Source organism: Oncorhynchus mykiss, chromosome 16 (genome assembly GCF_057628025.1).
Source record: "Oncorhynchus mykiss isolate SJ-2025 chromosome 16, ASM5762802v1, whole genome shotgun sequence".
Taxonomy (NCBI): domain Eukaryota; kingdom Metazoa; phylum Chordata; class Actinopteri; order Salmoniformes; family Salmonidae; genus Oncorhynchus; species Oncorhynchus mykiss.
In genome coordinates this window covers 35,309,664-35,370,198 of record NC_143037.1, presented here as the reverse complement: position 1 = coordinate 35,370,198, position 60,535 = coordinate 35,309,664, and the positions used below count along the sequence as shown (strand labels likewise).

At 44.1% G+C, this 60,535-nt stretch overlaps 1 protein-coding gene across 3 annotated transcripts; it reads right to left on the bottom strand.

The window, feature by feature from the left end:
* Positions 1 to 5,054: 5,054 nt before the first annotated feature.
* Positions 5,055 to 35,313, bottom strand: LOC110491842 (methylenetetrahydrofolate reductase (NADPH)). 3 transcript variants are annotated; one of them, XM_090202580.1, is made up of 13 exons: positions 34,904 to 35,272; positions 25,399 to 25,653; positions 24,035 to 24,273; positions 20,559 to 22,165; positions 20,010 to 20,120; positions 19,565 to 19,758; positions 18,660 to 18,910; positions 11,099 to 11,233; positions 10,667 to 10,847; positions 10,324 to 10,506; positions 9,761 to 9,862; positions 9,544 to 9,663; positions 5,055 to 9,117 (listed from the first exon to the last, which is right to left on the bottom strand). In XM_090202580.1, exons 7-13 carry the CDS (start codon positions 18,848 to 18,850, stop codon positions 8,854 to 8,856), a joined length of 1,176 nt encoding a protein of 391 aa, XP_090058706.1. In that variant the 5' UTR covers positions 18,851 to 18,910; positions 19,565 to 19,758; positions 20,010 to 20,120; positions 20,559 to 22,165; positions 24,035 to 24,273; positions 25,399 to 25,653; positions 34,904 to 35,272; the 3' UTR covers positions 5,055 to 8,853. The 3 variants fall into 3 exon arrangements, with proteins under 3 accessions (XP_090058706.1, XP_021421311.3, XP_021421312.3); XM_021565636.3 differs by lacking the exon at positions 20,559 to 22,165 and having other exon boundaries at positions 34,904 to 35,313; XM_021565637.3 differs by lacking the exon at positions 20,559 to 22,165 and having other exon boundaries at positions 25,399 to 25,650; positions 34,904 to 35,313.
* Between the last annotated feature and the right edge of the window lie 25,222 nt (positions 35,314 to 60,535).

The window sequence follows — 60,535 nt, the reverse complement described above, 5'->3', positions numbered from 1 at the left end:
GAAAATTACTCTCTCCAGAAATAAGTCTCTCACTGTTGCCGCCTGCTACCGACCCCCCTCAGCTCCCAGCTGTGCCCTGGACACCATTTGTGAATTGATCGCCCCCCATCTAGCTTCAGAGTTTGTTCTGTTAGGTGACCTAAACTGGGATATGCTTAACACCCTGGCAGTCCTACAATCTAAGCTAGATGCCCTCAATCTCACTCAAATCATCAAGGAACCCACCAGGTACAACCCTAACTCTGTAAACAAGGGCACCCTCATTGACGTCATCCTGACCAACTGGCCCTCCAAATACACCTCCGCTGTCTTCAACCAGGATCTCAGCGATCACTGCCTCATTGCCTGTATCCGCTATGGAGCCGCAGTCAAACGACCACCCCTCATCACTGTCAAACGCTCCCTAAAACACTTCTGTGAGCAGGCCTTTCTAATCGACCTGGCCCGGGTATCCTGGAAGGACATTGACCTCATCCCGTCAGTTGAGGATGCCTGGTCTTTCTTTAAAAGTAACTTCCTCACCATTTTAGATAAGCATGCTCCGTTCAAAAAATGCAGAACTAAGAACAGATATAGCCCCTGGTTCACTCCAGACCTGACTGCCCTCGACCAGCACAAAAACATCCTGTGGCGGACTGCACTAACATCGAACAGTCCCCGCGATATGCAACTGTTCAGGGAAGTCAGGAACCAATACACACAGTCAGTCAGGAAAGCTAAAGCCAACTTTTTCAGGCAGAAGTTTGCATCCTGTAGCTCCAACTCCAAAAAGTTCTGGGACACTGTGAAGTCCATGGAGAACAAGAGCACCTCCTCCCAGCTGCCCACTGCACTGAGGCTAGGTAACACGGTCACCACCGATAAATCCATGATTATCGAAAACTTCAACAAGCATTTCTCAACGGCTGGCCATGCCTTCCGCCTGGCTACTCCAACCTCGTCCAACAGCTCTCCCCCCCCCCCCGCAGCTACTCGCCCAAGCCTCTCCAGGTTCTCCTTTACCCAAATCCAGATAGCAGATGTTCTGAAAGAGCTGCAAAACCTGGACCCGTACAAATCAGCTGGGCTTGACAATCTGGACCCTCTATTCCTGAAACTATCCGCCGCCATTGTCGCAACCCCTATTACCAGCCTGTTCAACCTCTCTTTCATATCGTCTGAGATCCCCAAGGATTGGAAAGCTGCCGCAGTCATCCCCCTCTTCAAAGGGGGCGACACCCTGGACCCAAACTGTTACAGACCAATATCCATCCTGCCCTGCCTATCTAAGGTCTTCGAAAGCCAAGTCAACAAACAGATCACTGACCATCTTGAATCCCACCGTACCTTCTCCGCTGTGCAATCTGGTTTCCGAGCCGGTCACGGGTGTACCTCAGCCACGCTCAAGGTACTAAACGATATCATAACCGCCATCGATAAAAGACAGTACTGTGCAGCCGTCTTCATAGACCTTGCCAAGGCTTTCGACTCTGTCAATCACCGTATTCTTATCGGCAGACTCAGTAGCCTCGGTTTTTCGGATGACTGCCTTGCCTGGTTCACCAATTACTTTGCAGACAGAGTTCAGTGTGTCAAATCGGAGGGCATGCTGTCCGGTCCTCTGGCAGTCTCTATGGGGGTGCCACAGGGTTCAATTCTCGGGCCGACTCTTTTCTCTGTATATATCAATGATGTTTCTCATGCTGCGGGCGATTCCCTGATCCACCTCTACGCAGACGACACCATTCTATATACTTCCGGCCCGTCCTTGGACACTGTGCTATCTAACCTCCAAACGAGCTTCAATGCCATACAGCACTCCTTCCGTGGCCTCCAACTGCTCTTAAACGCTAGTAAAACCAAATGCATGCTTTTCAACCGTTCGCTGCCTGCACCCGCACGCCTGACCAGCATCACCACCCTGGATGGTTCCGACCTTGAATATGTGGACATCTATAAGTACCTAGGTGTCTGGCTAGACTCTAAACTCTCCTTCCAGACCCATATCAAACATCTCCAATCGAAAATCAAATCAAGAGTCGGCTTTCTATTCCGCAACAAAGCCTCCTTCACTCACGCCGCCAAACTTACCCTAGTAAAACTGACTATCCTACCGATCCTCGACTTCGGCGATGTCATCTACAAAATTGCTTCCAACACTCTACTCAGCAAACTGGATGCAGTTTATCACAGTGCCATCCGTTTTGTCACTAAAGCACCTTATACCACCCACCACTGCGACTTGTATGCTCTAGTCGGCTGGCCCTCGCTACATATTCGTCGCCAGACCCACTGGCTCCAGGTCATCTACAAGTCCATGCTAGGTAAAGCTCCGCCTTATCTCAGTTCACTGGTTACGATGGCAACACCCATCCGTAGCACGCGCTCCAGCAGGTGTATCTCACTGATCATCCCTAAAGCCAACACCTCATTTGGCCGCCTTTCGTTCCAGTTCTCTGCTGCCTGTGATTGGAACGAATTGCAAAAATCGCTGAAGTTGGAGACTTTTATCTGCCTCACCAACTTCAAACATCTGCTATCTGAGCAGCTAACCGATCGCTGCAGCTGTACATAGTCTATTGGTAAATAGCCCACCCATTTTCACCTACCTCATCCCCATACTGTTTTTATTTATTTATTTTTCTGCTCTTTTGCACACCAATATCTCTATCTCTACCTTTACATAACCATCTGATCATTTATCACTCCAGTGTTAATCTGCATAATTGTAATTATTTGCCTACCTTCTCATGCCTTTTGCACACAATGTATATATAGACTCCCCTTTTTTCTACTGTGTTATTGACTTGTTAATTGTTTACTCCATGTGTAACTCTGTGTTGTCTGTTCACACTGCTATGCCTTATCTTGGCCAGGTCGCAGTTGCAAATGAGAACTTGTTCTCAACTAGCCTACCTGGTTAAATAAAGGTGAAATAAAAAAAAATAAAAAAATAAAAAAAACAACTGAGACAATAGAACCCACAGGGCTGAGCTTGCTTTATGCATGTTTGCATCGTTCAGGCCTATGCAGCTGTAGGCCCTACAAAACATTTACTCACATCCGTCATCACTATTATGTTGATTCATTAATTCCAGTTAATCATTATGGATTGAAAACGTATAGGCAGCCTAGCCAGCACAATTTTGAATATAAACTAAATTTGATCTCATTCATATTTTCTCCTGACACACAAATGGACTATAAATACATAATGTTACCAATTAGTTTATCCTGACCAGATGGACATGGCGCATAGGCTGTATGCAGCTGCTCATATGATCAGACGGGAAAATGTCCTCGTTTTCTTCCCATACAGCATGTCAGATCTCTAATGTTTAGGTGTAGACTAGGCTGCAGCAATATTTATATCATGAGTTTTTGTTTGTGTCTGTCCGGAGTGATTATGTGTTATTAATCTTCGCTAAATAAATACCGGAGGAAAGTGTAAGGCTTACTTGAGCGCACGCGAAAATGAAGGCGCCGCGTCAAACTCTCATCTTTTAATGGACGATGATAGTGAAAGGGGTTCTTCAACAACAAACAAAAAACATTTTCAGCAGCATTGGTCAGACTACCATTGTCACGTTCTGACCATAGTTCTGTTGTGTTTTCCTTGTTTTAGTGTTGGTCAGGACGTGAGCTGGGTGGGCATTCTATGTTGTGTGTCTAGTTTGTCCGTTTCTATGTATGGCCTGATATGGTTCTCAATCAGAGGCAGGTGTTAGTCATTGTCTCTGATTGGGAACCATATTTAGGTAGCTTGTTTTGTGTTGGGGTTTGTGGGTGGTGGTCTTCTGTCTGTGTCATTGCACCAGCTAGGACTGTTTCGGTTTTCACATTTATTGTTTTGTATTTTGTAGTGTTCTCGTTGATCATCTATTTTAAATATGTTTTGAACACTAACCACACTGCATTTTGGTCCTCCTCTCCTTCAACGGAAGAAAACCGTTACAACCATTCTGGCGCAGAAAACTGCACACTGAAGTACATTGCACTAACTGGACACAAAAATAAAGTTAGAAAACCAAGAAAAGTATTTCTAATATACTTCCACAGTCTCCTATAATTTGAACAAATACATGTTTTATTAGTTCAAAACAAACTGTCTATGGAAGGGAGTGAGGCCTAAGAGCCTCCTAGGTTTTGTATTGAAGTCAATGTAACCAGAGGATGGAAGCAAGCCGTTGAAGTTACTGTAGACCTTCATTGCAAAACAGTTATTTAATCATTTATTTGGTGACATTAATATATTTAATATTGTTTTATCTAAAAAGGATAACTTTAATGTTTCACTATTTTTATGGAATTTCACTGAGGATGGTCGAGTTATGTAGGTAGAGTTATGAAAGTGACTGCATAGATAACAGAGTAGCAGCAGCATAAAATAGGGGGGGCAATGCAAATAGTCTGGGTTTGCCATTTGATGGGACGTGGCTCAGGTTTCAAGCATGTGGCCCTGCATGAAGGCATCGTCGATTAGATTGACTGATGAAATTCAAAGCAACTCTTAGGAGATCACTGGCTTGTTCTTTCTCAAACCCCCCAGAACAGTTGGTCATGTCAGTCTCTTTATAGAAGAGTTCTGCCAAGTAGGCTTCAATGCTGTTATTTTTAGTTTGTGGACTCTGGTGATGACTCATGTTGGCAGGAGAGGGTCAAGGTGACCACAGTGGGCAATATTTTGAACCCGTACCACCATGACAAACAGGGTTTTGTTGGCATCTACCAATGGCAGCGCTACAGTAGGTTAACTTCATATAGGTACATGTTTGAACATGAGGTTATGTTTGGACTGCAGCCAAGTGCGCTGGGTTTTATGTAGGCTATAGGTCAGCAGCTGTGAAAGATAAGAAAACATTCCAGCTTGGTAGTGGGATATCATCTGACTTCGCACTGGCCACAGGGGAAATTAATGATACTTCACCCAATTTCTGACAAATCACAAATCATATGTTCTGAGGGGAAATCCCAAATATGTGACAGCGGGTGACGAGGTCTCATAGCCTTTGTACTGACTGTCATCATGCAAATGGTATCGCCATGTAGACAACCATGTACACATCAGGCCACAGTTCACCGTTGCAACATGTTTTTTTTATTTATCTTAATAAATCACGTTGCACAACATAAATAAATATGAACAAAGAAAAGCAGAAAAATAAAGCAGTGAGATCACTGCTTAATTCTTGTTAGTTAAGGCCTCGCGTGAAATTTCCAAAACAGTCAGTAGCAGCTCAGTACTGTTACAATTGTAATCACAAGTCCGTCATTGCTCATGTGTTCCGGTAACCCTGAAGCTTCAGGAGAAAGTCCCTGTATTGCTCAATTTAAACTTTGGTTATGCAATTCTATAGTCTACACATCTCCTCTCTCATTGCTACTGTCAAAGTTGTGAACAGAGTGCCCCATGGTAGCAATGGGGTTATGGTATGGGCAGGTATAAGCTATGGACAACGAATACAAATGCATTTTATCGATGGCAATTTGAATGCACGAAAATACCATGAGGAGATCCTGAGGCCCATTTTTTTTTAAAGGCATCTGTGACCAACAGATGAATATCTGTATTCCCAGTCATGTGAAATCCATATATTATAATTTTTTATTAGGGCCTAATTCATTTATTTCAATTGGGGCGGCAGGTAACGTGGTGGTTAGAGCATTGGACTAGTAACCGAAAGGTTGCTAGATCGAATCCCCAAGGTAAAAATCTCTCGTTCTGCCACTGAACAAGGCACTGTTCCTAGGCAGTCATTGAAAATAAGAATTTGTTGTTAACTGACTTGCCGAGTTAAATAAAAATAAAATAATAATTTAGCAATGTAAACAGCTTCCTATACTGTACCACTGTTTTCACCCTTAAGTACATACATGTTTATATGAATACACCAAACACAGAATTAAAAGGTTTATAAAGTCCAACATGTTTCCCTGTGTCATTAATCATAATATTCATTCAGTGAAGTGCCTCTCGATCAAGATTGATCATCCAGATCGCAGCTCAGTTTGCTACAGTCATATTGTATATTACACAAGATAAACATCTGGTGTTGGACTAATTTAGTTCCTTTCATGGCACATTTTCCTCGCCATTTATCGCTCAAATGAAATCCATATTCTTAAAATGGTTTTAAAACGAATTTTGAAGTACACTGAACAAAAATAAACGCAACATGTAAAGTGTTAGTCCCATGTTTCATGAGCTGAAATAAAAGTTCCATATGCACAGAGCTTATTTCTCTCAAATGTTTGGCACAAATCTGTTTACATTCCCGTTAGTGAGCATTTCTCCTTTGCCAAGAGAATACATTCACCTGACAGATGTGGCATATCAAGAAGCTGATGAAATAGCATGATCATTACACAGGTGCACCTACGTACTGGGGACAATAAAAGGCCACTCTAGAATGTGCAGTTTTGTCATACAATATAATGCCACAGATGTCTCATGTTTTGAGAGACATGCAGTTGGCATGCTGACTGCAGGAATCTCCACCAGAGCCGTTGCCAGATAATGGAATGTTTATTGATGGCAATTTGAATGCACTAAAATACCACAAGGAGATCCTGGGGCCCATTTTTCTTAAAAGGTATCTGTGACCAACAGATGAATATCTGTATTCCCAGTCATGTGAAATCCATATATTATAATTTTTTATTAGGGCCTAATTAATTTATTTAAATTGACGGATTTCCTGGGTTGGCGCCCCCAGTATGCTCTCTCTAATTCTCTTTCTTTCTCTCTCTCTCGGAGGACCTGAGCCCTTGGACCATGCCTCAAGACTACCTGGCATGATGACTCCTTGCTGTCTCCAGTCCACCTGGCCGTGCTCCTGCTCCAGTTTCAACTGTTCTGCCTGCGGCTAAGGAATCCTGACCTGTTCACCGGACGTGCTACCTGTCCCAGACCTATTATTTGACCATGCTGGTCATTTATGAACATTTGAACATCTTGGCAATGTTCTGTTATAATCTCCACCCGGCACAGCCAGAAGAGGACGGGCCACCCAACGTGCTTCAATACATGCATTGCTTGTTGTTTGGGGTTTTAGCCTGGGTTTCTGTACAGCACTTTGAGATATCAGCTGATGTACGAAGGGCTATATAAATACATTTGATTTTGATTTGATTTCCTCATGAACTGTAACAGTAAAATCAATTAAATTGTGGCATGTAGCATTTATATATACACTGCTCAAAAAAATAAAGGGAACACTAAAATAACATCCTAGATCTGAATGAATGAAATATTCTTATTAAATACTTTTTTCTTTACATAGTTGAATGTGCTGACAACAAAATCACACATAAATTATCAATGGAAATCAAATTTATCAACCCATGGAGGTCTGGATTTGGAGTCACACTCAAAATTAAAGTGGAAAACCACACTACAGGCTGATCCAACTTTGATGTAATGTCCTTAAAACAAGTCAAAATGAGGCTCAGTAGTGTGTATTGCCTCCACGTGCCTGTATGACCTCCCTACAACGCCTGGGCATTCTCCTGATGAGGTGGCGAATGGACTAAAGCATCCGCCAACTCCTGGACAGCCTGTGGTGCAAAGTTGGTGGATGGAGCGAGACATGATGTCCCAGATGTGCTCAATTGGATTCAGGTCTGGGGAACGGGCGGGCCAGTCCATAGCATCAATGCCTTCCTCTTGCAGGAACTGCTGACACACTCCAGCCACATGAGGTCTAGCATTGTCTTGCATTAGGAGGAACCCAGGGCCAACCGCACCAGCATATGGTCTCACAAGGGGTCTGAGGATCTCATCTCGGTACCTAATGGCAGTGCTCTACCTCTGGCTTGCATATGGAGGGCTGTGCGCCCCCCCCAAAGAAATGCCACCCCACACCATGACTGACCCACCGCCAAACCGGTCATGCTGGAGGATGTTGCAGGCAGCAGAACGTTCTCCACAGCGTCTCCAGACTCTGTCATGTCTGTCACATGTGCTCAGTGTGAACCTGCTTTCATCTGTGAAGAGCTCAGGGCGCCAGTGGCGAATTTGCCAATCTTGGTGTTCTCTGGCAAATGCCAAACGTCCTGCACCGTGTTGGGCTGTAAGCACAACCACCACCTGTGGACGTCGGGCCCTCATACCACCCTCATGGAGTCTATTTCTGACCGTTTGAGCAGACACATGCACATTTGTGGCCTGCTGGAGGTCATTTTGCAGGGCTCTGGCAGTGCTCCTCCTGCTCCTCCTTGCACAAAGGCGGAGGTAGCGGTCCTGCTACTGGGTTGAGGCCCTCCTACAGCCTCCTCCACGTCTCCTGATGTACTGGCCTGTCTCCTGGTAGCGCCTCCATGCTCTGGACACTACGCTGACAGACACAGCAAACCTTCTTGCCACAGCTCGCATTGATGTGCCATCCTGGATGAGCTGCACTACCTGAGCCACTTGTGTGGGTTGTAGACTCCGTCTCATGCTATACCACTAGCGTGAAAGCACCGCCAGCATTCAAAAGTGACCAAAAAATCTGTCAGGAAGCATAGGAACTGAGAATTGGTCTGTGGTCACCACCTGCAGAACCACTCCTTTATTGGGGGTGTCTTGCTAATTGCCTATAATTTCTACCTGTTGTCTATTCCATTTGCACAACAGCTTGTGAAATTTATTGTCAATCAGTGTTGCTTCCTAAGTGGACAGTTTGATTTCACAGAAATGTGGTTGACTTGGAGTTACATTGTGTTGTTTAAGTGTTCCCTTTATTTTTTTGAGCAGTGTATATTCAGTATATATACTGTGTATAGTTTAATACTCCAGTTAAGTACTTTGTGGTGTTAGTTTTTAGTGAAAAGTTCTCGATCGCAGCACCGGGGAGAAAAAGTAAAAAAGTCAGTCAGTGGCTGTCGCCACAGTTACTTTGGGGATTGATCTTCCACGGGTGACTCCTCGGCAGGCTGTTCTACAGGTTGCTCCGTGGGTTGCTCCTCCGGGGGGTTGTCAAGCAGCTCAAACATGTCGTCGATGACCTGCCACAGGCAGTTGTCCAATGGGAAGTCGTTGTCCACCAGGTTGACTAGGAAGTAGTTGTCGTGGATGTACTTGATGATCATGCGTGATGGCGACTCGTCCTCATACAGCTTGGCCCACTGCTCAATCCACAGGGCAAAGGCCTCGTCCTATTAAAAGAAGGTGAAAACAATTAACTCTACGCATTTCTGAAAGGTGGGAATTTCAAGTGTTTCGACATTGATTTAGCTTTTACAGCTCTGATAAAACTTTCAGGAAGCTTTATAAATTCCACACAAAATAATGACTTTGAAAACGATTACTTTAAAAGGCCTCACGCTCCAGCTCAGAGAGACGATGTAGAGGTTTAAAAATTCCATACTCAACTAAAATCTCTGAAAATTTTCATAGAGAACCAATGACAAGCATTTCACAAACTCATCCGAGTCAAGGGAACGTTCCAGAACCAGAAACAACCCCTAGCACACTCTGTCATTACTTCTGAGAGATGGTTTCACCTCATTGCTTACAAGTGCATAGGGGGTAATGTTCCTGGAAGGGGCCAGTAGGTTAATGAGATGACCTTTGACCTTTACCTTCCAGTACATGAAGCTGACTGGATCCACCACCGTGGGCTGGACAATCTCCCTGCCGGGGAAGATGCCCCACGTCACAGCATTGGGTTGCATGTCATGGGCGTTCGTCGTATTCTGACCCTGTAAATGGAAACAATTGACCAGTAGATCAATCCAACGATCCATTCAATTCACAAAACAGGTGTAAATGTAGGCTAATATATATAGATGAACTTACATGAACATTGACAATGTGGTAGTTGACGCGAGGTTCGTACTTCTTCAGCACTTTGAGGAGAACGGTGACGTTTTCACTCGAGGTGAAAAATTCCAGATAGGCCTGTTGAATTTGCAAACGTCGCACAGCATTAGGTTAATGTCATTACATGATTAGTATGCGTGTAATACAATAACTAAGTTTGAGAAACCTTTAATTTATTCACTCTTCCTCATTTCTAGGAAAGATTGTGAATCACCCAACTCTCAACATCGTGACAAGAAAGAAAAGGGGACAGCCTTCATTTTCCTAAACAGTTATTTTACCTTATTTTAATACTTGATAATTTGAATGACTTTATGGATGTTTAAATTGTGTTATAAATTCAAATGTTTAAATCTCCCCTCCCTTTGGTAGGCCTACCTTCTTTCTACAATTATTTTGGTAAAACTTTACTTTAGGCCTGCAGGTACAGTATGATGATTTATAACTTGTTATAAAGTATGTATGTATGAGCCTTTATCATGTTATATAATCTTATAATTGGTAATCCCCAAAACCAAACCACGGAGGCCTAACTTCACCTTCTGGAAGACGTAGCCCCCCGGTGGGCCCCAGCCCACGATGGGGTCGTCGGAGGGCTTGCCATTGATGGTGGGCTGGGAGTTGATGGTGAGGACCCCCCGGCGGTTCACCTTGTCGAGCTCGTCCATCATTAAGTTGGTCTCCGGAGCCAGCGGCTCGTCGTTCCATGGCAGACACATCACCTAGGAGATAACAGCCGATCATTGATGTCAGTTGAGCAAAGCGGAAATTACGGGTTTAGGTGGTAGTCATAATGGCCACGTGGGTCGAATTCATGAAGCTCCAAGCGAAAGAAAGCTGACTGAAATATTTCAGTCTGAAGTGTCCAGGGCCAGGCGTCACCTTGTGTCCGGCGCAGTTGGGCTGGGCCTTGATGTAGCTGGTGAAAACCTCGTAGACACTCTGCTCACTGGTCAGCTCCTCGCCCCACATCTTCAGCAGGGCGTCCTTGGACGACTTACTCTTCAGGTAGAACAGGTAGTAATCGTTGAGTTCGCCAAAGGCTGGAGATGACGAGTTGCCCCTGAAATAACACAGAGCCAAGCTGATAAGTCCTGGGAACATTGTCTTTTCACTGATTATACAGTACTTATTCACATGGAAAAGTCACAGAATAGGTTGAGATAACAAACGTACTGTATATCATGCATTCCCTTCACTATTAGACCAATGACAGCTACAAAAACATTGGAAATGTAACCATGTCTAACCACAAACTAGCCAAGGTGCAAGGTGATTTCTCTAAAGCTTTTGTCCAGTGTATGGCTTGCTCACCATCGTCCGTTGGGGAAGTCGTCCCAGTCCTGTGTTCTGTATATGTAGCTCTTGGGTCTGGAGGCCCAGAAGATGGGCCGCACGTCCTCCACTTTGCGTTTGGGGTGAGCACTCACCGCCCAGGGGAGTGGACGCCTGGCAACCCAGGAAGACAACCAGAAGGCATCAGTACTAGTAGAAAAGGGTGTGACAGCAGTTATTCCATTCTAATACATAGGCAGTTCAATTTCATGTGAAGTGGTTTGTTTGATTTTATTAAGCTTTCCAGGACAGAGTGTGCATGTACCAATCAAATTGAATCTGATTATTGTGCAATAGACAATTACATTTGGTTCTCTTTCAAATACTTGTTTTGATGTATCACATATAATATCAAAAGTATCTGTTGGAGACAGACCGGTATAGTGATGAATGAGGTGAAAAAGAGCCACTCTGCCCTCTGGTTATTCTCGCTTCTCTGCCTCACGAAGAGCAATAGTACTGTAGCTTTCCTCATATCGACTGGATACCCGTTTTCCTGCTTAACTGCTCACAAGTGAACCATGAAGGATATTGCTGCCGTGCGAAAGGTCTTCAGACCGTCGAGAGGTTGAGTACTAAGGTTTTATTTTTGTATCGAAATTCCTTATCTACTTCTCAGTCTCTGTTGCTTCACGGCTAGCTTGAGACTCGGTTAGGCTAACATGGCTAGCTCACTGAGAGGCAAGCTATCCGCACTAGCATACCCTACCTGCAACGTGGTAGCATTGTCATCTCACTTCTCTCGTGTAGTATAACCTACGTTCACCCGTTCTGTTAACTACACCGACCAGCTCAGCCTCATGGCGCCCTTGTTTACGGGAGCACTCTATCTGAAAGTGAACTCTGCCACCATGTGGTTTCCTTCAGTCAGCACTGAGCTAGCCATGGCGTACCATGAGGTAGCTGCTAGCTAGCTAACGTCCCACCCCTTCACCACGGGATAGCTGCTAGCTAGCTAACGCCCAACTAGCCTCACGGCTATAGGGTTCTACGAAGCTCATTATTGCTAGCTGTTAGTCGCAAGGCTTCTAACTAGCTAGCTTCGTACGCAGTTTACACTTTGCTCCTATAACAGATGCTGCTCGGTCCCCCTAGCAAGCCTCATTCCTCACAATGTCCACTGCTACCCCGTCCAGGGACGAGCCTAGCACTCGAACCCCCACATTCATGTGCCTGTAGGTCCATGATTGCAGGGAAAGATTCCCACCCTCTATGCATCAATTGCTTGGGTAAGGGACATCCCCAAGAGGCGCTCGAGGACCCGGAGTTCTGCAAGCACTGCAGATGAGGGCTGGTCTGAAGAAGAGGCTTAAACATACTTCGATCTTGATAGCCCCTCTTGCCTCCAAGCAAACAGCGACACCTGAGGGTAGGCTCTCTGCAACCTCTCCCAGTTAGGGAGAGGTCACGGATAGCCTTGACTCCCTCCTGTCACTGTCTGATGATGTAGCAAGTCAGGGGACAACAAGGAAGAGGAGGAGAATAATCTCACGGATATCCACGAGATTGCTCAGGAGGTGCGGACTGACAACCCCATTCTCCCCCTTCTCAAGTCTGCAGGCCTCACGGCCACGAGAGCAGTGGAGCTGCCTCTCTAGTGGAGTTTGGGATCCTTCATGTCTGCAAGCGGGCTGCGGCCAGACTCTGCATCGAGTGGCCGTCTCCTACAGGGGCTCAGGGCGAGTCAAGGGACCTATACAATGGGAAGAGACTCCTGTCCCAAAGATTCTTGCCAGGTGTACCCCTAGCCTGGATATGCACAATATGGAGGAATTACAGACCTGAACCTCTGTGCCTCCCAAGGCTGTGAGCGTACCATCAGCCTAGCGGTTGTGGGAGGAATGGCGCTTTGGCTGAGCTTATAATGCATCTTGGAAGCCCCAGTGTCACCCAAGGAGTTGTTTGGGCCCACTGTCGCCGCCATGCAGCAGAAGTGTGACATGCACAAGAAATAAGGCAAAGCCTTTAACTTTTGCTTGCCCTGCAGACCAGGGCCCCGTGGACAGCCGCTGGTTCCTGCATCTCGTCCCTGCATCACAGCTGGTAGGGGGCAACAAGCTGGCCTTGGGGGACTGAGGTCCCCAGTGACGCAGCAGCCTGCCAAGACTCAAAACTGTCCCAGTTCTTCTATGGCCTACATACTCAGACATGTCACCCATTGAGCATGTTTGGGATGCTCTGGATTGACGTGTACGACAGATTTTGTTAGCAACAAATGCGGCAAAAGGTACAGTAAATGTAAAATACAGATAAACAGTGTAATGTTTAGATTCAGTCGTGTCAGGTGAATCAAATGTATTTATAAAGCCCTTTTTATATCAGAAAGATGTCAAAGAGCTATACAGAAACCTAGCCAATAACCCCAAACAGCAAGTAATGCAGATGAAGAACTGTTGTGTCCTCATCTTTTGTCTAATAATTTCCCATAATCTCCAAACATTTCCCTTGTAATTGCTACCATGGTCATGCATTCCATATCTCTATAAGAAACATTTCAATTTAGCTCTATCCATATAGGCCAATGATCTTTATTTTATTTATTTAACCAGGTAGGCTAGTTGAGAAAAAGTTCTCATTTACAACTGCGACCTGGCCAAGATAAAGCAAAGCAGTTCGACACATACAACAGAGTTACACATGGAATAAACAAAGTCAATAATACAGTAGAAAAAGTCTATACACAGTGTGTGCAAATGAGGTAGGGTAAGGGAGGCAAGGCAATAAATAGGACATGGGGGAAAAGTAAATACAATATAAAAATTAAACACTAGATGGTAGATGTGCAAGTAGAGATACTGGGGTGCAAAGGAGCAATAAATAAATACATACAGTATGGGGATGAGGGAGTTGGATGGGCTATTTACAGATGGGCAGAGGTGCAGAGGTGCAGAGATCTGTGAGCTGCTCTGACAGCTGGTGCTTAAAGCTAGTGAGGGAGATATGAGTCTCCAGCTTCAGTGATTTTTGCAGTTCGTTCCAGTCATTGGCAGCAGAGGAATGGAAGGAAAGGCGGCCAAAGGAGGAATAGGCTTTGGGGGTGACCAGTGAAATATAGTGCTGCTATGGTGACCAGCGAGCTGAGATAAGGTGGGGCTTTACCTAGCAGAGACTTGTAGATGACCTGGAGTCAGTGGGTTTGGCGACGAGTATGAAGCGAGGGCCAGCCAACGAGAGTGTACAGGTCGCAGTGGTGGGTAGTATATGGGGCTTTGGTGACAAAACGGATGGCACTGTGATAGACTGCATCCAATTTGTTGAGTAGTGTTGGAGGCTATTTTGTAAATGACATCGCCGAAGTCGAGGATCGGTAGGATGGTCAGGTCAACTTTTTGATTTTGGCCGATTAAGCCTGGCTCACAGTCGTCATCCCAATTCATCCCAAAGATGTTCGATAGAGTTGAGGTCAGGGCTATGTGCAGGCCAGTCAAGTTCTTCCACACCTATCTCGACAAACCATTTCTGTACGGACCTCACTTCGTGCCCAGGGTCATTGTCATGCTGAAACAAGTCTAGATTAGTCTAGATTGTCATTGTATTCTGTAGCGTTAAGATTTCCCTTCACTGGAACTAAGGGGCCTAGCCCAAACCATGAAAAACAGCCCTAGACCATTGTTCCTCCTCCACCAAACTATACAGCTGGCACTATGCATTCGAGCAGGTAGCGTTCTACTGGCATCCGCCAAACCCAGATTCTTCCGTCGGACTACCAGATGGCGCAGTGTGATTCATCACTCCAGAGAACAGTTTCCACTGTTCCAGAGAACAATGTCGGCAAGCTTTACACAACTCCAGCCGACGCTTGGCATTGAGCATGGTGATCTTAGGCTTGTGTGCGTCTGCTCGGCAATGGGAACACATTTCATGAAACTCCCGATGAACAGTTCTTGTGCTGATGTTGCTTCCAGAGGCAGTTTGGAACTCGGTAGTGAATGTTGCACTTTTTACCCGCTACGTGCTTCAGCACTTGGCGGTCCCGTTCTGTGAGCTTGTGTTAGCTACCACTTCACGGCTGAGCTGTTGTTGCTCCTTGACGTTTCCACTTCACAATAACAGCACTTACAGTTGACCGGGGCAGCTCTAGCAGGGCAGAAATGTTATCAACTTACTTGTTGGCAAGGTGGCATCCTATGACAGTGCTATGTTGAAAATCCCTGAGCTCTTCAGTAAGGCCATTCTACTGCCAATGTTTTGATTTGATACACCTGTCAGCAACGGGTGTGGCTAAAATAGCCAAATCCTTTTAATCATACTTTTACATATATAGTGTATTTCATTGAACTGAGATTTTAAAAGCCACATATTGGGCTTCACCTCTATTTGTTATGAGGTTCTTCCCAATGGGTTGTTTCTGCACATTCTCGGTGTGTACTCTCAGTAACGGGACCTCTGAGGGTTGGTGATGTTGGGCCTACCCTGGCTTCGGACAGCATGTTTTTTGCGATATGGGAGTTGGCCATATCCCCATATGTGATACAACGAAATTAGTACTTGAAAGAGAACTTAAGGTTACTTGCGTAACCTTGTCCTCTGATAATATGACTAAGACGTATCACTGCCTTACCCTGCTCGCAAGGGCGTGAGGAAGAGAAGCACGCTTGAGAATAAGCAGAGGGCGGGAGTGGCTCCTTTTAAAGAGCAACTGCCCCTAAAAAAACTACTTCACATTTAGAAAACAACTTATGGTCACGTCAGTGAGTCAGAAACATTTGATTATACTGTCAAAATTGACTAGTGCAAATAGGATAATTCTTGTCATAAAGTCGGTCTCGTCAAAAACAAGAGTTTTATGACTGCATCACAAAGTTAATGAAGGTTGGGTTTGTTTCAATCCTGTCCATATGCCCACAGCTGGCAGTACAGGTGCACGTGACCCAAACGCAATGTCAGTGGTAAATTTGGGTCGACTTTGGAATTCCTATGGGGCTAGTTAGGGACCATCGGTAAATTCCACAATGTACATGGGACAATATATAAAAATTCCTCCAAATTGACTTAAAAACATCAAATCAATTACATATTGTAGAATTTCATATACAAATATTCAAAGCATTTAATGACAAAATGAATGAAGCAAATTTTTTAAACGAGGCCAAATCAGGAAGTGCAGTCGTCCTTTAAGAAAAGGTTAGGGTCTCGCCTCATTCTTCCTGCAACACTAACTCAAAAAAGTTCTGGGACACTGTAAAGTCCATGGAGAATAAGAACACCTCCTCCCAGCTGCCCACTGCACTGAAGATAGGAAACACTGTCACCACTGATAAATCCACCATAATTGAGAATTTCAATAAGCATTTTTCTACGCTTTTCTATGCTTTCCACCTGGCTACTCCTACCCCGGTCAACAGCACTGCACCCCCCACAACAACTCGCCCAAGCCTTCCCCATTTCTCCTTCTCCCAAATCTGCTCAGCTGATGTTCTGAATGAGCTGCAAAATCTGGACCCCTACAAATCAGCCGGGCTAGACAATCTGGACCCTTTCTTTCTAAAATTATCTGCCAAAATTGTTCCCACCCCTATTACTAGCCTGTTCAACCTCTCTTTCGTGTCGTCTGAGATTCCCAAAGATTGGAAAGCAGCTGCGGTCATCCCCCTCTTCAAAGGGGGGGACACTCTTGACCCAAACTGCTACAGACCTATATCTATCCTACCATGCCTTTCTAAGGTCTTCGAAAGCCAAGTCAACAAACAGACTACCGACCATTTCGAATCTCACCATACCTTCTCTGCTATGCAATCTGGTTTCAGAGCTGGTCATGGGTGCACCTCAGCCACGCTCAAGGTCCTAAATGATATCTTAACCGCCATCGATAAGAAACATTACTGTGCAGCCGTATTCATTGATCTGGCCAAGGCTTTCGACTTTGTCAATCACCACATCCTCAACGGCAGACTCGACAGCCTTGGTTTCTCAAATGATTGCCTCGCCTGGTTCACCAACTACTTCTCTGATAGAGTTCAGTGTGTCAAATCGGAGGGTCTGCTGTCCGGACCTCTGGCAGTCTCTATGGGGTGCCACAGGGTTCAATTATTGGACCGACTCTCTTCTCTGTATACATCAATGAGGTCGCTCTTGCTGCTGGTGAGTCTCTGATCCACCTCTACGCAGACGACACCATTCTGTATACTTCTGGCCCTTCTTTGGACACTGTGTTAACAACCCTCCAGGCAAGCTTCAATGCCATACAACTCTCCTTCCGTGGCCTCCAATTGCTCTTAAATACAAGTAAAACTAAATGCATGCTCTTCAACCGATCGCTACCTGTACCTACCCGCCTGTCCAACATTACTACTCTGGACGGCTCTGACTTAGAATACGTGGACAACTACAAATACTTAGGTGTCTGGTTAGACTGTAAACTCTCCTTCCAGACCCATATCAAACATCTCCAATCCAAAGTTAAATCTAGAATTGGCTTCCTATTTCGCAACAAAGCATCCTTCACTCATGCTGCCAAACATACCCTTGTAAAACTGACCATCCTACCAATCCTCGACTTTGGCGATGTCATTTACAAAATAGCCTCCAATACCCTACTCAACAAATTGGATGCAGTCTATCACAGTGCAATCCGTTTTGTCACCAAAGCCCCATATACTACCCACCATTGCGACCTGTACGCTCTCGTTGGCTGGCCCTCGCTTCATACTCGTCGCCAAACCCACTGGCTCCATGTCATCTACAAGACCCTGCTAGGTAAAGTCCCCCCTTATCTCAGCTCGCTGGTCACCATTGCATCTCCCACCTGCAGCACACGCTCCAGCAGGTATATCTCTCCAGTCACCCCCAAAACCAATTCTTTCTTTGGCCGCCTCTCCTTCCAGTTCTCTGCTACCAATGACTGGAACGAACTACAAAAATCTCTGAAACTGGAAACACTTATCTCCCTCACTAGCTTTAAGCACCAACTGTCAGTGCAGCTCACAGATTACTGCACCTGTACATAGTCCACCTATAATTTAGCCCAAACAACTACCTCATTCCCTACTGTATTTAATTAATTTATTTATTTTGCTCCTTTGCACCCCATTATTTTTATTTCTACTTTGCACATTCTCCCATTGCAAATCTACCATTCCACTGTTTTACTTGCTATATTGTATTTACTTTGCCACCATGGCCTTTTTGCCTTCGTATATCGTATATAGACTTGTTTATACTGTATTATTGACTGTATGTTTGTTTTACTCCATGTGTAACTCTGTGTCGTTGTATGTGTCGAACTGCTTTGCTTTATCTTGGCCAGGTCGCAATTGTAAATGAGAACTTGTTCTCAACTTGCCTACCTGGTTAAATAAAGGTGAAATAAAAAAATAAATAAAAAAATTCAAGTAGGCGATCCTAAACAAATTCCCATATGTGATACATCTCACTCATATTGTCAGAGAACCGGGATTACGGTAGTAGCTTTACATTTCATTATTCTTCAAATACTGTGTCAGCTAAATCAAGCAAGCAATCTGAAGTGTTTGAAAGAAAAAAACAATCCTATTTGGACCCAGGTATGGTGTGGTGGGTGGTCCGGGCTTAGACAACCAACCTGGGGTCCTCGATCCAGAGGCCCAGCTGCCGCAGAACCTCCATGGTGGCCACCTCGCGGTTCAGTGTGTAGAAGTGGAGGCCCGGCACATTGCCACTCTCCAGGAGCACGCGGCACATGCCCACGGTCTGCTCAATGCCGTAGTTGCGGATGGCTGCGTCGTTGTCCTTAATGGGCTCGATGACCCGCATGATCTCCTCAGGCACTTCCAGCTTGGACAACTTCACCAGCTGCCTTAGAGATTGGTAGCCCTGGAGGAAAGGAGGAATGATAAAACACAAAACAAAACATACAAATACTTTAGAAAATCATTTCAAATACTTTAGCTGTAATTGGTTGAGCTTGCCTGTTAAAATTAAGCAAACCCCGCCCACCAAACATATACTGCCCCTTATGGGAAAATGTCCCCTTGTCCGATGAATGATGTTTTGTTTTTGCACGGAACATACTTGGTCATTTTCTACAACATTGCTCGCTATCATCACATCCTAGAACATGCCATTCCAAGAAAGCGTTACAAAGTACGCAACCCCTCCTTTTCAACCTTCGACAAATGTAGTCTTTGACCACACCACCCCACACACAAGTCCATGGCCCAGTTTAGGCCTATGTCCCAAACTTCCTGATAGGGCTGAGACGATACCAGTAATGCAATATTTTTTCATGGCAAAAATGAAAACAATTTTGGTCCTTTAAAAACCTGCTCTATGTAAAAAAAAAAAAAAAATAAAGAAGTGTGCTACAGCTTGGAAAATAAATACATGTGACTCTGGATAACAACATAATAATGTTTGTTTCCAACATTAAGGCTATTCTCCTAAAGAAGTCAAATCCGCCTCGAGTTTTGTTTCCTTGCCGCAATACTAACGAGTATCCCGATAATGGTATCGTCCCGGCCTTAGTACCTGGATAGGGAAGATGCCTGGTAGGATGGGGCAGGTGATCCCTATGGCCCTGCAATCTCTGACAAACTTGAGGAAGGTGTCGGCCCGGAAGAAGAGCTGGGTGATGATGAAGTCTGCCCCGGCGTCCACTTTCTCCTTCAGGTGTCTCAGGTCCTCGTCGTAGCTCTCTGCCTCCGGGTGGCCAGTAGGGTAGCCTGTCACAATAAATGAGTTTTAATGTGCAGTGTGTGTGTACAGGTCACATTTTACCAACAACTTGAAGGACTAAATGGCTTTACGGGAGATAAAATGCTCACATCGTATAAGTAGGTACAACAGCCTACTTTAAAGTCCTCCACAAATAACCTGATGAAAGGATATCATTAGTATAAAATGACAATATGCTGAAGCTGTGTAAAAAATACAAAATAAATTTAAAAAAGAAGTAATTTTGCATCAATCATACCAGCCACACAGATGTCAAAGTAGTCATCAAACTCGCAGCGGATGTGTTTGACCAGGTCTGTGGCATAGTTGAAGCCCCCTTCTTCCTCTTCCCAGTCAGCCCCTACGGGATCTATAAAGAGATCAGGAAAATATGGTGCTCAAAGGGAATTTGTCACAATAAGACGTAGCTACACTTAAAAATATGAAAACGCAAGATGCAACAATTTCAAAGATTTTACTAAGTGACAGTTCAGTGAAATCAGTCAATTGAAATAACTTCATTAGGCCCTAATCTATGATTTCACATGACTGGGAATACAAATATGCATCTGCAAGTGTATTTTTTGGGAACAGAAAACCAGTCCATCTGGTGTGACCACCATTTGCCTTGTTATGGTATGGCTATGGTAAGGGCGCCGACAGACATGGCAGCTCTGCTTCTAGCTCCTAAGCAACTTCGCAGTATTTTGTTTTTTGTGTGTTATTTCTTACATTATTAGCCCAGAATGTTTGTGTTATTACATACAGCCAGAAATAACGTTTGAATATCAGAGTGGTGGTAACTCACCAGCATTACGACCAGAAATACAACTTTGCTGAATTGGATCCTTTGTTCACAAGTAACGTTTCCCAGAGGCTGCTCCAAGACGCTGCCAGCGGAGAAGAAGTATTCGGAGTGGACTTCTAGTCCCACTCAAGAGGCAGGCACACCATCCACCGCTTCTGAGTATATTACTCGCTAATGTTCAGTCTCTGGACAATAAAGTAGACGAGCTCAGGGCGAGGATCTCCTTCCAGAGACTTCAGGGACCGTAACAGCCAGCTGGGTTCTCAGTTCATTGTGCAGACAGGAATAAAGAACTCTCCGGGAAGAAGAAGGGCGGGGATGTATGTTTCATGATTAACCACTCATAGTGTGATTGTGATAACATACGGACACTCAAGTCTTTTTGCTCACCCGACCTTGTATACCTCAATCAAATTCCGACTGCATTTCCTCCCAAGATAATTATCTTTGGTTAGTTAAAGCTGTGTATATTCCCCCTTAAGCCGATACTCCCGACAGCCCTCAAGGAACTACACTCGACTTTATGTAAACCACATATTCTGAGGCCGCTTTTATTGTATCTGGGGATTTTAACAAAGCAAATTTGAGGAAAACACTACCGAAGTTCTATCAAACACATGGACTGTAGTACTTGCTTAGGAAAAGCCCTAGAGATGCTCCTCCCTTCCTATAGGCAGAAACTCAAACAGGAAGTACCCGTGCTAAGGTCTATTCAACGCTGGTTTGACCAATTGGAATCAATGCTTTAAGATTATTTTGATCACGCGGACTGGGATATGTTCCAGGTAGCCTCAGAGAATAATATTGACATTTACAGACACAGTGACTGAGTTCATGAGGAACTGTATAGAGGATGTTGCTCCCACGGTGTCTATTAAAACCTACCCAAACCAGAAACCAGTGCTGCCTTATATACATAGACATGGAATCAGTGGCCACTTTAATAATGTTTACAAACTGCTTTACTCATCTCATATGTATATACTGTATTCTACTCTATTTCAGTCAATGCCACTTTAGATGTGCGTTGTTGTGAATTGTTAGATACTACCGCATTGTTGGAGCTAGGAACACCAGCATTTCGCTACGCCCGCAATTTAATCTACTAAATATCATTCATCATCATGGTATCTCTGTGCATTCAACTTGCCATCGACAAAATCAATTGTGTCCGTAGCTTATGCCTACCCATACCATAACCCCACCGCCACCATGGGGCACTCTGTTCACAGCGGTGACATCAACAAACCGCTCGCCCACACAACGCAATACACGCTGTCTGCCATCTGCCCGGTACAGTTGAAACCGGGATTCATCCGTGAAGAGCACACTTCTCCAGCGTGCCAGTGGCCATCGAAGGTGAGCATTTGCCCACTGAAGTCGGTTACGATGCTGAACTGCAGTCAGGTCAAGACCCTGGTGAATACACAAGCTTCTCTGAGATTGTATAGAAATTCTTTGGTTGTGCAAACCCAGTTTCATCAGCTGTCCGGGTGGCTGGTCTCAGACGAACCTGCATGTGAAGAAGTCTGATGTGGAGGTCATGGGATGGAGTGGTTACACGTGGTCTGCGGTTGTGAGGCCAGTTGGACATACTGCCAAATTCTCTAAAACAACATTTATGGTAGAGAAATGAACATTCAATTCTCTGGCAACAGCTCTGGTGGACATTTCTGCAGTCAGCTTGCCAATTGCACACTCCCTCAAAACTTGAGACGTGACAAAACTGTACATTGTAGAGAGGCCTTTTATTGTCCCCAGCACAAGGTGCACCTGTGTATTGACTGTTGTTTAATCAGCTTCTTAAAATATGCCACAGCTGTCAGGTGGATAGATTATCTTGGAAAATGAGAAACGCTCACTCACAGGGACTTAAACTAATTTGTGCAAAAAAGTTTGAGCAAAATAAGCTTTTTGTGCATACAGAACATTTCTGGGATCTTTTATTTCACCTCATAAAACATGGGATGAACACTTTACATGTTGCGTTTATATTTCTGCTCAGTATACACTACCGGTCAAATGTTTTATTACACCTACTCATTCAAGGGTTTTTCATTTATTTTGACTATTCTCTACATTGTAGAATACTACTGAAGACAACAAAACGATTAAATAACACATAAGACATGTCAGTTGATGCGGAAAGTTTCAAGAACTTTGAAAGTTTCTTCAAGTGCAGTCGCAAAAACCATCAAGCGCGATGATGAAACTGGCGCTCATGAGGACCGACGCAGGAATGGAAGACCCAGAGTTACCTCTGCTGCAGAGGATAAGTTCATTAGACTTACCAGCCTCAGAAATTGCAGCCCAAATAAATGCTTCAGAGTTCAAGTACACAGACCCATCTCAACATCAACTGTTCAGAGGAGACTGTGTGAATAAGTCCTTCGTGGTCGAATTGCTGCAAAGAAACCACTACTAAAGGACACCAATAAGAAGAAGAGACATGCTTGGGCCAAGAAACACGAGCAATGGACATTAGACTGGTGGAAATCTGTCCTTTGGTCTGATGAGTCCAAATTGGAGATTTTTGGTTCCAACCGCCGTGTTTTTGTGAGACGCAATGTGTGTGAACACGTGTATTTGCCACCGTAAAGCATGGAGGAGGTAGTGTTATGGTGTGGAGGTGCATTGCGGGTGACGCTGTCTGTGATTTATTTAGAATTCAAGGCACACTTAACCAGCATGGCTACCACAGGATTCTGCAGCGATACGCCATCCCATCTGGTTTGGGCTTAGTGGGCCTATCATTTGAGATGGTTTGGGATGAGTCAGAACGCAGAGTGAAGGAAAAGCAGCAAACAAGTGCTCAGCATATGTGAGAACTCCTTCAAGACTGTTGGAAAAGCATTCCAGGTGAATCTGGTTGAGAGAATGCCAAGAGTGTGCAAAGCTGTCATCAAGGCAAAGGGTGGCAATTTGAAGAATCTCAAATATATTTTCATTTGTGTAACGCTTTTTTGGTTACTACATATGTGTTATTTCATCATTTTGATATCTTCACTATTATTCTACAATGTAGAAAATGATAAAAATAAAGAAAAACCCGTGTGTCCAAACTTGACGGGTAGTGTAGTTTCCATGTCCCTCTTGAAAAACGCTTCTTCGCAATGAGAGAAATCTGGATAAATAAGGGTTAAACTGAGACTCAGCGATATGATTTTACCACAAGCCACAATGTGAACCAAAGCAATTGCAATGAGAGCGATGCAGGAGGCTGTAATTGTGAGCGATATGACATGGCCACGAGCAGCAATATGAACAAACATTTTTGAACAGGAATTCACTTCAAATATCAGGCAGACCCTCAGGCTATTGGAATACAATAGCCAAGCGCACACACAAACACTCCTACAATAGACTAACCATGCTCTGGGTAGAAGAGCAGGGTTGTTCCAAAGATCAGGAAAATATGAAAACTGCCCTTAAACCTGTGCCTATGTGCAATGTAACCCTACTCGATGTGGCCCTACCTCCTCTTAGAGCCATGATGTTCTTCAGGCCAAGGTGTTTGGCTTTGCTCAGGTATCCAGTGATCTTTTCTTTGGTCTGGTTGCAGCAGGTCAGGTGCAGGATGCTCTCCAGGCCACAGTAGTTGACCGCTGTGCTGGCAATCATCATAGAGGAGGTCTCCTTGTTCGAACCTGGGTCCCCCGCCGGATGCCAGGTAATATCTATGAACAGGGGCCCCCCAGAGCCCATGCGATCAAATCTGAATGGGAAAAATGGGAGAGAGAGAAGATGTGGTTAGTTAGTAGCTGCTTTTAGCAACTCTAGTATTTACACGTCCCTAGCGTTGCTGGGAATTGGCTGGCAAAAAAATGAATAGTCCACCGGTAGTTCAATACAAATATTGAGGCTTGGTCCTTATGCATGGGTGAATTTGAGAATTTAAAAAAACATGTAATTTAATTAACATATAATTAAACAGATTTTCCAAACGTGGATCTGTTGTACATGCATGCAGCAGCTCCTCAGCTAGGTCAAATCCTCTCTGCTTACCTCATGTCAAAATAAAAGTCCCTCACAAGTCCTTGCTTTTTATGGCACACATTCATGATGTAAGTGTAGAGAAATTGGGTCTACAACAGACCCACGTTTGGAAAGTCTGTTTAATATATGTTCTATTAGATGTTTTTTTCTCAATTTCCCTCCTGCCTAAGGACCAATCCTACGGACATTCCTGCCTAAGGACCAATCCTACGGACAATCGGCAGAGTCCCTCCTGCCTAAGGACCAATCCTACGGACAATCGGCAGAGTAAGTAAAAATTGAATTTTATTTCACTTCTGGCAGACTATTCCGTTTTTTTTGCAAGCTAATTACACACTAGCGTTGCTAAAAGTAGTTACTTGGCAGTTTAGCGCGCAGATCCGACCCACTTGCTTACAGCTGCACTAGGAACAGACAGGCTTCCTGTGTAGATTAAGACAACGTGGAGCCAGCGCAAAATATGGCTCGGAAAACATACCTCAATCCAGGAATGAGAAGTACGTTGTACTCCAAAATTGCCCCATTATCCCAACTATTACAGAGAATATTGAACAACTGCTAGCTAACTATCAGTTGTACATTCTTCTCGGTGTAACAGTTGGGATAATGGGGCAATTTGCAGTACAATGCATTTCTCATCCCTGGATTGAGGTACATTTTCCAAGCCATATCTCACACTGGCGTCGCTGTGTCTTAATCTACACAGGAACCCTGTCCGTTCCTAGTGCAGCTGTAAGGAACCGGGTCGGATCTGCTAGCTAGTTAGCTGCTAATTTCAAACTCTGACCTCGTTTTGAGTTACTAGCTAGAACAAGCCAACGGCAAATGAGTTTCAGCTACAGACCTAGAGACGAGATTGACAGCCCCACTGGCAGTACGAGGGGGGAAGAACTCTAGGGAAAACCAGTGGTCGCCTGACTCTGTCCGCCTGCGCATCTTGTCCCGTAGCCTTTCCGTGCGGTCGGCAGCCAGCACAGGCGTCGAGGAGCGAGAGCTCTCCTTGGAACTCTCGCCGCCGCTGTTGCTCGTGCCACTTGAGTTGCTTTTGGTGCATGTTCGCCAGGTGTCGTCGACTCTCTGCACATTATTCACCATGCTGCTGCAGAATAAAAACAGTGTTTGACTCCCAAACTGTCCTGAGTATGCTTAAACTGAAGCTCTCCCTATCACACACACACACACAAATGGGCATTCCTGGTGAAAATGTGAAAGACATGCTAGCCAGCATGCAACACTGCTTGCTTGCTAGCTAGCTAGCTGTTGAACAGAATTTATGTAGGTAAATTAGAGACAAGTGTTCAAGAATATATGATTTGCACATGTAAAATATGAATTGTACCTGTATAATCAGTTTTGTAGTGGCAAAAAATATTTGCAAACATGTAACTTATTTTGAGAATAAATGCTGATCTTAACTTTCTTTGACAATAAAGTTTCTACCATTGTTTCCTATGACTGAAAATAGCTGTTCTGATGTCCAGAAACTATCACAAACCCCGTTTGGACGAGGACTTCTACTTCAATGAGTCGGAGGCGAAAGACATTGATTATCCCGGACCAGGCCCAAATCCCAGACACTTGTAGAAGGTGCAAAAGAGGCTGGCATGTGGGCACCCCGGTGTGACTATGGCGGCGAAATAATAAAAATTGCTTCTACCCTCTGTTCTATTGGTGAATGTGAAATCGCTGGAGGCTAAACTGGACAAGCTCCGAATGAGACCATCCTATCAACAGGACATTAAGAACTGTAATATCCTATGCTTCTCTGAGTCATGGCTGAACAAGCACATGGATAATATACAGTTGAAGTCGGAGGTGTACATACACCTTAGCCAAATACATTTAAACTCAGTTCTTCACAATTCCTGACATTTAATCCTAGTAAAAATTCCCTGTCTTAGGTCAGTTAGGATCACCACTTTATTTAAGAATGTGAAATGTCAGAATAATAGTAGAGATAATTATTCATTTCAGCTTTTATTTCTTACATCACATTCCCAGTGGCTCAGAAGTTTACATACACTCAATAAGTATTTGGTAGCATTGCATTTCAATTGTTTAACTTGGGTCAAATGTTTTGGGTAGTCTCCCACAAGGTTCCCACAATAAGTTGGGTGAATTTTGGCCCATTCCTCCTGACAGCGCTGGTGTAACAGTCAGGTTTGTAGGCCTCCTTGCTCGCACAGACTTTTTTTCCAGTTCTGCCCACAAATATTCTATAGGATTGAAGTCAGGGCTTTGTGATGGCCACTCCAATACCTTGACTTTGTTGTCCTTAAGCCATTTTGCCACAACTTTGGAAGTATGCTTGGGGGTCATTGTCCATTTGGAAGACCCATTTTCAACCAAGCTTTAACTTCCTGACTGATGTCTTGAGATGTTGCTTCAATATATCCACATCATTTTCACTCCTCGTGATGACATCTATTTTGTGAAGTGCACCAGTCCCTCCTGCAGCAAAGCATCCCCACAACATGATGTTGCCACCCCCGTGCTTCAAGGTTGGGATAGTGTTCTTCGACTTGCAAGCCTCCCCCTTTTTCCTCCAAACATAACGATGGTCATTATGGCCAAACAGTTCTATTTTTCTTTCATCAGACCAGAGGACATTTCTCCAAATAGTACGATCTTTGTCCCCATGTGCAGTTGCAAACCGTAGTCTGGCTTTTTTAATGGAGGTTTTGGAGCAGTGGCTTCTTCCTTGCTGAGCAGCCTTTCAGGTTAGGACTCATTTTACTGTGGATATAGATACTTTTGTTTCCTCCAGCATCTTCACAAGGTCCTTTGCTGTTGTTCTGGGATTGATTTGCACTTTTTGCACCAAAGTAGGTTCATCTCTAGGAGAAAGAACGCTTCTCCTTCCTGAGCGGTATGGCGGGTTCGTGGTCCCATGGTGTTTATATTTGCGTACTATTGTTTGTACAGATGAACGTGGTACCTTCAGGCATTTGGAAATCGCTCCCAAGGATGAACCAGACTTGTGGAGGTCTACAATTTTTTTCTGAGATCTTAGCTGATTTCTTTTGATTTTCACATGATGTCCAGCAAAGAAGCACTGAGTTTGAATGTAGGCCGTGAAATACATCCACAGGTACACCTCCAATTGACTAAAATTATGTCAATTTGCCTATCAGACGCTTCTAAAGCCATGACATAATTTTCTGGAATTTTCCAAGCTGTTTAAAGGCACAGTCAACTTAGTGTATGTAAACTTCTGACCCACTGGAATTGTGACACAGTGAATTATAAGTGAAATAATCTGTCTGTTAACAATTGTTGGAAAAATGACTTGTGTCATGCACAAAGTAGATGTTCTAACTGACTTGCCAAAACTAGTTTGTTAACAAGAAATGTGTGGAGTGGTTGATAAACAAGTTTTAATGACTCCACCCTAAGTGTATGTAAACTTAAAACTTCACCTGTAAATCTAGCTGTTTTTTTCTATGCATTAGAAGGACAGAATGTAAGAGAACAGTAAGTGGTGGTGGTCTCTTTATTAACAGCTGGTGCACAATCTCTAATATTAAGGAAGTCTCAAGGTCCTGCTTGCCTGAGTTAGAATACCTTATGATAAACTGTAGACCATACTATTTAATAATTGAGTTTCTGTATTTTCCTAGCCGTCTATTTACCACCGCAAACCAATGCTGCCACTAAGACTGCACTCAACGAGCTGTATAGGGCCATAAGCGAAAAATAAAATGCTCATCCAGAGGAAGTGCACCTGGTGGCCGGAGATTTTAATGCAGCATTCCACCTGTGCAACTAGAGTAGAAAAATCTCTAGATCACCTTTACGCAACACAAAGCTCTCCCCTGCCCTCCATTTGGCAAATCAGACCATAACTCTATCGTCCTTATTCCTGCTTACAAGCAAAAACTCAAAACAGGAAGTACCAGTGACATGCTCAATACGGAAGTGGTCAGATGAAGCGGATGCCAAGACATAGGACTGTTTTGCTAGCGCAGACTGGAATATGTTCTGGGATTCATCCGACAGAAATAAGGAGTCTACCACATCAGTCACCAGCTTCATTAACCTGTTAGAGCTCTAGGGGCGCTATTTCATTTTTGGATAAAAAACGTTCCCGTTTTAAGTGCGATATTTTGTCACGAAAAGATGCTCGACTATGCATATTCTTGACAGTTTTGGAAAGAAAACACTCTGAAGTTTCAGAATCTGCAAAGATTTTGTCTGTAAGTGCCCCAGAACTCATTCTACAGGCGAAACCAAGATGATGCATCACCCAGGAATTAGCAGAATTTCTGAAGCTCTGTTTTCCATTCTCTCCTTATATGGCTGTGATTGCGCAACGAATGAGCCTACACTTTCTGTCGTTCGCCCAAGGTCTTAGCAGCATTGTGACGTATTTGTAGGCATATCATTGGAAGATTGACCATAAGAGACTACATTTTCCAAGTGTCCGCCTGGTGTCCTGCGTCGAATTCGGTGCGCAATTGCCAGCTGCTTCTACTTTACCATTTGATTCAGGGGAGAAAGCATGTGTCCAAGAACGATGTATCAATGAAGAGATATGTGAAAAACACCTTGATGATTGATTCTAAACAACGTTTGCCATGTTTTCAGTCGATATTATGGAGTTAATTTGGAAAAAAGTTTGCGTTTTGAGGACTGAATTTATGGATTTTTTTTGGTAGCCAAATGTGATGTATAAAACGGAGCTATTTCTAATACACAAGGAATCTTTTTGGAAAAACTGAGCATCTGCTATCTAACTGAGAGTATCCTCATTGAAAACATCAGAAGTTCTTCAAAGGTAAATTATTTTATTTGAAGGCTTTTATGTTTTTGTTAATGTTGCGTGCTGGATGCTAACGCTAATGCTAACGCTAAATGCTAACGCGAAATGCTAACTCTAGCTAGCTACTTTTACACAAATTATTGTTTTCCTATGGTTGAGAAGCATATTTTGAAAATCTGAGATGACAGTGTTGTTTACAAAAGGCTAAGCTTGAGAGATGGCATATTTATTTCATTTCATTTGCGATTTTCATAAATAGTTAACGTTGTGTTATGCTAATGAGCTTGCTGATAGATTTACACAATCCTGGATACAGGGGTTTTTTCATAGCTAAACGTGACGCAGAAAACGGAGCGATTTGTCCTAAACAAATAATCTTTCAGGAAAAACTGAACATTTGCTATCTAAGAGTCTCCTCATTGAAAACATCTGAAGTTCTTCAAAGGTAAATGATTTTTTTGAATGCTTTTCTGTTTTTTTTGTGTAAATGTTGCCAGCTGAATGCTAATGCTAAATGCTACGTTAGCCATCAATACTGTTACACAAATGCTTGTTTTGCAATGGTTGAGAAGCATATTTTGAAAATCTGAGATGACAGTGTTGTTAACAAAAGGCTAAGCTTGAGAGCTAGCATATTTATTTCATTTCATTTGCGATTTTCATGAATAGTTAACGTTGCGTTATGGTAATGAGCTTGAGTCTGTATTCACGAACCCGGATCCGGGATGGGGAGATCAGAAAGGTTAATAAGTGCATCGATGGCGTTGTCCCCATAGTGAACATATGTACATATCCCAACCAGAAGCCATGGATTACAGGCAACATCCGAGTTAAAAGTTAGAGCTGCCGCTTTTAAGGAGCAGGACACTATCCGGACATTTATAAGAAATCCCACTACGCCCTCCAATGAACCATCAAACAGGCAAAGAGTAAAAACAGGACTATGATCAAAACTTGTTCAACAGTCACAAGGCTGCAGGGCCAGATGGATTACCAGGACGCATTCTGACCCATTCTGGAATACCCACGTTTCAAGCAAACCACCATAGTCCTTGTTCCTAAGAAAGCCAAGGTAACCTGTCTAAATTACTACCACCCCATAGTACTCACATCTGTACCCATGAAATGATTTGAAAGAATGGTCATGGCTCACATCAACACCATCATCCCAGAAACACTTTCCCATCTGGACAAAAGGAACACCTACGTGAGAATACTGTTCATTGACTATAGCTCCGTGTTCAACACCATAGTGCCCTCCAAGCTCCTCACTAAGCTTAGGACTCCTCCCTCTGCAACTGGGTCCTTGACATCCCGATGGCCACCCCCAGGTGGTGAGGGTAGGCAACAACACATCTGCCACGCTGACCCTCAACACAAGAGCCCCTCAGGAGTGTGTGCTCAGTCCCCTCCTGTACTCCCTACCACGACTGTGTGGCCATGCACAACTCCAACGCCATCATTAAGTTTGGCGACAAAACAACGGTGGCAGGCCTGATCACCGACGATGATGACAGCCTATTAGGGAGGTGATCAGAGACTTGGCAGTCTGGCACCAGGACAACAACATCTCCCTCAGCATGGGCAAGACAAAAGGTGCTTATCATGGACTACAGGAAATGGAGGGCCGAACATGCTCCCATTCACTTCGACAGGGCTGTAGTAGAGCAGGTCAAGAGCTTCATGTTCCTTGGTGTATACATCACTAAGGAACTATTATGATCTAAACACCAACACAGTTGACAATGCCCCTACCCCCTCAGGAGGCTGAAAATATTTGGCATCTTATCCTCAAAAAGTTATACAGCTGCACCATTGAGAGCATCTTGACTGGCTGCATCACCTCTTCGTATGGCAACTGCTCGGCAAAGCATTATGGAGGGTAGTGCGTACGGCCCAGTACATCACTGGGGCCATACTCCCTGCCATCCAGGAGCTCTATACCAGGCGGTGTCAGACAAATGCCCTAAAAATATTCAAAGACTCAAACCACCAAGCACAAATGCAATGATATACATTTTATTGGCTTGCTGTATGAGCTGCTTTTCCTGAAAATGTCTGACATAGCTAGCTAGTTGTTGTTGTAGTGCAATTTCCATTAAATGTTACAGCCCCAACATGATCATGTAGTCATGCATCTGCAGACCAGCAAGGAGGAGAAAAGCCTGCTTGCGTGAGATAGCTAGCTAGTTTATGTTGTTCAAACTATAATATTAGATCACATTTACAGGAAATGCAGCTCAAATAGCAAGCCAATTACAAAGATATACATTTTTTTGGTTTGACATTGACATCTAGGTATCTAATCTTTTTTTTAATAGCTGTAGCAGTTTGCTCTCGTCTCGTCTGGGCACTGCAACAGCCAAATTGAAGCAACTACACATCTAATCTTTCCCATCCCCTCATCTTGATTCTACAGGGAGCTAGCCTTTTCTCTTCAAAACATCACTAGCAAGCTAGCTAATGTTAGCCAACTTGAGCATAGATCTCAGCTTGCTAACTAGCAAAGCCAACAAACTGTCTACACACCAAATATACACGGAGCAAACAATCATTTCCTAAATTAATGTTAGTCTCAACCATTTGAAAAGTACATAGTACCTATTGCTCTGTTACACAATGTAAGAACCACTAGATACAGGCTAACCAGAACACTCTAATGATAGTTAGCTAACCAGCCATGCTATTTCGATTGAGAAGAGGCCATGCCTTTCTGTAGCTTTCAAATTCTGTTAATATCATTTAGTAATTTTAACACATTTTATCCATATTAGCACAGTGGAAAACGTGCTTCCAGACCGGAACCCTGGCACCCTGTTTGAAAGCAAGTTCCAGAATGACAACACCTCACCTTATTGGTCAGACGAATATGCCCGCCTGAATAAAATAATTCCCTACAAACCTCACTACTCCCATCATCCCCATCCAAAATACCACATAATCCCCATTCCATCCAACCTCTGACCCTATAAAACAACCTCTCCCTTTCTACATCATACATTTCACAAAATAATAATACATGATCAACTGTTTCCTCTACCATTCAGCCATTACACATTCCAGTACCATGTTTCACTACCAATTTTAGAGGAATTCAATCCCATATGCCATAATCTCATCCTGCACAACATAACTTCCTTCCTTCTGTTCCCATTTTATGACACTATCTCCTGTACAGATTTCCTTGTACTATAGGAATGCCCTTACTACTTTTATCCCATTGTCTCTGCCAGCAATCTAACCCATTTTTCCAAATCAATGTTTTATTTTCCCCTCTACCTCTACCCTCTATATCCACAATATTATTTTCAGTTTTTTTTGCTGTTATATCTACTATATAATTTCCATAAAATGTATTTGCCAGAATCCAACAGAACTTAATTGTAATACCATTTATTTGTAAGCCTCAAGCATCATTCTTTTTTTTGTATTTTACCTCTTTCTCCCCAATTTCATGGTATCCAATTGTTTTTTAGTAGCTACTATCTTGTCTCTACAACTGCCGTACGGGCTCGGGAGAGACAAAGGTTGAAAGTAATGCGTCCTCCGATACACAAGCCGCACTGCTTCTTAACACAGCGTGCATCCAACCCGGAAGCCAGCCGCACCAATGTGTCGGAGGAAACACCGTGCACCTGGCAACCTTGGTTAGCGTGCACTGCGCCCGGCCCGCCACAGGAGTCGCTGGTGCCATAAATCCTCCCGTTCTGACTTCCCAGATATTAAACTACATGAACTGATGCAGAGTCCGAACATATTACTACTCTTCTTGGTTGTTACCAAACAATATGTGGAAAGATACACAGATAACTTGAAACACCATAAGGACCATTATTTTACTGCGCCAACAGCACCTTGCATTTTCTATTAGACAAGGAATATGTCTTCCACTTATCCAAATGGCACCAGCATCTGCATATACCCTGTCCGATATTCCCGAAGATATCATCCATCATCCACGTGAATAAGATAGGACTAATAGCACTACCCTGTGGAGTTCCATTTTCCACCTCAAATTCTCTTGATAACTCCGATCCCATCCTGACCTGGAAGGTTCAGTCAAACAAGAAATCCATAATCCAGTTGTACATTCCCCCACTAATACCCTTTCCAATCAATTTCATCAGTAGACCTTCCCATAACATTGTATAATATGCTTTTTCAATGTCAAAATATACTATTGATATCACTTCCTTCCTTGCCAAAGCTTTGGTCAACTCAGTACTAACTGTAACCAATGCATTAAGTGTAGTTCTACCTTTTCTGAATCCACTCTGGTATTGACGTCAAACCTTTTGTTCCAGAAAATACAACAATCTGCCTACAACTTTTCCATTAATTGACATAGAGAACTTACATCAAATCTGCTGCTTGCTTATTTATTTATTTTTTTACAACTACAAAACTTTCGCCACAGGTTAGTTGCTAAATTAGTGCCAAAACAGATTTGACATCGGCAAATGTACTTTTGATTCAGCCCATACTCTACACAGACCGGTCAGCATTACCAATCTGCAGTAGGCCTATATGCAAATAGGCCATTGCCATATATGGATCTGTGCCCTTTACCTTGAACTTACAACTGTGGTTCTTAGTAGGATGTGCATGTTTTGAGATCAAAACAAGAGCAGCATGTAGCCACGTGTGCACATTTTGTTCATATTCTTTGCTAGTGAGTTATTAGCCCAGTTATAGATAATTTGTAGTCAGCAATAGGAGAGTGGTTGCTTCCTTCAAGACCACAACACGTGTACATTTCTAGACATCTTTAAAAAGCCAGTCAAGTAAAGAGCTTTTGCCTTAAAGGGGCAGTGTTGAGTAGCTAATAGCCTGAGGCTAGCACAATTTGTCTGATTCTCTGTAATTGTATTGGAATAATAATGCTTTTAATTTTGTAAAGTGGCTTCTTGAATCAAACATCCTTTTCAGTCACCTCCTTGCCGGACAAGTGGATAAACAGGTTAATGTTAAACCCTGCATGGTTTTTTTCTTCAAATGTCTTATGGAATGTAGACATCGAACGCCACACATTGACTGCTACTGTAGGCTGAATGATTGAACAGCGATTTACATATTAAAATGTTATGGGGTGCATTTTCAACATTGTTTTTTATGTTAGGCCTACATTATGATCAAATAGCCACATTAGCCTACTTGGCCACTGTTAAAGCTAAATTAAAGCGGGTACAGCCTCTGCGCTCACAGTTAACGCGCGCTGGAAGTTTTACGGAATTCACACAAGGTTCAAGTTTGTGCTCAGCAGATCTGAAAATTGCTTAACGTTACTGCCGAAAAAAAATGTGGGACCATTGCTTGAAAGTGTTGTTGCATTTATTCTCAAAAGAAGTTAAATGTTTGCTAATATTTTGCCACTACAAAACTGATTATATAAGTGCAACTCATTTTACATGTGCAAATCATACTTTACATGCTTGTACACTTAACGTTATGTCTCTAATTTACCTTAAGAAGAACTATCTTGCTAGTGAACCACTGAACAGAATAAACAAATCAGCTACAAAGAGAAGGTTGGTTTGCAAAAATGCAAACAAAAAATACAGAGAACGCATAGCTACCGTTAGCCTACCTGTTTCTCTCAATTATTATAGTCTATGTAGCTATTCCCCCAGGTTCGCCTCCACTATGTGAGTAGCTACAACGTGGAACTGCTTATTTATGTCCGTTCCGTCCCCAGAATGAATTTTTCAACAGTAATGCCAAATATTTTTCAGTGAGATCTACTATTGGCTCCTTGATTTGTCGCTGGATTACGTTTAGCCGTTTCCGCGAAGACGTAACATCACCAATATGCCTTGCTGCGGTCCACGGCATAGCGTTTTCTCCCCTCTCCCGCCGCACACACCACCGGAATGTGCTTCTATGCCTATATGTTGCTCGCTCAGTGCTATTCGGGATCCTTGGGACGTCCATACCCTAACCTTAAACGGTACAGGCTGGTTAAAGGTACTCTGCAGCACCAGGGACGTCGAGTGCAGTGGGGGAGGGGAGGGGAGGGGGAGTGCGACGATGCATCGAGTTGATGCAATGGGGATTTTGTCGAGGATTACCCAATTCGGGTGTGCTGTACACGGCCCCAAACATCTGGTACACATCGACACAAACAATTACTCATTCAATAAGTACTTTTCATTACATTTCTATTGACATGGCTTTTTATCATGTCTTTTCTGCAAATATCATAATTTTTGTATTGCGTTATTCAACAGCTACAACATGGTCATTTTTGGCAGAGTTGACGTATTTTCAACCGACTAAATATATATTTATCTAAAAAATTAATAAAAATGTTGAGAAAAATATAAAATAATAACTAAATGTATCACTCACATACTCTAAATGTGGTACTTACTTCTCAGGTGAATCATTGGCTCTTGGGATTAATCAAAGTAGATCAAGCTTGTGTTTATGTGACATTTGGCACATAACATTTGACATACTGTCTCTGAAAATAGTCCACCATTCACAGTCTGTCAAGGTCCCTTTTTAGAAAGCCAGGCATACTTTTGCTTGAATTAAAACTCAGAGAGACTATTCTCAAGCTCTGAAAGAGACTATTCTCATTTCAACGCTCACACTATTACAAACTAGGACTTTTAAACTCAACCACCTCTTTTGTAACCGTCTGTGACAGCCATAGACTGTTAGGGATGGGTGAAAAACAAAACCTGTGTAGCCCTTGAGAACCAACAAGGACATGGTGAACTTCTATTTGGCTTGAAATGGCAATAAGGAAAACAAACTCCTGTCAGAATAAGGGAATAGTTATTGTAGGATGGGGTTAGGGGTGCTTCAAATCAAATTTTCTCGTCATATAAACATATTTATCAGATGTTATTGCGGGTGTTGCGAAATGCTTGTGTTCCTAGCTCCAACAGTGCAGTAATATCTAACAAATCAAAAACAATACACACAAATCTAAAAGTAAAATTATGAAAATAAGAAATATATAAATATTAGGACGAGCAATGTCGAAGTGGCATTGACTAAAATACAGTAGAAAGGAATACAGTATATACATATGAAATGAGTAAAGCAGTATATAAACATTATTAAAGTGACCAGTGATTCTATGTCTATGTGCATTTGTAAAAGTTTGTGAGTGTTTTAGATGACAAGCAAAATTTCTGTTGCGCCTTCTTCACCATGCTGTCTGTGTGGGTGGACCATTTTAGTTTGTCCGTGATGTGTACGCTGAGGAACTTAAAACTTTCTACCTTCTCCACTACTGTCCCATCGATGTAGATGAGGGGTGCTCCCTCTGCTGTTTCCTGAAGTCCACGACCATCTCCTTTGTTTTGTTGATGTGGAGTGAGAGGTTATTTTCCTGACACCACACTCCGAGGGCCCTCACCTCCTCCCTGTAGGCTGTCTCGTCGTTGTTGGTAATCAGGCCTACTACTGTAGTGTCGTCTGCAAACTTGATGATTGAGTTGGAAGCTTGCATGGCCACGCAGTCATGGGTGAACAGGGAGTACAGGAGAGGGCTGAGAACGCACCCTTGTGGGGCCCCAGTGTTGAGGATCAACGGGGTGGAGATGTTGTTTCCTACTGCTTTTAATCATGTCTTGTTTCCTCCTGCTTTTAATCATGGCAAGGCGACCGGAAACACAACCGAATACAAACAGTGCAGCTATTCCCTCCGCAGGGCAATCGAACAAGCAAAGCGTCAGTATAGAGACGCAATTCAACGCAATTCAGCATCAGTATAACAGTATATCAGTATAACATTAGGTAGGGTAGTAACTGGTCCCAATTTTTCCCGTCCTGCTCGATGACCTTCCGCAGCATTTGTTTGAGCATTTTATTGAACCGCTTGACGAGCCCATCCGTCTGCAGGTGGAAGACAGAGGTTCGGATCTGCTTGATCTGCAGGAGAGCACACAACTCTTTCAATAGGCAGGACATAAACTCAGTACCTTGGTTGGTCAGGATCTCATTTGGGATGCCCACCCGGCTAAAGAGGTAGAACAGCTCCCGGGCGATTCCCTTGGATACAGCCGCACGTAGGGGAATGGCCTCGGGTACCGGGTGGCATAGTCCACTATTACCAGGATGTACCAGTGTCCTCGTGCTGTTTTTACCAGGGATCCCACTATGTCCATGGCGATGCGTTCAAAGGGCTGATTGGTAAGGGGACCAGTGGGTTTTGTAAATGTGCATTTGGGGCAGTCATTTGACACTCCGGGCAGCTGCGACAGTAATCTTCCATGGCCCTCCTCATCCCAGGTCAGTGGAACTGAGCGGCAATCCATTCCCGGGTCTTCTCCATTCCCAGGTTCACCCCCAACAGGTGGGTGTGGGCCAGCTGAAGAATGATTTCCACGTACCGTTGGGGAAGCAACAATACCTCTCAAAGTTTTCCCTGTTGGCGCGACACCCGATACAAAATGTTATTCTTGATTTGGAGATGGGGGTATTGCCAGTCACTCACCTCCGGAAGTACAGTGGGGCACAAAAGCATTTAGTCAGCCACCAATTGTGCATGTTCTCACACTTAAAAAGATGAGAGAGGCCTGTAATTTTCATCATAGGTACACTTCAACTATGACAGACAAAATGAGAAAAAAAATCCAGAAAATCACATTGTAGGATTGTTTATGAATTTATTTGCAAATTATGGTGGAAAATAAGTATTTGGTCACTTCTTCTTTAAGAGGCTCCTCTGTCCTCCACTCGTTACCTGTATTAATGGCACCTGTTTGAACCTTTTTATCAGTATGAAAGACACCTGTCCACAATCTCAAACAGTCACACTCCAAACTCCACTATGGCCAAGACCAAAGAGCTGTCAAAGGACACCAGAAACAAAATTGTAGACCTGCACCAGGCTGTGAAGACTGAATCTGCAATAGGTAAGCAGCTTGGTTTGAAGAAATCAACTGTGGGAGCAATTATTAGGAAATGGAAGACATACAAGACCACTGATAATCTCCCTCGATCTGGGGCTCTACGCAAGATCTCACCCCGTGGGGTCAAAATGATCCCAGAACCACACGGGGGGACCTAGTGAATGACCTGCAGAGAGCTGGGACCAAAGTAACAAAGCCTACCATCAGTAACACACTATGCTGCCAGGGACTCAAATCCTGCAGTGCCAGACGTGTCCCCCAGCTTAAGCCAGTACATGTCCAGGCCCGTCTGAAGTTTGCTAGAGAGCATTTGGATGATCCAGAAGAAGATTGGGGGAATGTCATATGGTCAGATGAAACCAAAATATTACTTTTTGGTAAAAACTCAACTTCTCGTGTTTGGAGGACAAAGAATGCTGAGTTGTATCCAAAGAACACCATACCTACTGTGAAGCATGGGGGTGGAAACATCATGCTTTGGGGCTGTTTTTCTGCAAAGGGACCAGGACGACTGATCCGTGTAAAGGGAAGAATGAATGGGGCCATGTATCGTGAGATTTTGAGTGAAAACCTCCTTCCATCAGCAAGGGCATTGAAGATGAAACGTGGCTGGGTCTTTCAGCATGACAATGATCCCAAACACACCGCCCGGGCAACGAAGGAGTGGCTCCGTAAGAAGCATTTCAAGGTCCTGGAGTGGCCTGGCCAGTCTCCAGATCTCAACCCCATAGAAAATCTTTGGAGGGAGTTGAAAGTCTGTGTTGCCCAGCAACAGCCCCAAAACATCACTGCTCTAGAGGAGATCTGCATGGAGGAATGGGCCAAAATACCAGCAACAGTGTGTGAAAACCTTGTGAAGACTTACAGAAAACGTTTGACCTCTGTCATTGCCAACAAAGGGTATATAACAAAGTATTGAGATAAACTTTTGTTATTGACCAAATACTTATTTTCCACCATAATTTGCAAATAAATTCATAAAAAATCCTACAATGTGATTTTCTAGATTTTTTTCTCATTTTGTCTGTCATAGTTGAAGTGTACCTATAATGAAAATTACAGGCCTCTCTAATCTTTTTAAGTGGGAGAACTTGCACAATTGGTGGCTGACTAAATACTTTTTTGCCCCACTGTAGTTGTCCATCCACCGCTATCACTTGAGCTGTGGCGGCTTTCAAGTTAGGATCCTCCCACTGGGCCGTCCCAAATTGTTCCCTCAGTTGGCCCCCAGGGGGTGTCTCGACTGGCCCCTCGAAATCGAGGACGGGGAGGCTGGGCTCTTCCTCACATGGTTCCCCAGGAGGGAGTTGGGTTCCGGCACCCTCCGGACCCATAGATACAGGTCGATCAACCGTTTGCTTCCGGGCCTCACAGGCGATGGGTCGTCTTCACTCTCGTCTTCTGCCGGCTAGTACCTTCTTCAAAAGCTCGTGCCCCCACAGGGCCGCGAACAGCGGACAATCTCGTCCCACTGAGAGAGGTACCGGCAACTCTGCGACTGCACCCACCATAATCTGGCAGTTCCCTTGTGGCGTCACAATGTTGGCCCATACGGTTGGATACCGCTTTGTGTCCCCATGAACACAGGAAATGGACATCTCCCTACCACGTTCGGTATCCTGGTTCAGCAGGCTCGTGTTTACGAGGGTAACCATACTTCCGGAGACTAATGGAGCTTCCGTGTCGTGTTCGTCAACCTTCACCGGGACCATGGGTGCAGTTGATTCATGGTGTTCCCAACAGGAGGTGAAGTAGTTCACTGTGTGACTCACCTCGCTCCGGGGCTTGCTGATGGCCTTGACTCCTCTCGAGCCAGGCAATTCCAGGAAAAGTGCCAGAGTTGAGAAAAAAAAGCAATTTCTCAGTCTGGCCAGATAAAAAGAAAAGATTAAGATGGGCAAAAGATCACAGACACTGGACATAGGAACTCTGCCTAGAAGGCCATCCCGGAGTCGCATCTTCACTGTTGACGTTGAGACAGGTGTTTTGCAGTTACTATTTAATGAGATGCCAGTTGAGTACTTGGGAGGCGTCTGTTTCTCAACCTAGACACTGTAATGTACTTGTTCTCTTGCTCAGTTGTGCACTGGGGCCTCCCACTCCTCTTTCTATTCTGGTTAGAGACAGTTTGCGCTGTTCTGTGAAGGGAGTAGTACACACAGTTTCTTGTCAATTTCTTGCAATTTAACACACACACACACACACACACACACACACACACACACACTCTCTCTGTCTCCCTCTCTTTCATAAACACACACACACACACACACCACTCTCTCGCTCTCCCCCATAAAAACACTGCTCCCAACTTTTAAAACGTTAGGCACCAAACAGAATTTAAGGAGCACCAGAAAGAGAGATATGTTTTATACAGTTTAGGCTTACATTAGGCCTACATGAATGTAACCGTTGAAGCACATCTCATGAGTAGCAGACCCTTTTTTTCTGTGCCTATTGTGGCATACAACAGGTCAGCCACAGCGGGGGAGACTCGTCGAGGCCTGGTGAAAGACGGAGTATACATCACGAGGCGATGGCTTCATCTGCTGGACGTACCAGGTCTCGACGGGTACGTCGACAAAATGGTGGTATCATAAGTATCATGACGTTTTGGTACCGTCATATTACCAGTGCTTGACCTGGATAGGAACTCACCGGAGCTGAGTACCGGCACCTCAACATTTATACTGTTAGAGCTCCTGCACCTCTTATAGAATATCAGCACAACAGTATCTTGGAGCTCTTGCACCTAAATATAAACAGCTCCAGCTCCCAAAATGAGTACGGGCAACCATTTCAGTCCCAAGTCAAGCACGGGATATTACCGTGGTTCCTGTATAAACGCAAAAACTACCAGGTGGTGTCAGAAGAAGGCCTGAGCCATAGACTGTTCTCTCTGCTACCCCACGGCAAGCAGTACCAATGCACCAAGTCTGGAACCAACAGGATCCTGAACAGCTTCTAACCCCAAGCCATAATACTTCTTAACAAGACTGCTGTGTGTGTGTGTGTGTGTGTGTGTGTGTGTGTGTGTGTGTGTGTGTGTGTGTGTGTGTGTGTGTGTGTGTGTGTGTGTGTGTGTGTGTGTGTGTGTGTTTGTGTGTGTGTGCGTGCGAGTAGAAAAAACATGTTGACTCACTCATTTGACCTGTTGATAACCATGTAAGTCTCTCTCAGACAAGGTGACCTTTATCAATATATTTGCCTGTATTTACCCCCCAAAAATGAAACGCTGATTAGCTGCTAATGTGGCTATCATTAAGAACTACAAATGCCATGATGATCTGGATGACACTACCGAATCGAGGCAAGAATCTCTGGATTAACTATCTAATCTATCTCACGACAAGGTAAGCCTACAAAAAACACAGCCCTTATTTTAAGTGTTTCTAAAATCCCCTATGAGAAAAATTAAAGGTGGAAATATGATTGGAACCATTTCAAATCAAATCAAATCAATGTTTATTTGTCACGTGCGCCGAATGCCACAGGTGTAGTAGACCTTACAGTGAAATGCTTACTTACAGGCTCTAACCAATAATGAAAAAAAAGTATTAGGTGAACAATAGATAAAAATAAATAAATAAACAATAAATAAAAAAATAAAAAAACAGTAAAAAGACAGGCTATATACAGTAGCGAGGCTATAGAAGTAGCGAGGCTACATACAGACACCGGTTAGTCAGGCTGATTGAGGTAGTATGTCCCTTTAGATATGGTTAACGTGACTATGCATTTATGATGAACAGAGTTAGCCAATGTGCGGGAGGACTGGTTGGTCGGCCCAATTGAGGTAGTATGCACATTAATGTATAGTTAAGGTGACTATGCATATATGATAAACAGAGAGTTGCAGCAGCGTAAAAAAGAGGGGTTGGCGGGGGAACAGAAGGCAAATAGTCCAGGTAGCCTTTTGATTACCTGTTCAGGAGTCTTATGGCTTGGGGGTAAAAACTGTTGAGAAGCCTTTTTGTCCTAGACTTGGCACTCCGGTACCACTTGCCATGCTGTAGTCGAGAGAACAGTCTATGACTAGGGTGGCTGGGGTCTTTGACAATTTTTAGGGCCTTCCTCTGACACCGCCTGGTGCAGAGGTCCTGGATGGCAGGAAGCTTGGCCCCAGTGATGTACTAGGCCGTACGCACTACCCTCTGAAGTGCCTTGCGTTCAGAGGCCGAGCAATTGCTGTACCAGGCAGTGATGCAACCAGGATGCTCTCGATGTTGCAGCTGTAGAACATTTTGAGGATCTCAGGACCCATGCCAAATCTTTTTAGTTTCCTGAGGGGGAATAGGCTTTGTTGTGCCCTCTTCACGACTGTCTTGGTGTGTTTGGACCATTCTAGTTTGTTGTTGATGTGGACACCAAGGAACTTGAACCTCTCAACCTGCTCCACTACAGCCCCGTCGATGAGAATGGGGGCATGCTCGGTCCTCCTTTTCCTGTAGTCCACAATCATCTCCTTAGTCTTGGTTATGTTAAGGGATAGGTTGTTATTCTGGCACCACATGGCCAGGTCTCTGACCTCCTCCCTATAGGCTGTCTCGTCGTTGTCGGTGATCAGGCCTACCACTGTTGTGTCGTCTGCAAACTTAATGATGGTGTTGGAGTCGTGCCTGGCCATGAAGTCGTGGGTGAACAGGGAGGGGACTGAGCACGCACCCATATGGAGCTCCAGTGTTGAGGATCAGCATGGCAGATATGTTGCTACCTACCCTCACAACCTGGGGGTGGCCCGTCAGGATGTCCAGGATCCAGTTGCAGAGGGAGATGTTTAGTCCCAGGATCCTTAGCTTAGTGATGAGCTTTGAGGGTACTATGGTGTTGAACGCTGAGCTGTAGTCAATGAATAGCATTCTCACCTAAGTGTTCCTTTTGTCCAGGTGGGAAAGGGCAGTGTGGAGTGCAATAGAGATTGCATCATCTGTGGATCTGTTTGGGCGGTATGCAAATTGGAATGGGCCTAGGGTTTCTGGGATAATGGTGTTGATGTGAGCCATTACCAACCTTTCAAAGCACATCATGGCTACGGACGTGAGTGCTACAGGTCTGTAGTCAGTTAGGCAGGTTGCCTTTGTGTTCTTAGGCACAGGGACTATGGTGGTCTGCTTGAAACATGTTGGCATTACAGACTTAATCAGGGACATGTTGAAAATGTCAGTGAAGACACCTGCCAGTTGGTCAGCACATGCCCGGAGCACACGTCCTGGTAATCCATCTGGCCCCGCAGCCTTGTGTATGTTGACCTGTTTAAAGGTCTTACTCACGTCGGCTACGGAGAGCGTGATCACACAGTCGTCCGGAACAGATGATGCTCTCATACATGCCTCAGCGTTGCTTGCCTTGAAGCGAGCATAGAAGTGATTTAGCTCATCTGGTAGGCTTGTGTCACTAGGCAGTTCGCGGCTGTGCTTCCCTTTGTAGTCTGTAATAGTTTGCAAGCCCTGCCACATAAGACAAGTGTCGGAGCCGGTGTAGTATGATTCAATCTTAGCCGTGTATTGACGCTTTGCCTGTTTGAGGATTCGCCGCAGGGCATAGCAGGATTTCTTGTAAGCTTCCGGGTTAGAGTCCTGCACCTTGAAAGCGGCAACTCTACCCTTTAGTGCGAATGTTCCCTGTAATCCATTGCTTCTGGTTGGGATATGTACGTACAGTCACTGTGGGGACGACGTCCAGTCTGTGATAGCAAAACAGTCCTGTAGTTTAGCATCTGCTTCATCTGACCACGTTTTTATAGCCCGAGTCACTGGTGCTTCCTGCTTTAATTTTTGCTTGTAAGCAGGAATCAGGAGGATAGAGTTGTGGTCGGATTTACCAAATGGAGGGCGAGGGAGAGCTTTGTACGCGTCTCTGTGTGTGGAGTACAGGTGATCTAGAATTTTTTTCCCTCTGGTTGCACATTTAACATGTTGATACAAATTTGGTAGAACTGATTTAAGTTTCCCTGCATTAAAGTCTCTGGCCACTAGGAGCGCCGCCTCTGGGTGAGTGGTTTCCTGTTTGCTTATTTCCTTATGCACAGACCGACCCCCCACCACACTAATAATAGTTTACCCATTAAAGCAAGTTTAAACACTTCACTTCAAAGAATTAACACTTCATCACTTCTAAATGTACAAATAACATAACTTGTATGTAAAGATTGTACATCTTAGTCCAAACAACAAGAGATAATCGAGTAGTAACAAGGTAGGCTATTATTACGATAGCATAATTTCAGGGGAAAAATAAATGCATAACAGCTGTGGCCAACCTTGCTCCACTGATCCTTGATATACTGAGTGAGCAGACTTCTATTCCAGCCCAGCAATAGCACACTTGATTATTAACTCGTTAGATTTGATAAGTTGAATCAGGTGTGCTATTGCTGGGTTAAAATAGAACCCTGCAAACCCAGCAGACCTCCAGCAGGGTTGGTCAGCTCCAATTGTAATAGGTTTATACATTGTGTGTGATGTTTAACTGTATTTTTTTTAACAACATTTGCTCACATTGGTAGGCCTACACATATAACTCATGACATTTAGGATATACCCTTAGTCTCTTGGGACGTTCATTGGGACCTCTCTTCATCTGCAAACAAGCTTTCACAGCTTTCCATATCTGAGAACAGATTACATCACAAAGAAACATACTTCATTATACTCAAATTAGACAGCACTGAATATCACGTGGCTTTTATCTCTCTGTCCTCAAAGTTTTCCTCTCTAGGGACTGGAACTGGAGAATATTTACATGAGGGTGTCACGCTCTGATCTGTTACACCTGTCCTTGTGCTTGTCTCCACCCCCTCCAGGTGTTGCTTATTATTCCTGGTGTATTTATCCCTGTGTTTCCTGGCTCTCTGTGCCAGTTCGTCTTGTTAATCAAGTCAACCAGCGTTTTTGTGTCTCAGCTCCTGCTTTTCCCAGTCTCTCTTTTCTCACCCTGCTGGTTTTGACCCTTGCCAGTCCTGACTCGTAGCCCGCCTGCCTGACCACTCTGCCTGGCCCTGACCTCGAGCCTGCCTATCGTCTTGTACTATTTGGACTCTGACCTGGTTACTGAACCCCTGCCTGGCCTGACCTCGAGCCTGCCTTATCGCCTGGTACTGTTTGGACTCTGACCTGGTTTATGAACTCTCGACTGTACCCGACCTGCCTTTGGACTATCCCTTTTGTTATAATAAATATCGGAGCTCAACCATCTGCCTCCTGTGTCTGCATTTGGGTCTCGCCTGGTGCCCTTATAAAGGGAGTGAATTTTATTTGTAATGAAGGTTACATGGAGAAATTTTGACCTCTCTGAAATGAAAATGGATGGCCCTACCTTCAGCAAAATATATTTGACCTAATCCCTCCCTAAACGCTTGGGGGAAAAAAATAAAAGGTGACCCTCCCCTATACCCCAAATAATAATTAAAACAAAGTGGATATCAGAGAACATGTCTATTGTTTATCCTCACTTCTTGGACAGACCAGAACCTTAGTTATGCAGTTTTAGAAACTGTTCTTCATCCTGTAAGCATTACATGGCAATGCAGGAATATTGATAGAGCACAGGGCTGCGGGTCAGAAGATTGTGGGTTCGCAGACCACCGTGGACAAGAGTAGGGGTGGAAATAGTAAAAGCATTTCATGAATCCATCCTTGTATTTACAGGTCCGAGGAAAAATAGGCTCTAAAAACTAGGCTACCTGCCGCCCCAGGAATATATGTATTCTGTGTATTATTTTGCATATCTCCAAATGTCCTCCCACATCTCCTCGTCAATAATACCAGACTATTCTTTCTGCCACACTCGCTTGACCCCCTGTGTGTAAACAGTAGAAAAGGACCTTAAAGCATAAAATAAACGTAGACCTTTTCCTTTGTGACAAAAAAAGCATTATTTCAATGACAGACATCAGGGTTACCAATCAAGGTTGTGCTCTTCAAAATAGTCCTGCATTGGGAGTCGATATTTCTCAAACATCTTCTCAAATGTCAATAAATCTAATCAGCGAATAAATCATTTAGTCTGCCTATGCCCTTATTAAGCCAAATGTTAAAGCCAGCATCCAGCAATCCTGGTTCAAAATCTGGGTTGTTAAGAATCAGGGTAAGAGCAGAGGTTAGTTTGGACCTTCCCAAAAAACGTTAAACTGACCCTCATGCTTTGAGTGTATTAGGATTCTTGTAGTAATCATTTACATATTTGAAACTTCTGAAAAATAAAAGATCCTGCAAGGGGTATTTTGAAAAAGAAGTCTCAGTGTCGAACCAAATAGAGGATTCTTTCACACCCTGATCGGTTTCACCTGTCTTTGTGATTATCTCCAACCCCTCCAAGTGTCGCCCATCTTCCCCATTATCCCCTGTGTATTTATACCTGTGTTCTCTGTTTGTCTGTTGCCAGTTCGTTTTGTTTCGTCAAGCCTACCAGTGGTTTTCCCTCTGTTCCTGTCTCTCGATTGTTCCTGTTTTCTAGTTTTCCAAGTGTTGACCTCTTCTGCCTGCCCTGACCCTGCCTGCTGTCCTGTACCTTTGCCCCACCTATCTGGATTACTGACCTCTGCCTACCCTGACCCTGAGCCTGCCTGCCGTCCTGTACCTTTGTCCCACCTATCTGGGTTACTGACCCCTGCCTGCCCTTCACCTGTCTTTTGCCTGCCCCTGTTGGATTAATAAACTGTTGTTACTTCGACTTTGTCTGCATCTGGGTCTTAGCTGAAACGTGATAGTCATCATTTGTGATCCAGTCAGAAATATAAATAATGTGGGCACACCACTGATAAAACCTAATATTGGGCAGATCCAAACCCCCCATAGAACTTGGCAGATTCAATATTACCATCTTAAGTCTTGGCTTGCATTTACTCCATATGAAGGAATTTAACCAGCCATTTAAATATTTTATGACCTTATTTTAAAGGGATCATTTGGATTGGGTAAAGTAGTCTAGGGAAAAATTTTAATTTTCAAGAGGGATATTCTACCCAACCATGAAATCGGAAGAGAGTTCCAGCGCTCCAGATCCTGTCTCATTGTTAACAAATTTGGCTTTGTACATTTTCTGGAATTTAGGAGTTACTAATATACCCAGAAACCTGAGGGAGACCATTTAAAAGGAAAGGGGCAGAGGTAGTAGGTACAGAGCTAAGACTACCAAGTGGCATATCCTCTGAGTTAGCTAAATTCACCTTGTAGCCTGAGAATTCACTGATAATAGAATTCACTGAATAATTCAACAGTATTTAACAAGAGATGTAATGGAAGTCTCAATATGAAGATGAATATCAAAAGATCAGCATACATGCTTAATTCATGATGAACGTCACCAATGAGCAGACCCTGTATAGCAGACGTTACTCTGCCACTGGTTCCATAGTGACCGCAAATAGGAGATGGGACAAAGTACAGCCCTGTTTGGTACCTCTGTGTGTGGAAAAGCTATTTGACCTTAGCCAATTAGTAAGGACAACAGTCTGAGGGTCATCATATAAAACCTTAACCAATTTTATAAAGTTGTCACCTGGACCAAATTTAGTCAGAGCAAAGAATAGGTAGGATCACCACACAGTCAAATGCTTTTTCAGCATCTAGGGAGAGTGCAAGACCATCCACAGCGCTTGGATAGTAGGCTTGAATAACTTGAAGAAGCCGTCTGACATTATTATATGAGTTACAGCCCTTAATAAAGCCAGTTTGGTCCCCTTTCACAATTAGTGGCAACAAGTCCTCTAGTCGTGTGGCTAGGATTTTAGAAAGCTATTTTCAATCCACGTTCAGAAGGGCAATTGTTCTGTACGAGGAACAAGACTCTGTGCATTTTACCTTTTGAGAATAAGTGATGTTAGCTTCCCCAGTTTTTTTAGGGAGGCTGTCATTTGAAAATGAGTGGTTAAACATATCAAGCAATGACTCAAGGATCAGGCCATGGAACTCACTACAAAACCCATCTGGTGCTGGGGCCCTACCATTTTGCAGATTCTCAATTGCAAACATGATCTCTTCCTTGGTAATAGGGGCATTAAGGAAATACCTCTGTTCTTTGGAAATAGTAGGGAGCTCAATCTTAGAAAATAAGTCCTCCATTAGTTTGGGTGGATAATGTGTCAGTTCTAAGGCATAAAGATTGACTCATTTATCCATTTATTTGCATATAAATGGTTGCCATCAGAATCAGTAATAGTAGCAATTGACTGGGACTCTGCTCTCTTTTTAGCTAGGTACGTCAAATATTTTCCTGGTTTATCGCTATGTTCATATAGCTTTTGCCTGACAAATGTAATTTTCTTTTCAACGACCTGCGTTAGGAGAGAGTCCAACGTTGATATAAGGACTTATATTTCCTTTAATAGGGCAGGAGTGTTAATATTTATGTAGTCCTTCCCTTTAGTTGCCAATTCACCCTCCAACGTTTTTTGCTTTTCACGTTTTTTCTGCCTCTTAGTGACTGAGTATGACATAATCAGACCCCTGGCGTACGCTTTACAGGTTTCCCAAAGGAGCGAGTGGTTATCTGTTCATTGAGAGTTAGAAAAAAATGCTTTAAAATCTGTGATAAAATATGATGCAAGTGTATGGTCTTTAAGAATGGTTGTATTCAACCTCCAATGTCTTGATGGATTGGGTGTTCCTTTGATTTTTATGTCCAGGATCACCTCTGCATGATCAGATATGACTATGCTTCCTATCCTAGCGGATAAAACAGACTGCAAAGACGTCCTGGGCATAAAAAAGTAATCTATTCTAGTCTGACATCCATGAGGTGCAGAGAAAAAAGTGAACTCTCTGTTGGAGGGATGAAAAGTTCTCCAAACATCAGCATACCCCAGATCATCACAAATAGCTTTAAGTGACTTAGCTTGAGGAGAGAGTGAAGCTATACCGCTGGGAAACATGTCAATAAGGGGGTTCAACAAACAATTAAAATCTCCTCCAACCACTGCAGTGTCTGAGTTTAATTCTGAAAAGTCTAGAAATACCTTAATGAGGAAATCAGGGGGGTGGGCAGGGGGGGCGGGGGGGGGCGGGGGGGGGGGGGGGGGGGGGGGTACATAATCATTATGGAAATGTCCTGCCCTTGTAAAGTACCTTTAATTATAATGACCAAATGTATCTTTCACACAATTAAACACCTTAAGTGTGTCACATTCGTCATAATGAGGAGACCAAGGCGCAGCATGAAATTAATACATTCTTCTTTATTTAAACGAAGAACACTAAACAAACTAACAAAAACGAACGTGAAGCTATAACCACGACTGCTGACATGCAACTACACATAGACAATAACCCACAAAACCAAAATGGAAAATGGCAACCTAAATAGGATCCGCAATCAGAGACAACGATAAACATCTGCCTCTGATTGGGAACCAGGCCACCATAGACCTACATTTACCTAGACAAACCAAAACCCCATAGATGTACAAAAAAACCCAGACAAGACAAACACATACCACCCTCGTCACACCCTGACCTAACCAAAATAATAAAGAAAACAAAGATAACTAAGGTCAGGGCGTGACAAAGTGGTAGGTTATTTTTCACAAGAATTGCCACACCTCTACTTCTGGATGTAAATTATGAGAAAAACACTTTACCAAACCCGCTTGTTGCAATTTCAGATGCTCCTTATCATCCAAATGAGTTTCTTGCAACAGAGCAACATCAATATATATATATATATATATATATATATTTTTTTTTTTAAATAGTAAATTTTTCCTTTTAATAGGATTATGGCTCCCTCTAATGTTCCATGTACATAAACACAGTCTGTTACCTGTCATTGCATTTTGATGAACCAATATGCAGAATGAATAAAGATGTAAAGATAGGGATGGAACCTTTCCCCATGTGTTTAACTCTCCCCATTCTCATTGAGCCTAAACTAACTGTATGAACCCTGAACCCGAACTATAATACACCTGAAAAATGAACATACAAAGTTCCAAAAGGGGGTTTTCCCGCTAGTTATAACATGCAGGGGATTTCAACTCTCCAATGTAGACGCCTCAGTCTGTTCAACCACTCTATAGTCTCGTAATTTGTACATATGAAAATGAAAATCAATAAAAGAAGATTGAGGCTCTTCCACCTAAAGACCAAGCCTGGGCACCAATATACACTGCTCAAAAAAATAAAGGGAACACTTAAACAACACAATGTAACTCCAAGTCAATCACACTTCTGTGAAATCTAACTGTCCACTTTGGAAGCAACACTGATTGACAATAAATTTCACATGCTGTTGTGCAAATGGAATAGACAACATTTGGAAATTCTAGGCAATTAGCAAGACACCCCCAATAAAGGAGTGGTTCTGCAGGGGGTTACCATGGTGTGGGGTGGCATTTCTTTGGGGGCCCGCTCAGCCCTCCATGTGCTCGCCAGAGGTAGCCTGACTGCCATTAGGTACCGAGATGAGATCCTCAGACCCCTTGTGAGACCATATGTTGGTGAGGTTGGCCCTGGGTTCCTCCTAATGCAAGACAATGCTAGACCTCATGTGGCTGGAGTGTGTCAGCAGTTCCTGCAAGAGGAAGGCATTGATGCTATGGACTGGCCCGCCCGTTCCCCAGACCTGAATCCAATTGAGCACATCTGGGACATCATGTCTCGCTCCATCCACCAACGTTGCACCACAGACTGTCCAGGAGTTGGCGGATGCTTTAGTCCAGGTCTGGGAGGAGATCCCTCAGGAGACCATCCGCCACCTCATCAGGAGCATGCCCAGGCGTTGTAGGGAGGTCATACAGGCATGTGGAGGCCACACACACTACTGAGCCTCATTTTGACTTGTTTAAAGGACATTACATCAAAGTTGGATCAGCCTGTAGTGTGGTTTTCCACTTTAATTTTGAGTGTGACTCCAAATCCAGACCTCCATGGGTTGATAAATTTGATTTCCATTGATAATTTTTGTGTGATTTTGTTGTCAGCACATTCAACTATGTAAAGAAAAAATTATTTAATAAGAATATTTAATTCATTCAGATCTAGGATGTGTTATTTTCGTGTTCCCTTTATTTTTTTGAGCAGTGTAGATTCACACGGATCCATCTGAGCTATGGTGGCAGTTACAGTAGCAAGAAAATGTTACTGAACAAGAGCACTTGAGAACTGCTTCAGGACCAGATTTGAATACAAAAGTTATCCAAAGCTGCAAAGGCGCAGCGTAAAGTTTTTGACCCGAGATAGTCAATAAACAAACAATAAACGCAGCAGCCTCTTCAGGTATGTAAAGCTTCTTATGTGTTCCGTTGACCGTAATCTTCAATGTGGCCGGGTACAGCAATTCGTAGTCCATCTTAATTATCGAGTCGAGCCTTCACCTCAAACGCCTTACATCTCCGTACAACCGCCGTGGAGTAGTCAATGAAGGATGAGACCCTTGGACCTTGGGGTTGAATACCGTCAGATCCGATGCGTCAATGACGTGCTGCTTGTTAGTGAACTTTCTAACCACTGGTCGTGGGCGCTGGTTGGGACTGGCCAGGGGCGCCGCCAGGGATTTTGGGACCCATGAAATTATGTCACATTGGGCCTCACCACCACAGGCCACACCAACCCTGCGCAATTGCTGTAACCACACACCTCCAGAACCCAATTGACCCATTCAAATGTTTAAATAACTTGACATTTGCAGGATTGCAACTCTCTTGCAGTCCAATATTTACTGTACGATATTTAATGACAGTGAGCTGTGATAATATAACACTGTGCAGACATGCATGCAACATTCTGCATACAGTGGAATTCACTATTTGATGCAAGACTGATACCCTCTATAAGAAATATGCTAAAGGACATCTTTTACAGTCTAAATGTCATTTTAAAGGTAAAACTCTTGAATGGAAAATTCTCTTAGCATTAATGAATAACTTAAAATAAATATAACTTAAATATACTGTGGCAAAGAAGGGGGTCGAGTGATAAATGGCAGATATGTGAGAGCAGAACTAATAAACGGGCTCTGCCCGATCACTAAAATGGCCACCCCTGTCAGAACTACAGATCACAAAATGGCCGACCGCCAAATCTACAAGTCCCAGAAGCAAGGGGAACCCTCAGAAGGTGGAGCCGACACACAGATAAAGGGTCAAGAAAAACCAGGAAGAGAGAGAGAGAGTGCTGGAAGGATCTATGAACAATAGAGAAAGAGACAATAGAGATTGGCTGGATTTACCGTGTATGAGCTGGATTGTTTTGGATTTACCTGTTGGCGTTTGGACCTGGACCTATCGAGAACCCGATTCGTGTACCGAACCCTGCTATCCTTGACCTCGCCTACAGCCTGGGTGGACCAGGACGGAGAAACAAAACACAGGTACTGTCCTGTTCGAAAGAACTCTCATTCTTGGGTGATTTGGTGACAGTTTACCACTTAATTTGTGACAAACGCTCCTAACCTTGAAGAGGTTTGCCACACGTGGTGGAGGATGCGGGCATGGACTAACCATACAACTGGTTAGGTAGAAGGAAAAAAAAAAAGTGTTCAGTTAGCACTCCAAAGGGGAGTCAGGTTTTTTTTTTTGTGGCTTTGTTTGGTTAGGACAGTTTCTCAGGAAAATGAGTATGGAGGGAGCCATACAGGCCCTGTTACAAGCGGTGGCCGCCCAACAAGAGGCAACTAGAGCTCAACAAATAGCTCATCAGGATGCAATGCGAATGTATCAGGACACGTTACAGGTTCAGCACTGCACCAACCAGCTGCTCAGAGAAGAGCAAGAGAGAAACACCCGGGAGTTAAGAGAAGGCCTAAAGGGGCTAGCGGACCAAATTGGGGCTCAATTACCAGCTGCAAATACCCAGAGGCGGGCCAATCATTTTCTTCAAAAAAATGACAGCACAGGATGATGTGGAAGCATATCTTACCACCTTCGAAAGGACGGCAGAGAGGGAGAAGTGGCCGAAAGAAGAATGGGCAGGGCTTCTGGCACCATACCTGGCAGGGGATGCTCAAAAAGCATATTTCGACCTGGAGTTGAAAGATGCACAGGATTACGATAAACTATAGGGAGAGATCTTGACTAGACTGGGAGTGACCGATACCGTGAGGGCACACCGCTTCCACCAGTGGTCCTGCCGACCGGGACAACCCCCACGAACACAGATGTTCGACTTGATTCACCTGGCACAGAAATGGTTGCGACCAGAGACCCGGTCATCCGCAGAGATCGTCGAGACCATCGTACTCAACCAGTTTCAGTGAGGTCTACCCCAAGAAGTGAGACGATGGGTTGGCCAGAACGAGGTACTTTCCGCCGACCATCTCGTGGGCCTGGTTGAACGGTATTGTACGGCAGGAACAGCTGAGCAGGCACAGGAGGAAAGATTCCCGTTCCCCAGGCCTGGGCGAACCAGCGGACAGGGTAAGGCTGTCCCAACATATAGAGGGGGAAGAGAGCAGCGTGGGGCCATGAGGAAAGAATCAGAATCAGGCCGAGACACTAAGGAAAAAAACTGAAACCGGGACTGGGTGTCGAGGGGGTCTCCCCCCCGAACCCCTATTATCTGTTACAATTGTAATCAACCGGGACATATTGCAGCCTACTGCCCTATTAAAGAAGAGCCAATGCAATGTAACCTCGGTGAAAATGAAGATGATATACGGTATGCATGTCCTGTTGTAACCACTGTACTTGAAAGATCAAGAAACAAACATATGTGCAGGGTGAAGGTTGAAGGGAAAGAGGTTGAAGCACTGCTGGATTCCGGCAGTATGCTAACCCTGGTCGTTGCAAGCCTAGTGCCGAATCATAAACTGGATACAAGGATATCAGTGTTACATGCATTCATGGGGATACCCGTCTGTACCCCACGGCCTTAGTGAGCATACAAACAGAGGATGGTCTGCTGGATTATGAGGTCGGCGTGGTCCCAAAGATGCCATATGATGTAATATTGGGTAGAGACTTTCCTAACTTTGCGAAGTTAGGCCACAAGAATGGCATATTTGAGAAGCCAACAACCCTGACCAAGCAGGAAGAAGCATGGGGCCTTCAACCAAAGCCAAGAAAAGAGGTCTCCCAGGGGACAACATCACAGGTGCTAGTAGGGGAGGAGGAGGATGAAGTGGCAAACCTCGCTGATAACGAACAGCCCGGTACTAGTGGGGCTGGGATCAATCTGAATCCAGAGGACGACGATCCAGAACCAGCAGACCTGGCAGGGTCCTTGACTAATTTCGGGACGGCCCAAAACCAGGATCCAACCCTGCAGCAAGCCAGAGCAGATGTGCAGGTCGTAGATGGTACTCCCATAAATGTTGGGATGATGCCTAATAGTTTTCCTCACTTCATCATGAAAAAGGGTTTGGTGTACAGAGTCTCGAAAATAGGGGTTGATGTGGTGGAACAGTTGTTGGTTCCCACTCGGTACCGGAGGACAGTACTGGATCTAGCTCATGGGCACATTCTGGGTGGACACCTTGGTATCGATAAAACCCGAGACCGGATTGTAAGGAGGTTTTACTGGCCAGGAATTCAAGCTGAAGTGGCTCGGCATTGTGGAGAGTGCCCGGAGTGCCAGTTAACAGCTCCCCGACCAGCTGTTAGAAGCCCGTTAGTGCCACTCCCCATAATCAAAACGCCATTTGAGAGGATAGCGATGGATTTAGTGGGCCCACTACCCAAATCCGCCAGAGGGCACCAATACATTCTGGTCATTCTAGATTATGCCACTCACTACCCAGAAGCCATTCCCCTTCGGACGATGGCTTCCAAAAATATCGCAAAGGAATTAGTGCTCTTGTTCACCAGGGTAGGGGTTCCAAAGGAGATCCTTACCGACCAGGGGACCCCCTTTATGTCCCGCCTTATGGCGGACCTTTGTAAACTGTGGCAGGTGAAACAGTTGAGGACATCGGTTTACCATCCTCAGACGGACGGGCTGGTTGAGAGATTCAACCGAACCCTGAAGTCAATGCTCAGGATGGTAATCGATAAGGATGGGATAAACTGGGATTGCATGTTGCTGTATCTGATGTTTGCCATTAGAGAGGTTCCTCAAGCCTCGCTGGGGTTTTCTCCCTTTGAGCTGGTATATGGGAGGCATCCCCGGGGAATCTTAGACATCGCCCGGGAAACCTGGGAGCAGCAATCCACCCCGTATACTAGTGTCATAGAGCACGTCACGGCAATGCAAGACAGGATAGCCACAGTCATGCCCATCGTCAGAGAGCACATGAGACAAGCACAGGAGCACCAGCGGCACACACACTCAGGAGACATCCGAAGTAAATATTTCACCCACTCTGTCCCCAGCACAAGTACAGGAAGTAAAGACCCTGATCCAGAAAAACAGAGATGTGTTTTCAGAGGTACCTGGCCGAACTGAGGTTACGGCTCATGATATCGTTTCCCTACTAGGGAGAAAAGTGAGTATGAGGCCATATCGGGTACCCGAGGCTCGACAGGCCGCGATTAGAGCTGAGACGGAGAAAATGTTGACAGCTGGAGTGATCGAAGAGTCACATAGTGAGTGGTCTAGCCCAATTGTGATGGTTTCCAAGCCCGATGGGTCTTTGCGGTTCTGTAACGACTTTCAGGAAGGTAAATGAAATCTCCAAGTTTGATGCCTACCCCATGCCCCGAGTAGATGAACTACTGGAGAAAATTGGTAATGCTCGGTACATTACGACCCTTGATCTGACAAAAGGGTACTGGCAAATTCCTCTGACCCCCAGGGCCAAAGAAAAGACAGCCTTTGCAACCCCTGACGGTTTGTTTCAATACACCGTCATGCCATTCGGCTTACACGGGGCCCCAGCCACCTTTCAACGGCTCATGGACAAAGTCCTAAAACCGCACAAAGCATACGCCGCAGCTTATTTAGATGACGTGGGGATCTACAGCCCAGATTGGGAATCCCACTTACCCCGGGTACAGGCAGTGTTAGACGCCCTTAGAAAGGCAGGGCTCACGGCAAACCCTGCCAAGTGTTATGTGGGGTTAGAGGAAACAGAGTATCTGGGATACACTGTGGGAAGAGGGTTAATCAAACCCCAACGTAAGAAGGTGAAGGCAATTAGAGAATGGTCAAAACCAGTAAATAAGAAGCAGGTTCAAGCCTTCCTAGGGCTGACCGGTTACTACCGGAAGTTCATCCCAAGTTATGCCACAATGTCCGCCCCACTTACCGACATGACTAGAGCCAGAGGGCCAAACATGGTCAAATGGGATGAAAGGGCCACCAAAGCATTTAGGACATTACAGGAGGCTCTCTGCTGTAATCCAGTGCTGGTGGTACCAGACTTTGAGAGAGAGTTTGTGGTTCAGACGGATGCCTCAGAGGTCGGCTTGGGAGCAGTGCTATCCCAAGAGGTAGACGGGGTGGAACACCCCATCCTGTTTTTAAGCAGGAAGCTGGAACCACGGGAAACCAACTACTCAGTCGTTGAGAAAGAGGCGCTGGCAGTAAAGTGGGCTCTGGAAAGCCTGAAATACTACCTGCTGGGGCGCCACTTCACCCTCAGTGATCAGTGATCATGCACCCACTCACCTGGATGCATTGGGCTAAAGAGAAGAACGCTCGGGTGATGCGGTGGTTTTTGAGTCTCCAACCGTTTCATTTTGACTTGAAAAACAGAGCAGGGAAGGAAATGGGAAACGTGGATGGGTTATCCCGCATGCACGCATATTTTGCTGCGGTAGCCCGACCTAGGGGGTCGGATCTAGGGGGAGAGATGTGTGGCAAAGAAGGGGGTCGAGTGATAAATGGCAGATATGTGAGAGCAGAACTAATAAACGGGCTCTGCCCGATCACTAAAATGGCCACCCCTGTCAGAACTACAGATCACAAAATGGCCGACCGCCAAAACTACAAGTCCCAGAAGCAAGGGGAACCCTCAGAAGGTGGAGCCGACACACAGATAAAGGGTCAAGAAAAACCAGGAAGAGAGAGAGAGAGTGCTGGAAGGATCTATGAACAATAGAGAAACAAACAATAGAGATTGGCTGGATTTACCGTGTATGAGCTGGATTGTTTTGGATTTACCTGTTGGCGTTTGGACCTGGAACTACCGAGAACCCGATTCGTGTACCGAACCCTGCTATCCTTGACCTCGCCTACAGCCTGGGTGGACCAGGACGGAGAAACAAAAACACAGGTACTGTCCTGTTCGAAAGAACTCTCATTCTTGGGTGATTTGGTGACAGTTTACCACTTAATTTGTGACAAACGCTCCTAACCTTGAAGAGGTTTGCCACAATACATTAACCTCTTCAATTAAAATAAATTAACATTATCATATAGAATGATATAACGAACAAAATAAAAAAATAAATAAATAAGGGGGTTCAACAAACAATTAAAATCTCCTCCAACCACTGCAGTGTCTGAGTTTAATTCTGAAAAGTCTAGAAATACCTTAATGAGGAAATCAGGGGGGTGGGCAGGGGGGGCGGGGGGGGGGGGGGGGGTACATAATCATTATGGAAATGTCCTGCCCTTGTAAAGTACCTTTAATTATAATGACCAAATGTATCTTTCACACAATTAAACACCTTAAGTGTGTCACATTCGTCATAATGAGGAGACCAAGGCGCAGCATGAAATTAATACATTCTTCTTTATTTAAACGAAGAACACTAAACAAACTAACAAAAACGAACGTGAAGCTATAACCCCGACTGCTGACATGCAACTACACATAGACAATAACCCACAAAACCAAAATGGAAAATGGCAACCTAAATAGGATCCGCAATCAGAGACAACGATAAACATCTGCCTCTGATTGGGAACCAGGCCACCATAGACCTACATTTACCTAGACAAACCAAAACCCCATAGATGTACAAAAAAACCCAGACAAGACAAACACATACCACCCTCGTCACACCCTGACCTAACCAAAATAATAAAGAAAACAAAGATAACTAAGGTCAGGGCGTGACAAAGTGGTAGGTTATTTTTCACAAGAATTGCCACACCTCTACTTCTGGATGTAAATTATGAGAAAAACACTTTACCAAACCCGCTTGTTGCAATTTCAGATGCTCCTTATCATCCAAATGAGTTTCTTGCAACAGAGCAACATCAATATATATATATATATATATATATATATATATATATATTTTTTTTTAAATAGTAAATTTTTCCTTTTAATAGGATTATGGCTCCCTCTAATGTTCCATGTACATAAACACAGTCTGTTACCTGTCATTGCATTTTGATGAACCAATATGCAGAATGAATAAAGATGTAAAGATAGGGATGGAACCTTTCCCCATGTGTTTAACTCTCCCCATTCTCATTGAGCCTAAACTAACTGTATGAACCCTGAACCCGAACTATAATACACCTGAAAAATGAACATACAAAGTTCCAAAAGGGGGTTTTCCCGCTAGTTATAACATGCAGGGGATTTCAACTCTCCAATGTAGACGCCTCAGTCTGTTCAACCACTCTATAGTCTCGTAATTTGTACATATGAAAATGAAAATCAATAAAAGAAGATTGAGGCTCTTCCACCTAAAGACCAAGCCTGGGCACCAATATACACTGCTCAAAAAAATAAAGGGAACACTTAAACAACACAATGTAACTCCAAGTCAATCACACTTCTGTGAAATCTAACTGTCCACTTTGGAAGCAACACTGATTGACAATAAATTTCACATGCTGTTGTGCAAATGGAATAGACAACATTTGGAAATTCTAGGCAATTAGCAAGACACCCCCAATAAAGGAGTGGTTCTGCAGGGGGTTACCATGGTGTGGGGTGGCATTTCTTTGGGGGCCCGCTCAGCCCTCCATGTGCTCGCCAGAGGTAGCCTGACTGCCATTAGGTACCGAGATGAGATCCTCAGACCCCTTGTGAGACCATATGTTGGTGAGGTTGGCCCTGGGTTCCTCCTAATGCAAGACAATGCTAGACCTCATGTGGCTGGAGTGTGTCAGCAGTTCCTGCAAGAGGAAGGCATTGATGCTATGGACTGGCCCGCCCGTTCCCCAGACCTGAATCCAATTGAGCACATCTGGGACATCATGTCTCGCTCCATCCACCAACGTTGCACCACAGACTGTCCAGGAGTTGGCGGATGCTTTAGTCCAGGTCTGGGAGGAGATCCCTCAGGAGACCATCCGCCACCTCATCAGGAGCATGCCCAGGCGTTGTAGGGAGGTCATACAGGCATGTGGAGGCCACACACACTACTGAGCCTCATTTTGACTTGTTTAAAGGACATTACATCAAAGTTGGATCAGCCTGTAGTGTGGTTTTCCACTTTAATTTTGAGTGTGACTCCAAATCCAGACCTCCATGGGTTGATAAATTTGATTTCCATTGATAATTTTTGTGTGATTTTGTTGTCAGCACATTCAACTATGTAAAGAAAAAATTATTTAATAAGAATATTTAATTCATTCAGATCTAGGATGTGTTATTTTCGTGTTCCCTTTATTTTTTTGAGCAGTGTAGATTCACACGGATCCATCTGAGCTATGGTGGCAGTTACAGTAGCAAGAAAATGTTACTGAACAAGAGCACTTGAGAACTGCTTCAGGACCAGATTTGAATACAAAAGTTATCCAAAGCTGCAAAGGCGCAGCGTAAAGTTTTTGACCCGAGATAGTCAATAAACAAACAATAAACGCAGCAGCCTCTTCAGGTATGTAAAGCTTCTTATGTGTTCCGTTGACCGTAATCTTCAATGTGGCCGGGTACAGCAATTCGTAGTCCATCTTAATTATCGAGTCGAGCCTTCACCTCAAACGCCTTACATCTCCGTACAACCGCCGTGGAGTAGTCAATGAAGGATGAGACCCTTGGACCTTGGGGTTGAATACCGTCAGATCCGATGCGTCAATGACGTGCTGCTTGTTAGTGAACTTTCTAACCACTGGTCGTGGGCGCTGGTTGGGACCGGCCAGGGGCGCCGCCAGGGATTTTGGGACCCATGAAATTATGTCACATTGGGCCTCACCACCACAGGCCACACCAACCCTGCGCAATTGCTGTAACCACACACCTCCAGAACCCAATTGACCCATTCAAATGTTTAAATAACTTGACATTTGCAGGATTGCAACTCTCTTGCAGTCCAATATTTACTGTACGATATTTAATGACAGTGAGCTGTGATAATATAACACTGTGCAGACATGCATGCAACATTCTGCATACAGTGGAATTCACTATTTGATGCAAGACTGATACCCTCTATAAGAAATATGCTAAAGGACATCTTTTACAGTCTAAATGTCATTTTAAAGGTAAAACTCTTGAATGGAAAATTCTCTTAGCATTAATGAATAACTTAAAATAAATATAACTTAAATATACTGTGGCAAAGAAGGGGGTCGAGTGATAAATGGCAGATATGTGAGAGCAGAACTAATAAACGGGCTCTGCCCGATCACTAA

Coding starts and splice junctions, on each gene's coding strand:
- LOC110491842 (XM_021565636.3), bottom strand. CDS start 25,649: ATGGTGAATAATGTGCAGAGAGTCGACGACACCTGGCGAACATGCACC. Junction 18,911..19,564: donor CAGGCATCTTCCCTATCCAG/GTACTAAGGCCG, acceptor CCTTTCCTCCAG/GGCTACCAATCTCTAAGGCA. Junction 9,118..9,543: donor TCAGCTTCATGTACTGGAAG/GTAAAGGTCAAA, acceptor TTCTTTTAATAG/GACGAGGCCTTTGCCCTGTG.